The sequence below is a fragment of the Rhynchophorus ferrugineus genome, unplaced genomic scaffold, assembly GCF_030347505.1.
Source record: "Rhynchophorus ferrugineus isolate W39M unplaced genomic scaffold, kcgeb_rfMv2 rfM8, whole genome shotgun sequence".
In the NCBI taxonomy this organism is placed as follows: Eukaryota; Metazoa; Arthropoda; class Insecta; order Coleoptera; family Curculionidae; genus Rhynchophorus; species Rhynchophorus ferrugineus.
In genome coordinates, this window is record NW_027472587.1 from 23,418,789 (window position 1) to 23,479,736 (window position 60,948).

A 60,948-nucleotide genomic window follows, 5' to 3' on the forward strand; every position below is an offset into this window, starting at 1 on the left:
TCGCTATTGAGTCGCTATAAACAGTCCCCATATTCATCCTGTATCAGAACAATTACCCATAACAACAATTTGAATTGGTCTGTGTATATAGTATGATATTCCCCATGATACAAAAGCTTTTTACAGAATCATGGAATTCCCAATATTAAAAGAGGAAATACCCATGCCCCGCCCTTAATCAAGGACCCAACTATGGGGCTCGACCTATAATATCCCGACGCAGACACTCGGCGGTCTAGTGTGTATAACGGTCCAGCTAAAGGTGTCGTCTAACGGTACAGGGTAACGGTACTTCTCGTAAACGTTTCCTAATCGTTTACGGAAATAGTATTTTTTTATCGTAAACAAAATACACAATAAAGCTAATTTAAACTCCAAGTGCAGCTTTCCGCGAAAATGGCCAGCCAATCGGCTCGGTCAACTCCCACCAAGCAGCCACGGTAACTAACTCAGTCCACATTCAGCCAGATAATAAATGAAAAGGACGATCAAATACGATATTTTGAAGCGCAGATCCAGATAAAATCACGAAAAACACGTCCACCAACGAGTCAAACACTAATACGAACCCAACTATCAAAAACTTTGAAACAACTCCCGCAGGTACCAAAAAAACCCAGTTCCGCCAATTATCCTTCGCGATAAACACGTGTACTCGGAGCTGGTTCGTATCGTAAATTTCCAGGATATCCAATTCGGATCCACACAAACAAAACCCGAAAGGTTAGCATTCTTTCCCCCCACGCCTGATGACTTCAGGATGATCATCAACATCCTAAATGATCACAAATACGGCAACCATAATTTTTGCCCACCGGAGAAACGACATCTTCGGATCATTATCAAGAGTATTCTAGAGAGCATATCCGTTGACGAAGTTCGATCCGTGCTTATGAAGCTCGGATTTAATCCCATCTACGTCGAACGGTGGAAAACAAAGAGGGGAAAACCAATTGCCATCGTGCAATTGGTCGTACCCCGAGAGGAGTGCCGTATCTTCACAGTCGAGTGTATCATGCATCAGGTGGTGAAAGTACAAGCCCAACGCAGCAATCCTTCAACTACCACATTTTAGGCCATTCATCGGCAAATTACAAAGCTATGCCGGCCTGCGTCAAGTGCGTAGATAAGCATGATTCACGACAATGTTCTAAAAACAGAAATTCCCCGCCAACTTTGGCGAACCACACACTGCCAACTACTCGCACATCCAACTTCAATTATAGTCTCTTTCAAGTCTTGAAGATACCTTCATAGTAATCGAGTCGAACAGCAGACGAATTCAATTCACATCAATCTATGGAAAAAAGGATCGATTCATATAAGATGAATTTAAGTCATTATTTCAAGGAAACACCTTCAAACTCATCTGGGGTGATTTTAATGCACATCATCCACTTTGGAGCACAAGCAAGCAAAACACTGCTGGTACGGACATCGCCGGGATAATAGACGAGATGGAACTTGGACTAATTGCTCCAAGCGAACCAACTCACAATTCCTCCAATCGAAAAATAATAATTGACTTCTTCATTTATCAAAATGCGAATCTATCTTCCGATCTGGAAGTACTCCAAGGCCCCGATTCAGACCACAGGCCAATCCTTACCATCAGCGACTTTCCCCTAAGTTCCGCCTCTCCTAAACCTAACAAAATACCTACCTTCATACCACGCACGGAAAACGCATTCTAGGATATTATTGTTAATGATCGGGAGGAGAACTAACCATGGCGGTCCGATAGTAGCTATTCCAGAACCTGGGTACTGATGGCGTTGAAAATAGTCTCCTTGATCATCTTGATCAGGAAAATATTTCGCCAGATCGGGTCTGTGATGATTCAGAAGGAGCAGCCAGACGACTGTTATCCTGAGTTCCTCACACATGGGTGGGAGATGGGACTGGTATTTTTGATTTAGGTGCTTTAGAGGTTGGTCGGCATCTGCATGCCGAGTAGTTGGCAGTGTGTGGTTCGCCAAAGTTGGCGAGGAATTTCTGTTTTTAAGACATTGTCGTGAATCATGCTTATCTATTGAAGAATTGCTGCATTGGGCTTGCACTTTCACCACCTGATGCATGAGACAGTAGACCGTGAACATAAGGCACTCCTCTCGGGGTACGACCACTTGCATGATGGCAATTGGTTTTCCTCTCTTTGTTTTCCAGCGTTCGACGTGGATGGTCATCAGGCGTCATCGAGTTCGTTCAAAAAACAAAAAGTTTACATAAAAGTTCATTTCTAAAGACGCGATGGCCAGAGTCACTACGTTCTAATCGTCTAGTTTATTTTATTTTGTTTTGTGTCATACAAACTAAGTTTCATCAAATGGTGTATTTGTTCACATAATATTACAGTTTTCTCTCTTTTAATTATAATTTATTATTTATTAAATCCCAATTTATTGTTAATTTATAATCCTCTATTTATTATTTTATACGTATTATTCTCTATTCATTATACTCTACATACTTAATTATTTATCCATGCATCGTTATATATTTTATTCTACTGTATTTTATTTTTTCTTCAACTAGTGGTATATTCTCCATAATTCTTGCAATATAGCAAATCAAACATAATAGTTTTATGGTTGCAACTGTAACTAAAAATTATAACTATTTTATAATCCAGAAATTAAAGTCAAATTGGAGACATTACTGATGCATAGTTATGATCCATGGATAACTTGAAGCATATACAAACGGCAGCGTATCTAGCGTGTGGCTTTTAGCTTTCCCCCTTGTACGCATTACACGTCCATCATAGCTGGAACTGGAGATGTGCACTAGTAATAGTAATGTTCATTTATATATTTATTTATGTTGAGAATTTAGCTTAATCCTAGCGAGCCCTATTAACCAGAGTGGCAGCAGATTTCGCGCGTTACTTCCCTTGATCACTTGCACGTCATTATTGTTAGTGTTAGGACACAAGCTGGTACGTCGGGCACTACTTTCCTTTAGTACCATTTGCACATGTCATACTTCATCCAAGCTTAGTTTATTGATATCAATTATTGCTATTATTATCGTGTTTATCCATTATATGTTGTTTTTTGGCTATACACATCCATTATATGTGTTTATTGATTATATAAAGCATACATAGACGCCACCAAACGTGGTTCCTGCCGACTCTTGGTGACAGCGTATTTAGCATGTTTGTGTATGGCTTTTTCCCCTGTGCGCATTGCACGTTCGTCATAGTCGGATAAGTGAGTGCAGATAGCAACACTAAACATTTTCGCTTTACCCTGGCGAGTACTACTAACGCTAACGACAGAACCTTGTGCGTGTGCCTCCTTTGATCTCATTGCATGTCCATTATTGTTGATGTGAGGGTATAAGCGGTTACGTATTGAGTTATTTTTCCTTCATACCGTGTGCATATATCATACTTCATCCTCGCATAGTTTATCGTTGCTATCAGTTACCGTTATTGTCTGTTTTATGGTGATTCTCTGTTTTATAATTGTCCGTCAATTATTGATTACTGTGGACTAAGATTATTGCTAGCCATCCTGGTTAATAATATATATATATATATATATTTATATTACGGTATTAGCAGAAATTAAAACGACGCACAATTGACGAGAGGAAAAACGCAGGAAAAATTTATCTCCTTCACGTTTATGGACTGTTTACTGTCAAAAATGTTATGGGGCCCTTTTGAGAACTAATTCTTTCAATGAATATCAATCATATTTGTTAGGAGAAAAAGTAAGAGCCTATAGTGACTTAGTGTTTTTCCTGGGTATGATGAATATTAAAATATCACAGATTTAAATTAATATTAGATATTAAATATTAAATAAAATTAAATTATAATCCTTTGACTCAAAATAACAGTGGTAGATTTTTCAAAACTGTTATTTTATCAAAGGTAACTTGTGCTTATGAAATTAAGGATAATGCTAGAATATATTTATGGTGATAGTGAATTTGATAAGGATCGCTAGAGTTATAGTGACAATACTGAGTATAATTATTGTAATCATGATAGTGATAGTGGTGGTGATAGTTATAATTATAAGGATTGTGCTAATTCTATTGTTAGTGATAGCTACATTTATTATGGTAATGCTAGTTATTGTGCCATTTATAAGGCTATTGTTAATTAGAGGGATTGTGATAGTTGGAGTTGTAATGCTAGTTAGTTATAGTTCAAATAGAAATATTTCAAGACTGAAATGGCTTATGACGTCATAATTGCAGCACATTATTTAGGTTGCAGAGAAAAGTATTTACCTGAAAAAAAATTGTAGAACTATTAACATTTCATATATATTGATGAGCATTTGGGCCTAAATATGAAAATGCCTATTTGAGTTTGAAATAAATAAAAGCGGTGCTATCCTAGAGTAATGCGTTGAGGTTCAAGATAGCACTATAGATAGGTTTGCTAAGGAGACTGCCAATATAGCTGTAGGTAAATGTCGCGACAGAGCACCAATCAATTTGGAAATATAACTAAAATACTTAAAATTATACTGTAGTATGTAGTGACAATATACGATCTACTATGTTGAAAGGCCATGGAAAGTCTACTTTGGTAAATAAACCGACTACCGACGAGTAACATAAACCTAAAGAATGGAGATGTGGATGTTAAATTTGGAAAAATATGTTGTCTGTGTGAAAGCAAGTTTGCAGTTATTTGTAGGCCAAGTAACGGCGCAGCCCGTATGATGAAAAATACGAATTAAGAAACAATGATCGAAAATAAGGAAGGCTTCAGGCCCCGGGTTCCGCTTTCCCCCGCCAGGAATCGAACCAGTGAATACCGCGCGTGAACTGAGCGCTCTAACACTACATTACAGAGGAAGCTGCCTGTAATATTGGCACTGAACGACATTGGTAAACAAACCTTTACTAAAAACTCCTCAAATACCGCAGAAGTGTATAGCGGTCCGGTCCCTGCTTTCATCATCAGCTTAACTAAATAACTTCAAGATATACAATTAGTTTGTACGCCCCTATAATACTCCCAATAAACCATTGAGGAGTTCTGTCTTCGTTCACATCAACTCAATTATAACATAATACACAAATACATGATTATTTTAGATAACAAATTATGTGAAGACATTGTACATTGTACATCGGCAAGTTATACAAACAACTATTTTAGGCTCTGGCCGACGCACTGCCATTTCCAACTTTATAAAGTAGATTATTCGTCATTTCTGTCTTACATAAATCAACTACGGACGCGTAATTTTTAAAATTCTTATCAGTGTTATTTAGTGTTTTGTGTTTTTTCGCATATTTCCGTATTATTGGAACTATTAAAATGTTATGACAATTTTGCGTAAAGAATGATTAAGAATAATTGTATTAATCACGTAAAATAATTTTTTAATTTTTTTTTGTGTTACACGTGTAAATAATTAGGTGGTGGCGCCTAAATGGTGTCGGCCTCATGTATATTTGGTTGCATAAGTAGATGTTGGTATATCTAGAGCTATAAAAATATATAAGTGCCACGACGCATGCTGGCATTTAAAGTCACCGGGACCAGATAAAGACCACGCCATCTTAATTAATTATTTGTTGTGGCTTTAACCGAGTTGTTTATAAAGAATAAATACAGAGCGATCCAGTTCATTCCAGTATTTTTATTGCCCACCACTTTCACCAAACCAGTTCTACAGAATCATTTCTATAAGCCAAGTTGAACAAGCTAAATAATTTGCGTATATGGAACACATATGGACAAATAGAAGAAATTATGATTTATAAAAACTAAATTTATAAAAATGTGAAATAATATCGATCGATATGTTAACATCGATAATGTTAAAGTGTTTAACAATTAATGTAATAATATACATATATACGGTACATACCGCATGATATTTTATTGTTTAAACTTTCGATCATTTATACTGATTATTCCACTATACCTATACCTAGAATACACATCTGAATTACAAAAAAATATATTTAATTGTATTCGTTATTGTTTTAATATCTCAATTTTAATACAAAAACATGTGTTACTTCATTCGTTATTCTATATTTATGTTTATAACATGAAAGTAAGGAGGTCTCTCGTTATATGTTTATATTCCATGCTCTAAAGTTTTTACAGTTCTGAAAATAATCTTATTTATTTTACCTTTTTATAATGTTCAGAGGTGAAGTAATTTAAACTTATTAATACATTTTTGTTCTTATATTCATAACTAATGTGAAACATTAAAATTATTCCGTTTACTCTATTATGAGAGAAACATGATAATAACTTGTTGTTCCAGTTCGACCACAGAGCAATCACTAGTTCTGGTTAATTGTGCTTTAATATGAATCATTTTTTATATAAATTTTATATATGTGAGAATTTAGCGTAGGCAGGTGGTTTTATAATAAAACTACTGATTAACTACTGCAACTATGATTTATTCGAATCGTCAGCTTCACAGAAGCTTATTCAAAGTTCATTCAATTCCCATTGAATTAGGACACTTCCTTTTCCCTCTGGCCAACACTCGTGCCAAGATTTCCCTAATTTTGCGAGGCGGCAGTAAAAAGACCCCACGGTAGGTGTTGATTGGCCAGAACTACACATGCGTAATTGTTCTAATATATCCTGACAGATTTCACAGCTACGTGATATTTTATATGTACGCGTTGTTGTTTACAAGAGTTATGGCTGGGATGTCATTTTTAGGTTAATTTTATATTTACAACATTTTGTGGAAGTAATAAAATTGTTTATTATTTCATACAAAAAATTGGCATACAAACTATTAGTAAAATGTTAACATTTTGTAACACTGATTTTGTAGGTTGCTATGGAACGAATTGTATACTTTTATGTTAAATAAAACATATACAGAACCTGTTTGATGATTATAGTAAATGTGAGAAAAAATGTGTCTTATTTGTATTGGTTAAAGATATTTCAAAGATGACTTTGAAATATTATTTGTTATCCTATGTTATTTATCCTCTGTATCTCTGGGATTTCTATTTGTCTTGCCTATGATAATATTCTATCTGTGATTACATCAGACTTAAATTTTTCAATAAAAATGTTTTTCTCAAATTTCAAAATATGCATGTTCAAGTGTGTACCAAGTATCTATACTTCCACTATCATAAAAATTACAAATTAACATTGAAGGACACATTCCTTTAATCTTGGTAAATCCGCTAAATTTATTAATTCAAATTTTATAATTTGGTTTGTTTCCGAATATAGTACTACAAATATTCGCAATAATTTGTAATAACTTCACAATCTTTTAAATTCATAATCACTGAAATTGTGTGTTATCAGCAATCTGTTTTTTTTTTTAGTTACAGAGTGCGTAAATAGATTTTTTATTTTATATTCCTGTTTCCAGCGCTCATATACTTCAGTGGATGAAAACTTTAACAATATTAATTCAAGTAGCGTTTTGTGGGACTTATGTCTTTCTTCATATAATGGACACATTAACTTATTTATTTTGGTCAAAGCAACAGTTACATTATGCATACGTTGCATGTGAACTTTTACGTAATTAGAGCACAGAAATTTTCGAGATTAGATGGTTCGTCCTTTAAATATATTGGGACTGATTTAACCGCCATAACCAAACACGATATAATAAACAATCCACGAATGTTAGAGAAATACGAATATTTCTAAAGTAAAAATATATATAAAACACAAATAGGTTAGCTAAAAAATAAAACTACTACAACTGTGCCAAATATAATAATATTGATGTACAACAAGTATTATCACATATATGAATATCACAAAAGTACAAATCTCTTCTCTATATATTAATCGGTTTAGCGAAATTTTTCCTTCCTTTTTGAAGAAAATGGGGCCACCTGGAGGCGTAAAATTTGGTACGGTTAAAACTTAGAAGAAGAAGTTTTAAACCTAATAATTTTGTGTAATGTGCCTTACAATTAAATATATTCCAATAAAACGAAAAGCGACTAAATCAAGCAACCTGGAAGAGTCGCCAGATCGATTACACAAACTATATAAACAAACCCAGCGGGTAGTGCCGTGAGTATACATTAAAAATCATCGTGTTCTGGAGTTTCGGAGTAGGCTATTTGCTTTATGGATGTATTTTATTTTAGAAAAAAAAAATATTTAACAAGACTTTCTGACATTAACTTTTATATTTTGTTTTGAAACAAAAATAATAATAGAGTAGATGCGCTTTTTTAGTATTTAGTACAATACATAATTCTTGCCTTTAGATTTGGCAACACTGCATGGCATTGCAAGACAGGCATTCCTCAAAAGAAATGGCGACGTACCGTATTGCTCTTATTAAACGTTTTGCTTTTATTTGTTTAACTATTAAAGCGTTTGATATGGCTTTTCATAAAGTTATATTTTGACGTTCCTTTTTACTTAAAAAGAAGGCCTTTTACTTTAACATTTTAGCATTTTAATAGGAATAATAGGAAATTAATGTCATCTTACAGTTTTTAAAGGTAATCTTTACTATATATACCTGTATGATATATATAGGTTAATATAAAACTTATGAACATTACCTTTTAATTAAAAAAATAATACAGAGGATATTTTACGTCTTGAAGACTAATACTTTTTTGAAAATGTAGACCATTTGTCTATGGCTCTGGTGCTTGTTAAAGCTCTGAGCTGGTCTTTCCTACGTAAAACTCGAGAACGGTTCATGGCCGGGTCTCCGAGCGCCTGTTCTGCTCCGTCGCGACGCTATTGCGCACTTCGTTCGCTAGTTCCCCACGGTGATTCCTCCCCGATCTCTAACTAGCCGCTTTATTATGCGCCAGCATTTGGCTCTTCCTGGCTGCCACCCTGGGTGTGACTTTCCTCATAGTCAATCACCGTATCGGACCACGCGTTGATCCTTGTGACGGTCTCAACTGGTAGTTCCCGTCGGCTGTCCTATGCCTGTTTCGGGCCTCTACCCTATTCCCAATTTCGCACGTTTCCAAAATATGCGTCGTGTCCTCCGGACCTGTGCGACACTTGCAGAGTCCATCGGTCTCCTTTAATTTGAATCTGTGCAGGTAGGCTTGCATATTTCCGTGGCCTGTCATCAGTTGCACAGCCTTCCTGCTCAGTCCTGTGTTCCCACATCCTACCTTCTGGCAGTATTTGTAAAGGGTTCTTCCTTTGATGGATTCTTCCCAATACATTTGCCACCTTCTTGTTATTTCTCCTTTCTTGATCCTATTGATGGTTCTGGTGCTGATCCATCCGTGGTTTTTCAGTTCTATTTCTTCCTTTACCGTGGCTTCTCTTGCTAGTCTGTCCGCGGTTATCATTTCCTTTGTTGTCATTCTCCGGCACCATTTTAGCGATATTTCAATACCGCTTTTCTGCAAATCTAGCAAGGCTGTCTTGATTTGCATTATGTCCTCATTCCGTGTGTTTGCGTGCTCGGCCCACCATATGGACATTTTACTATCCGTTCGAATGGTGATTGGTCCCGGTAGGCTTCTGTCCCGTACCAGTTCTATGGCTTTTTGTACCGCCACGAACTCTGCCGCCCTGGAATTCGATTCGTCTTTTATTCTCAGACTTATCTGTTCCTGGGCGTTTGTTCCTGTCCGCATCACTATTCCTATGCCTGCTTTTCCTTCCTTGGCACTAGCGTCTGTCCATATCTTGGTGTTTTCGACGCTATTTGTCCGATTTTCCCACGGTTTCTCCCATGGCCACGGCAGTTTCTTCGGTTCCAATCCTTCCAGGTATAGGGGTGGTGTTCCCGCTATTACCTGCAGAGCATCATTCGATGTGGTTCGATAGGCGCCTGTGATTGCTAACAGTGCCGTTCTTTGTGCTGCTGCTAGCGCTGTCCTGGCTCTTCCCGTCGTGGCCCTGAAGACTAATACTGTGCCGATGTCAGAAGTTTGGTTATAATTATAACACAGAGATATCCACGATATCCCAAGCAACACTGAAAATATTCAAATATTTCTGACAGTGCTGACGCGCGCGCCAACGCAGTATATTCAATCTGCCGGACCACAATGATTTTTAATGTATCCTGTAGTCGTGTGGGCTAAAAGTTCAACTCCCCGACAATAATGTACTACAATCGAATCCCGCTTAGGATAAAGGCTTTTTTTCAAGAAGTTTATTACACGATATAAAGATAGAATTCGTTCAAAGTAGTTGCATGATCATTAAACGCTGTTATTTGATTTTAAGCAGTGTTTTGTATTACTTTCGGATATTTCTGTTTTGTTGGAATAACTAAAGAATAACTATTATGGCAAGTTTGGATAAAAACGATTAAGAATGGTACGGTCACGTAAAGTTAAATTTTATATTTTTGCAGAGAAGACAAATTAATGTATCCGCTTTATTGGAAGATTTTATTCTTATGCTTTGTTATATTTATTTTATCAGACAGCTGTTAAACCAAAAACCCGATATATCTGAAAATTATATCTCAACATAGACTAACAAAATTCGAGAATTACATGAATGTCGAAATCACAATCTTGACTCAACTTGAGATCTGGCAAAGAAAATGATTAAAAAAAACTGTTGAAAAAAACTTAAGGGCTGTTGAACTATCATTGTACTAAAGCTAAATCTAAAGGATGTTAAGATTTTTCTGTAAATGTTAGTGGTGTTGACTTCTGATTAAGTTTTATAAGCAAATGCTCTTCTTAACAAAGTACTAACTGATCATTAAATAAATGAGTTAAAATAAATGTTTCATAGAATATTAACAGTTATGAAATAGTTGCATAGAATTTTAATTGGCATACATAATAAGATAAAGGAGAAAAGAATAGATAAAGTAAAACCATAGAAGACAAACTAAAGATGAGCTCTAGGCAAGGGAGAGATCGAGGAATGAAATTAATAAGCAAAGAACAATAATTAATACGTAATTTTAATAAATACGAAATACGAATAATACAAAAATTAGTAATTTTATTTGAAAATTTGGCTAAATAAATTATTCTTTTAAACAGCCTGGTGTATTTATTACCTTTGTAATATATAATTATTATAAATTGTTAGTAGATTATTAAAATAATTATTAATTATTAGTAATATGTATGTATAAAAGATAATGACTATATGAATATATTAGTAAAGTAATGAAAATATGTAGGATTTAAAACTAAACTAACTATATAACTGGCATAGATGGAGCGCATTGGATAAATATAATTATGAATTATTAACAGTACATTTCTAAACATTATCAAGTATTGATATATATTAAGGTATTTAGTGATTAATGCAATACTTTTATTTACAGGCAATTTATTATTTTAACCTTGTATCAATTATTTTGATTATTTTTTATAAAAATTATAAGTATGTAAGCTAAATTGTTACTATTAGCTGCTGCAGTTACACAATACAACTACACAGTAATTACTATTAGAAATACTATGAAACTTATATATGTTTGTAATATTTTTTCTGGGACTACGGTTAATTCTTAACAATATCAATGATAAAATGAATCATTTTCTTCTAGCAACCATTCTTAAAGACTTGACCTATATTAAATATCAGGTAAATCCCATTTTTATGAATCTTACAAGAACTAAAAATTCTAAAATGAACACAAATATGGCAATAGAGTCCGTAATATCTTCTAATAACAAATACGCTAAAGACGAATGCTAGGATAAGAGATGCAAAACATTCGTTAGATGATCTTACTGATTATGAAGTAAGCAGAACGATTTTGAATATTGAACTTAATGCTAATAACTGTTACAAAATCTATACAGTTTCACAATCTTTAGGAAAATTTTAAATAAAATATTACAGTGAAATATAAAATGTAATAGAAAACCAGATTTGTGAAAATGGTTATAAAATATTAGTGTAGAATGCGTGAGATTGGAATGCTATGTATATAGAATAAACAATAAAATAATAATCTGTGTAAGGATGTGCATTTGGCATGTTACATATGGAGATTTTGTTTCATTTGGAGATTTATATGGATATATATTCTAACACAAGAAGAGAAAATGGTCAACTAATTATTTTGCAAATAATGTAGCAAGTGCATTAGGAGAGAAATTAGAAAAATATTAAAAGAAAAATATACAGAAAGAGGCAGTAGGAAGCAAATAAGGAAAATTGCAACGATAATAGAATAAACAATATACCTAACGCCTCAAATTCAGTCAATCAGTTTCAATTCAGTTTCTTCTTAAAATGAAATTGTTAATAACATAGAAGTGATGCTTAAGAGACTTAAAAGAAAAACGTAATTCTAAATGAATAGTAAGTTTTATTGATTCAAATCATTTTTTTTAGAATTTTATTTATATGGTTTGTGTCTATGTTTCTAAATGTGTATTGCTTAGATTTTAGTTATATTATTCCATTTATTGCAGTAACATTTGGTATATAATACGGTATTCCTGCTTTAGATATTGGCTTCGAGGAGTTATATAAATCGAAAGAACTAATAGGTAATAAAACTTCAAATGTTTTGTTATCAATTTATTCCAACCACTTTCGATTAAGTAATAATATTTTATATTTACCATTTCTGAAATTTCATGACATTTAATTTAAACATTTAGCTTTTATTCATTTTTTGAGATATCTGTAAAATTATAAAGTTATAAGTATTATAACAAATAAACATAAAACTTATACACATATGGCCATATTTCATGCTTTCTTTTACTATAATCTTCAAACAAGTTCTGTTTTCATATTAGTTAATATAAAAATGTACCCACTGTTTCATAGCAATCTACAAAATTAGTGCTAAAAAATAATAATATTTTACTAATAATTAGCATTAAGAACTATCGATTGAAAACAGTCGAAGCAGTCTATATTCAAAAAACTAGCGATTGAAAATAGTAAATACAATTAAAATTAGTAATTAATATTTTCAGTCAAATGCACGGTTCGACTGTTTTAATCAATTTGTGATGTCAGACGAAGATGTCCGAACCCTTTTCTGTATAAAATGTGAGAGAGGAAAGGACGGAGATAATTATTTGGATCAGTTAATTTTATATGTGCTTATATTTTCCAATAGTAGTATAACCGAGAAGGATATGTACATATTCCTTTACGTACTAACTTTAAAAAGTAAAAGTAAAGGAAATAAAATTATTACTGAATACTATTAATATGCAATTAATAATTTGTCGTATTTTGTATTGTCGTTCGTATCTTAATATGCTAATTGATATTTTCAAATAATACACTATAATAAATATAGACAATAAAATAAAACTTAAACAAAACCCAAAAACTAAAGAGGTACAATAGCCATAAATATTAAATAAAATTTAAACATATACCTAATCATAAAAAAAATAATTCATGACATAATTACAAATGATCGCACAATAACTACTAGAGCTTTTTTAAATAAAGTAAATTCTTTATTTATTATTGAACGGCAATATTTCTCAACAAAAATCGAGTAATCGAACCTATTATTGCCATAAATACAGTCCAAAGTATTTTACTATTTACCATTCACAATTTTAATCTCTTTAAAATATTACATTAACAATATTGAAAAATATCGTTCCAGAATGCTGCTATATTATTATACAATATATTGTTATTTACAAGCAAACTACCAAAAAAATCAGAAAACTATATGTACTACATATAAATCTATGTAAGCATAAATTGGGTAAATTTTTATCAAGGTCGTGGCTAGGACTATAGAGACAGAACTTTAAAAACCAGTCGAATGAAACTAGGAGAACCAAAAATAGTAACTAAAAGTACACGACTGAAACAGTCGATAGTCGATAGTTCCCAACACTATTACTAATTCATGCCGTATATACTTATTTTCGCATTGTCTGCCACTAATTTTCTCAATGAAATAACAAATAATTATATTACCACAACAAAATGTTGTAAATATAAAATTAACCTAAAAATGACTTCCTAACCACAACTGTCGTAAGCAATAACACGTACCTAGAAAAGGACGCCCAGCTTGAAATATGTCAGGGTAGATTAGAACAAATGCGCGTATGCAGTTCTGACCACCTGTGGTGGGTCCTTTTAACGTCGCCGGATTTTGCAGTGGCATCACAAGACGACAGTGAAAAACCTACCCATCCATGTCTATACAAGTTTGGATTGGCTAGAACTGCACATGCGCACTTGTTTCATAAGGGGTGTGCAACTCCAATGGTAAATAGTGGAGCAAAGTTTTGCTTAGTTCAATCATTGGCAGCGCTGACAACGTGAATTTGATTGGTTAGTTTAAAATAGTTATGTAGAAACCTGTAAGGAAAATACTTGAATATCAAATTTAATTTTTAAAATTAATTTATTAAAAAATCCTATACAAATATACATAACTGTAAATAATATAATTATATTTATTATACAAATATATATATATATATATATATAATATATATATATATATATATATATATATATATACATACATATCACACCTCATAATAACTTAAAATTTGGCCTTGAAAATCATTATGGATTGGACAGTTGAAACACTAAAAATGTATGTGTTTTTTAAAGGTATTTATATTTTAGAGTATTTAATCTGTGGAACTACTTAATATAGAATATCTAAGTTATCTAACATGTTCATCTTCTTCACAATTTTCTCCGGGAGAATAATGTGAAAAAATTGAAGTGATGAGCCCTTTTAAAAATTTCTCGAAAATACTAGGGAAAGGATGCTGTTTCTACCTCCATGACCTCTAATAGATCCAACAAAATTCTTTAAGTAATCTTGGTTAAGATTTGTTAAATAAATGTAGTTATTTGTAAATTTAGACAAAATAGATTTCTTTAAGGTAATAAATCTCCTAAAAGTAGCAATTAAATTTTTAATTGATGGCACCATAACAAATATTTTCTTAACAAGGCAATCAAATAAAAATATATAATTCCTCTACTATAAAATGATTGAACACTGATTGTTCTAAAAAGTTGAAGTATTGCAAATATTTTAGGGATATTTTACAATTAAAAGTAGTATTTATTACTACTAATTATGCAGTTATATTAATTATTACCTTCTTGTAAGACTTCTTTATGTAGAGACATCACACGAAAAACTTGGTAGATTAATTGAATTTTATTACTACTAACATCTTCATAAGGTTTTGATTTTCTGTAACCAAACAATATATAAACAGACATGTAGTAGATAGATAATTTTATATGTACCTGATAAAACCAATGATGGATATGCATTTACCCTAATACCTGTTCGTGAAGGATAATTCTAAATTTTTCACTAAAATGTCCATAACAAACACCATGACGTTGATATATTTGCATTGTGGTTTATCCAGGTAACTTACTACTATTTAATTGATCAACCAATTTTTGGAAAGGAGCGAGATCATTCTTTGGGAAACGATGTCTAATTTCCGTAGTAAAATTTCACCCCTGTACACTACATCTTTTACTACGCTGACGCATTGTTATCAATTTTTATATTATTACTCCATAATAATTAATGTAAAATAGAAAATATGCACAACGTAAAACGAAAATTTCGTGATCTAAATAAAAACCATAACCTACAAACAACAAACATAAAAATGGACGCCCATAGAAAATGCGGATTTCACACAATTTGATCGACCAATCACATTTCATGTTAGTGGCGGCACCAGGAATTTAAACAAGCCAATCACAATTTGCGATCGCAGCGCTACAGTTGATTGAACTAAACAAAACATTTCCCCAAGGTCGCCTATACCGTGAAATTTCTATTTTTTCTATGGTTTTAATCTAGCCTGAGAGTTATCACAACTACGCGTCCTTTTCTATATACGCCTTGTTGTTTACCACAGTTGAGGTTAGAAATCATTTATAGGTTAATTTTGTATTGACATTTTGTTGAGGTAATATAATTATTTCATAGGCAAAATTACCAGCAGATAATGCGAAAATAAGTGTATAAGGTATGAATTTTGTATATTGCTATGAAACAAAGGATATATTTTTATGTTAAATAATATGGAAACAGAACTTATTTGAAGATTATAGTAAAGGTAAGAATGAAATATAGTCATGTTTGTATAGCTTTTCTATCTATTTGTTATTATAGTTATATCTAATATTGAAGAAACATTCAGATGCAAATTGACCTGACGATTTACCAAAAACTTAACTTAATTAACTTATGGTAACTGAAACAAAAAATAATTAAATTTCATTATTATATTATTGCAATATTTGGGTAAACAAAATTAATACAGTCCAATTTTAAAGTTAAATTTATTAGAGCACATGTAATTTGCGGACACATGCAGATCATATCCTATATATAATGCAATATTTAATTATATTTTACACATTATGGTATTATTATAAGGATACTCAATTATTTTTTTCTAAAATGAACCAACAAATTTAATTTTAAAAAAATAATTATTATCCAAAGTCCAGTAAAATTACAAGAAAATATTATTTAATTCAATGAATTTCTTAAAAATAAGTAAAATTTCATAGCAGTACACAAAATTATTTTCAAAATTTCATTAGAATGTGCTTTTATTGCATTGTTAATGATTATGGTCAAGTAGTTTAGGTTAAAAACGTAGTCAGATTGCGTATAACCTAGTTCCGAATTGAACTTCCGAGAAAATGTAGTGAAAACAAATATTGAAACATTTTTTAATATTGTATATATTTTGTTATCATTAAGTTTATTTTATTTTTAACTCTAACAGTTGTTTTATTTATGTCATATGAATGTTATCGCTCACAAATAGTCAAATTAGTTTAAATTAAAAAATATCAACCGGATACTTAACCACACATAACCACATAAATTCATATATAATAATAAAATCATCAGTTTAAAACAGTTTTGTTTCAGAAATATATAAACTAAGAACTATGCCGAAGTATTATTATTACATAATATTTTATCAGTGCGTTATAAACTTATATGAAAATGTGTCAGTGTCCTCTGCTACAAAGCCAACGTGGGATAACACTACAAAAGATGATATTATAATTAATTGGCTCTTGAGTGATATACAACAGTCTACTGAAGCCGAAATACCCAACTATGATGGTTCACAAAATAACCTGAACAACTTTAACACCGGTTCCACAGGTATGGCCAAATGTAATTATAAACCTCAAATAAATTGTATAATTGGGTTGTTCAATAAGTTAGTAAAAATAGAACGAAAATTCAGCTATGTTCTCCAATCCAATTGTTGGAATATAGAACTTCTTGTATTATGGCAATTGTTTTCTCCTCTCTAAACCGGTTTTATATTTACGATTATTTACATCAAATTGCTCGAAAAGGCCACAATAAGAATCTGTGTTGAATTATTTTTGATAATTCATGAGCAACGGGAAATTCATAAAGATAATTTCTTTACAGAACTAAATTTTGCATCCTAAAAAAATGTTTTATGCAATTTCTTAACACCGGGCTTCAGAACTTAGTCACGCCATTTCTTAGAATCTTGTTCAGATTTGTGGTTATGATCTTAGTCATCCATTATAATATACAAATTTAATATTATTCCGTTGTAAAGCATTTTTTTTTTTTGTAATTTTAGTTAATGTTTTCATGGAAGACGAAATTTAAAAACGTTCTCTAATTTTTAGCGCTACTATTGACGAGAAAACTTTACTGCGTGAACTTATTGAACCACCTAGTACATACATACAATTTTCTTTATTACATTTTAGGGGAACTGTTAAAAACTACGTATCCATATGTCAATGACAAACCTAACAACATTCCAAATATAAATAATCTAATAAAGTTTCATAAATGCTTCGATAACGCTACAAATGGTATATTGTACTTCTTTTTAGGTAAATATACTTCCAGACAACTTATTTATATAATATAGTATGAACTCGAATTAATTTGCAACATTATAGAAAATAGTGTCAATATTTTTTTAAATTTTATACTAAAACTAACCTTCTACACCAAGAATTAATTTATTCTTAGTAAGAATAATATGTAATCAGTTAACTCGTTAAAATACATTTTTTATAACATCTTTATTAGATACGCTTAGTACAATCTTAATTTACAATTAATTTATTACTACTTTTCCTATGTACTTGGTTTAATTAGACCAAGACGAGTGGCAATTGCCAGACGAGTGGCAGAAAATACATCAGTATGTATTCCCCAATATGTACATCTATATAATATGTAATCAGTTAACTCGTTAAAATACATATCATCAAAAAGATTATTTCCAGAACTGTAATAACCTCTAACAGCATCAAATATGATATATGTAACAATAAATGAAGTGATAAATTTGTGTGTAATAAAACAGAGGATATATAAAAAAAATTTATATTGAAATTTGACAACTGACAAATTTCACATCACTACATAGTACAAAACAAAGTCGCCTTTTCTGTCCCTATATCCCTATGTGCGCTTAAATCTTTAAAACTACGCAACGGATTTTGATGCCGTTTTTTTCAATAGATAGAGTGATTCAAGAGGAAGGTTTATATGTATAATACATGCATAATATACTAAGGCAACATTGCTAATTTTAGAGGTTTCTAACGTGATGTCGTAAATTAACCTATTTTTTAGGCTTATTTAGCAATTAGCAAAAACGCTGCCTAACCCTACGAGTTAGATCAAATTAATGTACTACAGTATTGTACACCATAAAAAGGTCTAAAAAAAGTCCGCGATGGTATATGTTTATCTTTTAGGGATAACCCACATTAACCATTTTTATTGTTTACTTTTTACGTGAGAAAATGGCTTATTTACGAAGCTATTTTAAGCAATACGGCATTAATCCTTATCGAATTAAGTACCTTAAATACAGTGTGCAATTAATATAGATCAATATGGTTCCTTACAGCATGTAAATTAAACAAATATTTTCGGAGATATTACAAATTTAAAATTTGCGTTTAAAAATGTGTAATGTAATAAAAATTGTATGAATTTAGATATTCCAAAGATAGCAGGAAATCTTCATAGTAAGTATAGGGGAAGAGGAATTGTTTTACTCCAAATTTAATGCGTGCAGGCCAAGGGCAGTAATGAATGAACCAAAAATACTGGATCGATTTTAATCATGTTTTCATTGAGTGACATAGGCATATATATTTTATGCCCGTGCAAAGTCGGAGCGGGCCGCTATGTTTTTATATACAACGTTTTTTCTGTAGTGTATTTAATTTAGTATCAGCATTTCACCCGTGCGAAGCCGGGGCGGGTCGCTAGGATATACTAAAACGATAATAAACACAATTGGGTAGTTTTCTCTATTTGTCCTTTGTGTTCCATCTATGTGAATTGTGCGGTTAGGTTCCTTTTAATTGCTGCATATTTTCATTACATCATTTGCATATTTATATAATTTTCATCATATATCCACACTTGTTACCTAAAACTTATATTGAAACACCATAAATACACTATGTTATCGTTCGTAATATCGTGTCATTATATCGTTAGTAGATTATTTATTCCACTCTTTTATCTTTAAAACAACAAGTGTAATGTTTTTACTATCAGTAAATATATTTATCTCAAGCTATTGTTTCATGTAAATCTGGAATCTACTCCATGTAGGTAGTTAATTGTTGATTTTCCTCTTATGGCTTTCGTTAATATTCTGCTTTCTATCTTGTGTTATGTCTCACGAAGGGACTAACAAACGAAGAATTATGTTAAAAGAAGAATTCTATTAAACTATTTTAAAATTACTATCATTCGTTGCAATATTCATTTTAACTCCGAATGCACAAATTAACATATTCATTGCCAATATTCGGTTAGTGCTGGGTTATAAAATTCATTTACCAAGGAAACCTAAAAAGAATGAGAAGTTGATATACTATTTTTGCAGAGCCATAACAATTACTATCAGTTAATAAGCAAAAACGATAGTTCGCATCATTATAGAAAACAAAGTCAATATTTTTTTAAAATTTTATATTGAAATTAACATTCTATAGTTTAATAAACAAAACAATTTTTCATTATTCTGTTCTATGTACTTCTGCTTACGAAAATCTAAGTACTTTGTATACAAAGAGGACAGACTATTCTATAAATAAATGCAAACACTAAAAAGAGAAGTAATATTAGTATTAGACTATATTACACAGGTAGGAAGTAAAAAAAATACTTAATTTTACAGTCGTACATTTTACAACTTAATGAGTCAGCAAATTAGATTTTTTATTTCAAAAGATTTGATCAGCAGACACGATTTACAAAGAAATATAGCTCTCATTCTATAATAATGTCACAAACAACGGATGCATCTTGATAATAATCATAATCATCGTCATCATCATCATCATCGCTTTCATTGTCATAATTATTGATAATATCGTCTTGGGAAGTATTGTCTAATATTTTATCATCTGTAAAAAATCCGTTCAATAAATTCGGTTTATTCGTTTATTTTTTTAAACTTATTTTCAATAATAATATCTGCTAATGACGATGGTATTGTTCTCCAAAAATCAAACAAAATCAAATTTACCATCGTTGATGGATGCTCCAACTAGAAGCAACTGCTGATAGAGAAGTTTATGTTATGGATGTTTTAAGTGAGCGTTTCTCTGTGAAAGTTGTGTCTCATAGCGAACTCTTAATAAATGTTGTTGCAATTCAGCCTTACAAGGTGGTAGACTTGATTGACCGAAATTTTAGAACTTTTTATTGCAATTATCGTTTTATTTTTTAGAATGATACTCTTAGTTTAGTACTTGAAAATGAGTCGACGAATGGACGTCAATGACATTCAAAGAATCACGGGCCCAATGCATGTGACAAATACATTTTTCTAGAGTTAGCTACAAAGATGGTCTCCAATAATTCGACGACATCACAAAAATACAAAGTTCTGGACCTGTTTTGATATATTTAGTGTCAGTCTCAAGAATTTTGTTATATAAGTTAGAGTCTTGGATATGTATATCCAAATTGAAACTTGAAAGCAGCATCTCGTGATGTGATCTCATGATTTGACCTTGAGACAGCATTCCCTAACGTGGTCTCATCATTTGAACTTAGAACAGTATTCCCTGACGTGGTCTCATCATTTGAACTTAGGATAGGGAAGGAACTCCTGATATTTTCTCACTATTTGAAATTAAACCAAAAACCTTTGATACAATCTCACTATTTTAACTTGATGTTGCATTTTCGAATACGGTTTACCTCGCCAATATCTACTGAAAATTTTTGATAATAATGTAACAGATTTTGATGTGCTGAGAAGATTGGCTTCTGATTAAAATTGATTTCGGATAAATTGCTATGCTTAGCCATTAAAGCTGTAACATTATTGTAGCATCGTCTATGATATCCATCAGTGGCATTAACTTGGGCAGGCAACTCGACGTTATTGTGTTTTAAATTAATTTTAACAAATATACTTAAAACTTCTTTATATCTTTTTAGTTTAACCTCAACAAAATTTATCATTTTGTAAGTTACTCCTTTACAAAAAACACATTTCATTTTATCACTGGCCATTATAAAAATATTAACATATAAATATTAAAAAATAAACACACACTTACATGTGAGTTTACACTGACGCCATCTTAAAAGTACCCGTTACAGCAGCTATCGCTGTCCGCCGCACTTGCGCTGTAACTCGCAACTGACAGTACTCTTTCAACATACCTATTGTATTTTCCGGGCTAAACCAGTATGCCTTATTAACATATTTAGTAACAGAACTATTGTACTTCAAATTATTTTTACGTATTTTGATACTTAAATAAGATCATATAAAAATTATTTAATGTTTTCTTTTGCGGGCTTAATCAGTGTGCCTTATTATTTAACAATAGAGTTATTGTACGGCATATCAATTTTTCGTATTTTGGTACTCTAATAATATCTCTTAATTTACATTCTTTTAAATTAATAGAAATTACAGCCATACTGATAAATTTGATTTTTTTATAAATAAAAAGTAGCGTCTTGTACATTATAAATAATCATAAAAATGTTTGGCCTGCCGTCGGCCATGTGGGCCGGCTGCTGACCGAGAGAGTGAAAGAGATGAAATGTTAAAAGATTAGTTTACTGAAATTCTTGTTTTCTCTTCGTTGCTAGCTTCCATAATATCGAAGCTGCTGACGCGTTGACCAGGTCCAATGAAAATAGAGCCTAAAATAGTTGTCATATCTTTTGTCATCGATATGATGGAGATTCATCGTTGTTTGATATAAACATATTTCGTTTTGTTGAAATTTGTTTATAAAATCCATCCTTCATATAAGCTTTAACCGTGTCACGTCTCCAGATGTCCCCATTTTCCTTAAAAATGGAGGCAAAATTTTCGCTAAGTCAGTTACTATGTACGAATTCCTTGTATAAAATAGTTTCTCAAGTTTTGGTGAATAGTCAATGGCTAAGCAATTAAACTACTACAATCCCCGTTTTTTATTCAATTCTTTCAGTTTTATTCAGTATAAATACATGTATAAAAGAATGACTTCGAGTGTTACTAATGTTCAACCTAAATCAGATCGCTCAGCTGTTTCCGCGAACAACAGCACCGTGAAAATTGTATCTACGTACGCATCCATGGAAACAGGCACAAATATGGTTAAAAAAGGACTGTCAATATCGGAGCTTGTGCCAAACAGTGAGCGGCAGAAGTAAATCTACTAACGCAATATCCAGAATAACAGCCTCGAATGATGGACGGAGTTCTTCGCACAGCTCTCCAATCATGACCCACAATAATGTTTAGCAACTTCGCCAACATACGACACTCCGAAAATGAATTTCCTTCTAGCTAGCCAATAATAGAAGAATCACTAACGTCAATAAAAATCATTACTGTCATTAGAACATAACAGAAATAATCAAGACATGTGCGGAAACGTTGTCTCAACGACTTCACGCGATGCTTACGGAAATAACAGTACGTCGTTCGATTTGTCCAATTGACGTCGGTACCTGCAAAAGCAGTTTCATTCAATGTTAGAAGCTCGTAATACACTACACCTTACTAATCCCATTATATGCAAAGCCAGACTTTATAGCTATAAAGGTTTCGTTTCGTGCATCCTGCCGCTGTTTCTCCTAGAACTTTTCACCCCCAGCGAGACTACGCCACAGAAAAAGATTCCTTTTTTAAAATCAACGATATCGCGATGTTTTAACCACTTTCTCTCTTTTTTGATATTTTCTTCCTTTTGAAATAGTTAATTCACCAATTGAGTTTTTGGCCAATAGGTCAAAATTTACTTTCAATTCATTGTCTGCCTACTAGTCGTTTTTTGTCATAGACATCCAAATCACCATAGTTAAGTCGTTGGGACTAGAACCCATAATTGGAATATTTCAATAATACTGAGCATATTTTATTTAAATCAAGAAACGAAAACATATACATTTCTTCATGATAAGCGAATGTATACAGTTAGGTTGTTTTAATAGGTTAGATAGCATAATAGTTTTTGTAACCCATAATTGTAACATATATTATTAGTCAATTCATGTAATTTTTTCATTAAAACTGATTTTTTATTGATAAGTCTGTGAAAAGGTCATAATTTGTGCATAAATATATGGACAAGATGGTTTACCGAGATCCAGCAAATCATCTATAATTCCTCATGAGGAAAACTCGTTTTCGATATTCAAACCGCAGACTTGCAAATATTGTCCTTTCGCTTCTTTGACAGTCACGGCAACAACCACGCGTATTACAAATTGTAAAATGGTCCATCAATACTATTGCATCCATATTACCCATGACTAGTTGTGCCTGTGACGAATGGTTTATTTCGGCGTCATATCCGAAGGTCATTTCCCTCGGGTTGTCTCGAACTTTTAGCTCGATGACGTTCATTGCATTGCTGTCGACTTTTATTTAAATGTGTGGTTCAATCTGGTCTCTTATTTTTACATTACGCATCAAGTATTATTATATATATTCTGGAGTTCCCTTTAACCGATACGGACTTTTTTTATATTGTCGGTATATCGCCCTATATTTTCTGTTCATTCTCGAAAATGTAGCATTTTGTTTTAATAAAAATAAGTAAATTTTGAAGTCAAAATTACCAGGAATGTAGATTAAATTTCACTGATATAAACTGATAAAACTTTAAATGACAATATTTCAAAATACCACCATATGTTGGCAATGTTATTTCAGTTATTCAATATGTTACTGCATATTAAAACACTCTGGTAAATTAGCATATATCTGCAAGGCCGAAGGAATACTTCAGTATTATGGGAACTAAGTTCAGTTTAACTGACTTTAATAGCTTAGTTTACTTTTAATTTTGTTAAGAAATTCAGGAACCTTTGATAGCCCGTAATATACTAGTCCCTAATATACGCTTATTGTACATATATATTAATGTACAATATACGCTTATACACCTAATTGGTCTAATTGTGACTATAAACGATTTTAGAATTCATATAATGTGATCCAAAATTCAAAATAAACCATAATAACCAAATAAATTTTTAAAAAGATCCTTTATTTATAATTATCAGATGTAGACAACAGTTTAAGAGTTTTTTTCTTTGTTAGTCCTAAAAGATTTTTCAATTTGGATTGAAATCTGATATTTACAATACAAAACTGAAAATTTGTTGAGTTTATAGAATTCATTGTTTTCTCTTTTGTTCGTCTGACGAACTGTATTGTTGATTTATTAATGTTAAAAGGGCGTATATAATTGCAAATGATACCAAGCCATACTCGTTAAAATATTTCTATTTTTAGTTAGATAAATAATAAAGCGCGTTTGATATTATATTGGACATTAATATTTTTAATAATTGGCTTTCACTAGAGCACTATATTTTCAGTGGATTCATAAAAAAGTAATCATCTAAATTTATGATATCAAAACTGTTTCACTCTTGCCGAATTAAACATCAGTTTTAGCTCATTTTGGTTTTGACATTTAACAAAATTCTAATTCAAATAAAATAATAAATAATAATCCCGTTATGAAATATAATGCATTTTAACATTACAATATATATATATATATTTTCGAGGGACTTAAACTACAGTTAATTATACAGTTAAGGTTCTGTTTTATTATATTTACAAAGAACAATTTTCCACGCCACCTACGAGATCGAGTCCTGAGCACGTTTTTTATGTAGGTCCATTTGATGAGGCCTAATCCACCTAGGTAAAAATTGTATATCCAAGTAAAATATTTTTCTTTTTTTTTTCACATTACCTTTTTACGTTTAGTTATTCTTTCCTTCGTTACAGTATTTCCTTATCAAATCATTTTAATATTAATGTATTACTTAATTTCTTCCATTACTACCTGTATACATCTTTCATGGTAAAATCGCTACACATTTAATCACTGCATTCTCACTAAAGCATTTGGCATTTGATCTGTAAAACATATCTATGGAACACATCTTTCAAGTTCTATAATACGTTTTTTTTTACACTTATCCTATATAAGATAGTAGATATAAATACAACCTATAATTGTTTCTACTCTCATCACAACAAAGTTTGTCGGCTTATAACCATTAATTATAACACTAATGTTTTGAAGAATTTTGCAGACGTATGATAACCGGGCGCATTTTGTAAACTGATTCTGTTATATGAATTTTTATGTTGGAATGTATCAGACAGCGTTGTTACTGTTTTTAACTGAAATAAAATGAGAAGGGAAATATTATTTGATTCATTAATTTTCTTGATAGCGTGAGTTCATTGTTACTTTGGAAAGGCGGCTGGGTTAACAGCTGCTTTCTCCGCGATCTTTCTTGTGAAATTTTATAAATTAAAATACAAAAAGCACCTACTTAATGTGAATTGCTTTTTAGGAAAACAAGTTCTTCTTGAAATAATGGATTTGGATAATGCTACAATAGCTGTAAGTTAATTATAAGAATAGTGTAATATATGTAAACGTAAATTTAATGACGTAATATGTGTAAACTAAATTTGTAATATATTGTAACATTTTAGCATAACTTAGCAACACCATTTATCGATGGCGGTATTATCTATGGAAATAGCCGATATAAAAGTCTACGACATCGCTCTAATGGAACACATATAGACGAAAATGGACACCTTATATCGTACGGTAACAAAAAATCCGGACATATAATACACATATACTGATGTTATGCGGTTTTAATAGATTTGGAACGAAAACCTCCCCGAGACATTACGGAATCCTTGACACGTATATGGCTTTTATGGCATAATAGAATTGCTAGCAAAATAAAAAATATCAGGAAGAATTCCACATCTGAAGATGTGTGTTAAATATTATATTACAATAATAATATATAATCGATCATAATTTATAGATTTTCAACGAGGCTAGAAAATGGACTATAGCTGTTCAGCAAAACGTATACTTGTACGAATGGTTAACATTTTGGATTAATATGGACGTTGGAAAATATAATACATATAATTCACTTGAAACTCCTCAAATACCAGACTATTTCAATGGCGTCATATATGGGTTAAAAAATGCAAATCTCAATCAGCTAATGGTAATTATACATTATATAGTCGGTTTCAATAAAGACACCTTTAACTCCGTCTCCTATTTATGGTAGTATAAGAAGTCGGCAGGTGATAGACAAAATAATATGAGCAATAGGCAATTTTGTGTACACGTTACACTTAATGCATGTTGGAAATACTACTTCCGTATAAATAATGCGAATATCAGACTTTCAATGAGGACAAATCGTTGGCGCTCGATTAGCAAGAGCATCTATGACAAAAACTGCTAAAGTTTTTATTATTACTCTTCGTGAGTCCACAATCTGCCCTATTGGCAATAAGTATTTCTTCTGTTTATATTATATATACATGGCATGTAGAAAATCACTTCATTAAGCAATCTTCTGTATAAAATATTATCTTAATTAATTAGTCTTATTCTAATGCTTATTCTAAACTCTACATATGTCCAGTAATCAGATCAGATGGTGTTAAACGTTTTAGTCTACGCACTTCACTATCACGTCGCATATTTAGCTGATTAGCGAGTACATTGGGATGCACTGACACTCTTTCGAAGTACTTCACACAAACACGTTGGATTACACTCGTTATAGGTTCTAGAGGAATATCGCGTTGTATCACTTTATTTGAAATATAGTACGGAGCATCAACAATGGCACGCAACACCTTATTTTGGAACCGTTGAATGATGGATATATTGGATTTGCTAGCGGTACCCCATAGTTGAATTCCATATGTCCAAATGGGCTTGAGTATAGACTCATACAGCAATACCTTGTTATCTAATGATAACTTGGATTTGCGCCCAATGAGCCAATACATTTGATATAATTTTAGTCCTAATTGTTTCCGTTTAGAGAGTATGTGCTTCTTCCAGGTTAGGCGTCGATCTAAATTCATACCAAGATATTTAACATGGTCTGCTTGGGGGAGTTGGCGATGATTGATATTTACTGGTGGACATGTTCTTCTACGCAGGGTAAACGTTATATGCGTGGATTTTGATTCATTGGCTTTAATGCGCCATGTCTTCAACCATAATTGTATTTGCTCCAGGTGGGTTTGTAGGTTTATTGATGCTGTGACTGGATCTTCATGGGATGCTAAGATTGCTGTATCGTCTGCATATCTTGCCACAGTAGTTATTTTTGTGGTGGGCAGATCAGCCGTATACAGAAGATACAGTACTGGACCCAGTACACTACCTTGCGGAACTCCTGAATATATGGGATTTAATTCGGTATGTTCATCGCCTTGATTTACAATAAAATGTCTGTCAGTGAGATACGATTTTAGTAGCTGATAGTCCGGATGAGGGAGAAGTTTCTTTAGTTTAACCTGCAAGCCCGTATGCCATACTTTGTCAAAAGCCTGAGATATGTCTAGGAAAGCAGCCGAACAATATCTTTTGGCATTTAGGTCAGCGTTTATTTGGTTTACAAGTCTATGCACTTGTTCTATAGTCCCATGCTTATTGCGAAAGCCAAACTGATGTTCTGGAATAATTTTTCTTTTTTCTATTATATAGTTTAGTTTTTTTATGTATAACTTCTCGAAAACTTTCGAGATTATTGGTAATAAACTTATAGGTCGGTAGGAGGTCACATCTTCTGGTATTTTTCCTGGTTTAAGTATCATTAATATTTTAGCTACTTTCCAGATACTAGGGAAGTAATTAATTCGTAGCATAGCATTAAATATATATGTTAATAGTTTTATAGCCTTTTCTGATAGTTCTTTTAAAATTTTGCCAGTAATTAAGTCATAACCAGGAGCTTTTTTAATATTAATCTCTCTCATTATTGTATGTTTAACTTTTTTGACCGTTAATTTCTCGTGCGGTAAATCCATTTGAAATGGCGAATCTAGAAAGCTAGTAATTTTATTTTCGTCATCTTTATGTAGCTGAGACTGGGAAGGTTTAAAAACATTTTTTAAGTGTTTTGAGAAAATGTCGGCCTTCTCTTTATTGCTTCTCGCCCAATTATTTTCGCTTGTTTTAATAGGTGGGTTATGCTGCTGGGATCTCCTAAGCTTTTTTGTTGCTTTCCACAACGAATAGTCTGTAGCCTCAGTTGATGTCAAAAACTGCTAAAGTGTTTCACTTTTTATAAGCGACAGTATCTGCGGTAATAACGGCATACACAAAATATGATAAAACATAATCAGAAGAAAGGAATAGTTAGCAGGCAATACCTAAAGTTAACTGAGATATACCACATATTGCCGGAAAACTGTTTAAGAAGATAATAAAAATAAAAATTCAAAGACCTCGCAAGGAGATAAGCCAAGAAAAACAAGCAGATTTAGACCCCATCGAGTTTGTGTAGATAAAATTTTCACACTACGCCAGCTGACGGAAGAACGTATTAGATGTGGAAGGCGTGCGATTGTCGTTTTTATTGATTTTCAATCTATCTTACGACTTTATAGACTGAACCCTCTGACTTTAGAGACATGCTCCAATAACCCGCTTGAGTGCGAAAGGGTAGTTAGATCCATTTGAGATCCAAGCCAGTGTTTACCAAGTAACCTTTAGTATGATGCTACAAAGAATTTGACCGACCTTATATTTGCTGATGATAGTGATTAATATATATGGCTGATACAGGCGTTGAATTCTCCATGAATATTTCTCACTGCCGAACTGTATGGAAAAGACCAAAATATTGACTACTGACGAATCTCATGCTTTTGCGAATCTCAATGGGATCAAGTTAGAGCAACTTCAGGAGTTTCAGTTGCTTGAGATCAGTAACACATGAGAAATAAATTGTATATACCACCAAAGTAATAAGCCGAATCGGCCAAATTCCAAAAATATTTGTCTCTCTAAAATGATGCGTATGGAAGAGAGAAAATATTAAAATAAAGACGAACAAACTTGAACTCTAGACTTAGATACTGTTACAGTCACGCCTACATCTGTAAGCTTGATGTCTTTTAGTATAATACATTTATATAATGCCTAAGGCAAATACTACATGAGTTCGTATTAGCAGTGAGGTGATAAGATTCGATAATTAGAGCACAATTAAATAAAAAATCCGGAGATTACATTACTTGAAAAAAAAAACTGGAATAAAAAGTGGACTAATTCCTTACAGGCTTCTGTAAAGAAATCGACCTTTTGGGTGAAAGATACAACAAACAGTTTTGAAAAAGGCATGGGCTAAAAACATCGACGATTTCAGACGATCTGAAAAAAAAAAATTTTATAACATCTTTATTAGATACTCTTAGTACAATCTTAATTATTATTATTACAATTAATTTATTACTACTTTTCCTAGATGCTTGTATTAATTAACAAGCAAGACGAGTGCGAGAAAATACATCCGTATGTATTCCTCAATTATAAAAATATAATTATTTATTAATTATTAACTTATAGCTATAGTTTACATTAATAATACACACTAAATGTTCACACAAGTTCGTATGGTTTTGTTCGTTACAATCTCCTGACATCTTCTGCGCTGTCCAGCAGTTGTATTGCTTCCACGTTAGAATGATTTAGTAATCTTCTTTCGTGTTTCAAGGCGAAATTCTGCACAACTTCGCAAATCAATTTGATTTCCAGGTCATCGTGCAGTTCTTCATTGGTTACATAGCGATAGGCATTGGTAATCAATCGAAGAATTTGTTTTGACAGCGCTGTATGACTAACTGATTTGAATTTTTAGTGCAATACCATCTTACAGATTAATCCCAAATGCCAAACCCGATCAAAAGCTAGTGAGACATCCAGGAATATTGCAGGGCAGTATTTCTTTTCTTCAAACGCTTTTTCAATAGCCGCAGTTACTCTGTGCACTTGATCGATAGTTGAATGGTGATTTCGAAAACTGGAAATCTGGTATTGTTACCAAATGTTTAACACGTTTATATATCAGCTTCTCAAATAGCTTTGATATTGCAGGTAGTAGCGAAATAGGCCTGTAAGATTCGACTTGTTCTGCAGGTTTGTCAGGTTTTTTGAGCATAATTATTTGTGCAACTTTAAATCATTCCGGGACATGCTTAAGCCTTAAACAGGCATTAAATATATATGTCAACATGATGATTGCTTTTCGTGACAGTTCTTTCAATAATCCAGGTGAAATGTCATCTATACCAGGTGCCTTTTTAGGATTGAGGTTCTCAATTTCAGTGGCAACTTCCAGTGGAGAAATTAGATTTAGATCAACATCGGGTTGATAAATAGGAGATGTATCTATGGTAGATTCTATATCATTAGGCAGAAAAATGTTTGCTAAGTATTGTACGAACAATTCAGCTTTTTCCTTGTCGCGTCGAACCCATTCATTTCGATCATTTTTAATTGGCGGTACTCCAATAATTGGTCTTTTAGATCTTCGAGTTGCTTTCCATAGCGAATAATCTTTGTCTGCTTGTGGGCTTAATTCACTTAAATACTTTTGAAAGCAATTCTGTTTATATTCTTTGATCTTTTGATTCGTCTGATTACTAATTCTATTAAACGTAGTTTTGTCAGCAGCATTTCTGGTCCTGTGCCATACTATTCTAGCTTTTCGCCTTTCTTTTATCATTTCTCTAATTTCAAGGGGGTAAAGTACTTCATATTCTGATTTCTCTCTTGCTAGTGGGGTAGCATCTTTTGCAGCTGACCGAATTTGTTCAGTTATATGTTTGGTTTGTTGCTCAAGATCTATATCTTTTAAGTCTTACTTTTAAACTGATTTTTTCCTGCAGTATTAATCTGAATTTGTCCCAGTCAGTATATTTGTTGGTAAGATTAGGCTTTTTTGCTTTTCTTAGGATTGTCGCGCCCAGTGTTAACAATACTGGAGTGTGATCAGATGATAAATCGCACAAGCTTTCTGTACTAATTTGATTTAATGAGATGCCTTTTGTAATGTAGAAATCCAGCAGGTCTGGGACTTTATTACTGTCTGTGGGCCAGTAAGTGGGTTCACGCCCTGAATGATAATTACAATTTGTAAGGTTAATGGCTTTGAGTAATTCGTTTCCTTTTCCAGGTGTTATTATTCGTGCACCCCAAGCTGTATGTTTAACATTAAAGTCTCCACCAATAATAAACCGTGGGCCTAATTTTGAAAAGATTTCTTTATATTGTTGTTGTGTCATTTTATGTCTTGGTGGACAATATATAGCGCCAATATTTATTTCAGCCCCGTTCTCCGATACTAATTATCGTAGCTTGTATTTCTTCATTTTTAATATCTTCTTGTTCGAAATGTTTTAAATTTTGTTTAATTATTAAAGCTGTTCCGCCTCGAGCCCGTTCACTGTGGTGTAGTGTCCAGTAAGCATCATAACCCCGTATTTTAATGTAGTTTTTTTTTAGAAAAATGTGTTTCCGATATGAGAGCTATATCTATGTTATTTGTTTTTAAGAATAATTCTAGTTCCCGGACTCGGACTCCCGGATTTAGTCCGTTTGCGTTCCAAGTTATAATTCTTAAAAACGAATTACTCATTTTGATTTCTCTTTAGCTTGTTTTGGGTAGTTTTCCCCAATCCGGATTTCTCCAATTTTTCCACCTTGTCTGCTAACTGACTGAATTTCTGTCTCATTTTGGTCTGGAATTCTTTGAGCAATTTCATCATGTCGACGATAGTTGGCTAGTTGGCCGCAGCTTTCTGCGGTTTCGTATCAATTTGTTTATCATTTAATATTTTGGCGTTTATATTTTTGACCGATGGCCTTACGGTTTCATAGGTTTTTTTTATTTTCAACGGTAGATGTTGTTTCAGAGCTTTTGACTTTGTCAATTTGTCTTAAGCGTTGTTCTGCTGTAATTTTCTTTGGCTGGAGTTCTTTTCTTTTTTTTTTTTGATATACTGCACATCCTTTATAATTAGCAGGGTGACCTTTTTCATTGCACAACACGCATGTCGCTACACTATTGCGTTGTTTTCTGCACTGAGTTGTGTGATGTTTACCGCCACATTTCACACATCTTGGTTCCCTGCAAAAATTTTTAGTGTGTCCAAGATTTTGACAGTTTGTGCATTGTATATTATTATTCTTCTTCGGAGGTTCCACTTTTATCTTGTGGTCTAGTAAATAATTTATGTCCTATATATTTTCATTATTTTCCTTTTCTGTCATGTCTACGTAGAACAACGGAAAAGTTTTAATTTGTTTTTCGCCATTTACATTTGTTGTCTTTTTCGCTATAGGCGTGATGGTCACTACTTCGTGCCCGCCAGCTCGTAATTCATTTCAATTCGGATTTAATATCGTCCTGATTTGTTTTGGACGGTAATCCTCTAATGACTACTCTATACCACTTATCAATTTTTAACTGATAAGTGTGATATTCGAGTTTATTGAATGAATTGTTTTTCTTCATCTCAATTAGATGCTTCTTTACATTCCTATAGTCTGTTTCATTGCTAAGGGTTACGTTAATATCTTTGTTAGACAAAGCTTTAAACTGTACTCGGTCAGAGGCTACTCCCTTTATTTCTGATCTAAATAAATTAAAATAGCCAACATTGCTTACCTTGATCGGAGGGGGCAGAGGGATTTTGTCTTCTTGCTTCTTTTTTTTTTAAATATTTATAGCACTTTTTGCGATTGGCGAAGGCGTCATCTGAGACTTCTTCCTCTTTTTATCCTTCTTGTTTGTTACTTCGGTCCAGTCAGACTGTTCCCCTACCTCTAATGGTGTATCTTGCGTGTGACCTTGCAGTTGCAAACGGATAGCAGCCATATCCTTAGATAATTGCAACAGTTGTTGGTTCAGACGCTCATTATTCGTTCTTAATACTTTGTTTTCTTTCAATAATATATTCAAATCCATGTTGTTGTCCATGATGTTATAATTAAATTTTTTTTTTCACTAACTTTCACTTTTCCCCTTTTTGGAAAACGTAGAACGTCTTTTGTTTGAGGGCACGTATTTCCTTCCCTTTGAGTTGGCCGTTTCACCGTATCCCGTACCTGGGAGTTCTTTGAAACCGTTAACCGAAGTTCACCGTAAAAAAAATATATAGATATATTTTTATTTGATATTTACGGAGACTCGTTTTCGGGAAAGAAAAAACACGTCTTGACTCTATGAAGGTCGGGACCGAACTATAATTGATCTGAAAAATGGAAAACGAACTTTTGTCAAGGCTAGAACAGATGACCGCCAACTGTGACGTTTAGTGAAGAGATTTAGTGAAGAAGTCATGTATTGAGAATAATTTGTTGAGAAGTCGATATTATCATCAAGTGCCACCTGTGGATTGGTGATGAAGATGAACATTATCGTTGCGTACTTTACGGGTTTAGTACATAGGTGAATTTTCTCTTACGTACTTCAAGTATCAAAAAGATTTAGAAGAATACATGTCTTTGTACCCATGCGCCTGACATATAAATTGTAAAATCCCTCTCTATAAATTCGTATTAATTCGTATTTAATGATATTATTTTTTATCCTTTTAAAACTAGTGATCATCTTATTATTTTCCTTCATTCTGGAGGCAATATAAAGCATTGATAACGGGTTTCTTTTTATTCAGTCAGTGCTACCTTAATGATATTAAAGTCCATGGTATAGTGTAGGTCTTTTAACGCAAATTTAAATGTCATTTCAGTTTTTTTACTGAATGTGTATTAAATGTTTGATCATCTCTACCTAATCCCTTTGAATTGTATTTGAGAAAATACTTATTATATATTAGTTACGAATTTTTAGCCGAAAAATTTATCAATGGATAATCTAGGGGAATTAATACAAACAATTCTATCTATTCGCAAAACGGACAATTTTGCTCTACTAAAAGAATTTAATTCAAGTTTATACTCGAACGAGGCCTTACATACATTAATAACTGGCATTACTGAAGCAGGTGAATCAATATGTGGAAATAAACAATTTTTGAGATCTCATATTCAAAAACAATTTCAACGTATTCGTGATGGGGATCGGTTCTGGTTCGAGGACAAAAATAACAAGTAAGTTTTTGGTAGTAGGTATTATAATTAGTATATCATATTACTTTTTTATTTAGAATATTTTCTGGAAGCGAAATCGAAAAAATACGTGCTGTAACATTTACAGACGTCTACTTAACTGTGAAAAATTATATATCAAATAATAACTTCTCACACGCCGATGTACAACATTTCCAACCTGAAGAAACAGTCAAAGTCATTAATAAATTGTATTTACTTGCAGCAGTTGCAACTGTATTTATTATTACAAATTGCATAGGTAAGTATTTTTCATTTTATACTTCATTAAAAGTTTTTTGTTTGTTTTTCCACATTTAGTCTTGGTAATTCCAATGATAATTTGGAAATATAGAAGAAATAAAAAAGTGAGAGATATTATTACCAACAAGTTCGAATATATCAGTGAAGGAGATCCAACACTTGAAGATTCACAAAATCAATCATTTTCAGGTAAGATTTGATAAGCAAAGTGTTATATTGATTTTATCAAATCTATGATATAGGCTTGTTCATCTGGATATTCGATTTTGATTGGCATATTCTATTTGTACATCTAGCAAACAAAGAAGCTGTGAGAGTGAAGCTAGCAATTTCAACCAATTCGTTTGATATCGTTTTGTTTGATATTCGTTTAATATAATTAAATAATTTCGGTTTAGGTTTGTTTAGTGATGCAAACAAAATTATGTTCATACAAACCTACAAAAAGCCTACCATAGATGGTCCTTTGACCTTTAAGTGTGGATTCTAAATATACATAAATTGTGACCTGTGTAGATATAGACCCAAAACAACAACATTATATTGCATTTAAAATATATAAACTGGATGAAAATTACATTTGAATTTCTGAAAAAATTCTGCAATGCAAAATATGAAATAAATTTGGAGATACTAAAATAAATTGCTATAGATCCTTTAGATGCGCCAAGTATCAGAATATCAAGCCATAACTTGCAAAAAGCAACAAATCAAAGCAAAAGGAATCAATACTGATCCCACTTGCTTTAGCTCTGACTAGGAACACTTCAACTTCCGAGTAATAACTTGTTTCTCCAAACAGAACTGATAGACATGGCTATAATATCTGATTTCATGTTGCATTTAAAATTACACCATACACAAAACGAACCATCAATCGTGTACCAACCACGGAGGTATAGTCATTATTATTAAAAACACTATCCACGTTATTCACTGGAGGAATATCGCCCAGATAAAATTTAAATAAAAAAAACACCGAAATGGTAATATCTGCTGTTTACTGCCTCCCAGACACACAATATATAAAGAGACTTTGAAAGCGCTTCTGAAAGTTGCACAAATGGGTCCTAAATTTATCTTTGGCGGCGATTGAATCTCCAAGCATACGCACTGAAGCTGCTCAACTTATCAACCCGAGAGAAAAGCAATTAATAGAAACAGAAACAAGAGGGCAATAGAAATAATTAAACTTGAATTGCTTTCAAATAGCGAACTTACTTGCCGGCCAATTGATAGATTAAAAAGTATGTTGACACGTTGTTGTTGACATAACTTCACAAAAATGGAAACATGTATTGACTTAAACTCGGAGCAACAGCACGCGAGGCTCAGGAGATGCGGCATCTCGAGAATAAGCTACATATTTACGTAGAGGGATGGGAGCTGCGCTAACAAATGAAAACTTCCTCATAAAAAACGGTTTAGTTATAGATCACAGTGGCTTAGTGTTTTAAAATAGACGATGTACAATGGAGAAGGAGTCAATTCAATTCAATATTGACTAATGTACATTACCATCATCATCTGTCATACTACTGTCACTATCAGCAATATTTTTGTCAGGTCCAACATCTCATCTCTTCTTTTTCGGACTAGTTGATTAAAAGTGATTTTATACCGTGACTCTGTTAAAAAAAGGTCAATGTACTTTCAACTTCGCGTTTACTAGCTTCATCTTCTCTGGACGATGGTTCCAAAACGCTATTCTTATTAAAAGGGTAAAATGCAGTGGCACAAAATCCAGTCACTAAATTTTGTTTTACTGAAGACGTGTTATTCAAATAAGAGGAATTAAGTGTTTGTGTCAGATGATCAATTTTTGTCAAGTCTTTCGATAGACGATTTGGATAGTGCGACTAATTCCACGATAACAATGATGTGCAAGTGTGCAAAACTTCGAATCATAAATAAAATAAGGAAAGATGCGTGTGAACATACAGAATAATAGTGTTAATCATAGGTTGTAGATGAATTTAATATTCCCTGATTTACTCTGGTTGAATATTTTCTCCATGTCTTGTCAATTGTTAAATGTTTGTTCATAAACCAAACGTATACGCAGATATTAAATGTATTCTATCTATGAGTGGTTCTAGCCTTTAAAATGGCTATAAGCTATAAGTTTTTTAAATACTTTGTATACTACAGGTGAAGTTGGTCGATAACACTTTAATTCATTTGATGATTATCCAGGTTTTGGAATCATAATAACTTCAGTAATTTTCCAAGCTCCTGGTACATGTTTTAATCACCATACTATAATAATCAAGTTGGTAAGCTGATAATGATTTTCTTTATTAGAACTTTCTTCAGAACTTGTTTGGTTATTAAGTCTTTGATAGTGGTGGTTTTGTTTTGGTGCATTTTGAATTGATGTCACTTTTTATAACTTCTTTGAGATTTTTGTACTCGTTTTTAGGTAGATTATATTAAAGCTCAGTATCACTTTGTTTGAAGGCTTATTCTAAATGAAGCTTCAGATGATTCAGCTTTTTGTTAATTATTCCCTGCACAATTTCCCCCTAGGTGTATTATAGATTAACTATGCAGATTTAATCGTATTAGCTTTTTAGTGGCCTTCAAGAATGAATAGTAAGTTTCCTTTTCATCTGTTAGATCCCCTACATATTTATTTAGGGCTTCGTTTTTGATTTCCAATATTTCCGCTTTTTATCATTTGTGTTATTCTGAATGACGTATTTTTATTTTCACGTCTTCTATTTCGTTACGTTCCCTTCTCAGTTTTCATTTTCAGATACAATTTCCTGAATTTCATTGGGAAAATTTATTTCTTCACCTTTATTTCAGGTGATTCTTCCAAACAGCTTGCTGGATGTCAACAATAAGTTTCTCTGTTTCCAAACTTAATGATTGGATCATCCCAAGTGATATTTTCAGCTGAATACGATTACATAACAGATCAAATGAAAATTCCCCGGCCTGAAACATATATGGCGCTACTAAATTCATACGTTTTTTAGTTAGCCCTAAGCCTCAAAAGATGCGTGTATAAATTTAACGGCTTTCGGATCATTACTTTGTGAATTATAGCATTTTGAACGAAGCTACTTTTGTTATTGTGAAAAAAAAAATGGATAAAAAGGATTTTCTTCTTCTTCTTTTTCTTTTAAAAAGAAAAAATACAGTTGGAGCAAAAACTTGGCTTGCTGCCGAGTTTTCGGATACTGCCTCAGGAAAGTAAATCATCAAGTATTCGCATGCTAAGTTTAGACGTGTTGAAATGAGCACCGAAGAATGAAGACCGAAGTTGAATGACCTTAAATTGAAATTGAATGAAATAGCAGACACTCATCGATATGTGACAATGGATGAAACATGGCTCCATCATTTCACTCCGAAATCCAATCGACGGTCATCCGAGTGTACTGCACACGATAAACCCGCTCCAAAGCGTGGGAAATTGCAACAGTCTGCCGGCAAAGCAAAGGCATCTGTATTTTGGGATGCGCATGGAATAATTTTCATTTACTACCTTGAAAAAGGAAGGACCACCAACAGCGACTATTATATAGCATTATTGGACTGTTGGAAGGACGAAATCGCCAAAAACGGCTGCATTTGAAGAAAAAGAAAGTGCTGCTTCGCCAAGACAATGCACTGTGTCAAAAGTCAATGAAAATGATGGGAAAAACTATGAATTGGGCTTCGAATTGCTTCTTCATCTACTGTATTCTCCAGATCTAGCCCCTACCGATTATTTTCTGTTCTCATATCCCAAAAGTATGCTTGAGAGAAGAAATTTTAGTCGAATGAAGAGGTTATTGCTGAAACTGAGCCCTATTTTGAAGTACAGGTCAAATCGCACTTCAAAAATGCTATCGAAAAGTTGGAGGGTCACTATAATCAGTGTATAACCCTTGAAGGAATTTATATTAAATAAAAAATAATAATTTTGCCAAACAAATGGTCTACCATGTTTTTACATGGTAGACCTGGGACTTTTCAATTGACCTGTTATTTAGTAGCTCGGTAAACATAAGGAGATATGTTTGAAAAATTTTGAAACATCCATTATACAGCCCTGAATATCTGTATAGCCACTGTTGGCGTCCATTTTTCCAGTCCCTACAAAACTGTTTTAATACACACTGAAAGATTCAAATATTCTAAATGGAAACCTGTTATTTTTTTGTAGAGAAATGACAAATACATCGAATTTAATAGTTGGGATAACTGTTAGCAGTTTAAGGGTTATTTAGAATATTTATATTATTTATCGCATATTGACAAATAGATATCACTGTTATAAAAATTAGCATCAATAGGGGCTTGTTAAAAATTTTCCGAAATATATCAAAAGACTAACGGAATGGTGGTTTTATCAGAAAACTGGCAAAATATTGTTGACCAAAATGGCATATCATTGTTTACAATTTTATCGAATAAGTTCGGTTTACAAAACACTCGACGATCATGCGAACCGAAGAAAACCGAATTTTCTTTTAGTACAAATTATTTACCAGACAAATTTATTAAATATTTATTAGAATTACTGCACCACCTGTTTTCGCTCTAGCAATAATCTCGTTTTAAAACATGTTATCATGCCTCTCGGCTAAGCTACCATAAAGTAACTATAAAATCTTAAAGCATTATCAGATGCCGCTAAGTCAGGAGAGTTACCTGAGTAACCTACGACAGCGTATCTTTCTTGGGTATTTAGGTGGTTTTGCGTCTGTTACTCGTTCTTTTGGATACTTTTGTCACAACAAGGTCGTTCGATTAGTGTAGGTGTTATCTGTTGCAACCGCTTCATTCCATTAATTTACTCGTAGTAACCTGCCTTCTGCTGATTATTCCACTATATCTTTTTTAACATCTTTTTTAGATACGCTTAAATCAATCTTAATTATAAATTAATTTATTACTGCTTTTCATTTGTACTTGTAGTAACTCACAAGCACGACGAGTGCGAGAAAATACATCAATATGTATTCCTCAATTATAAAATTATAATAACTTATAGCGCTTTTATTAAAGGTATACACTTGGATGCCTAGTTGATTAGAATTTTTAGTACAACCCCATATTTGCACTAGTCCAAATTGGCTTTATAATTGTTTTATAAATCAACCTCTTTGATTTTTAGATCATGTTGAGAGTATCTTCCGACTAACCAGTATAGCTGTTTTATTTTGGTTCTGATGTGTTTTGCTTTCTGTCTAACGTTATGTTTCCAATTTAATATACCATCAACATGGATTCCGAGATATTTAGCTGATTTTGCTTGAGGAATTGGGCATCCATTGAGTGATATAATTAAGTTTTTATTATTTCGCCGCAATGCAAAATTAACGTGGACAGATTTGGAGCTATTAAGTTGAATTTTCCAATCTTTTGTCCAATTTTAGATTGTTTGACTGCCACTTGCATTTTTTCTACTGCCCTAGGCAGAGATATGTCGTTTTCCATAATAATTGATTCCACTATATGCATAGTAATATTTTATGGCTATGAATATTCCACTTTCGCGTCAATTTGGAAGGCTCTCAAATCCAGTAGATCCACTTTTCACTGTACTGCCATCGCGCCACATTTTTTTTTGTTTTAGGAAACAATAAAACAGCAATGTTCAAATAGTTCGGAACACGGCGGTTCGGTTATGACAGTTATAGTCAGTCAATTCAATAATTGTGGTAACCATTTTCCCTTACTTTGAGTATTTCTCAACATATGTAAAGATCTGGAAATAACTGACTCATCTACTACTAAATAGTGTAGTTCTCTCTAATACGGAGGTCATAATCACCATTTTTATATTGATCCAACAAACAGAAAATTTGGATATGACGGAGCAGCATTACCTTACTTTTCTAAAAGTATCTGGTTGGCTTCGGCGGCATATTTCTTCGAATCAAAAAACAAAAGTAATGAATGTCAAAAATAGAATTTTGAACATTCTATAATTAGTATCTTTATATACCGAATAAGTCAATAAATCAAATTGAAAAGGTTTTAATTAATGTAGCAAAATGTCAAATCAATCTTATTTATCAATTACGTTAGCGGTTAGCAGTTTAACAGTTATTTACATTGATACTCCCATAGATATTAAAATACTTGACACTAACATACATAGAAGCAACTAATAATACAGATATAAACTAATCAACCGACTAATTATGATAGTTTAAAGAATTTGATAGTTTAAGTAATTTGTAAGGTTCATGCAAAGATACCCTTGCCGTTAACTATTGGTCACTAACATAGTTTTTGTATATATTGCATCTACTATGCAATATTTTACTTCTAATTGTATTCTAAAATAATTTTTATATTAATCAATTTATTTTAGCTAGAGAATATAGAGGTAATAACCAAGAACCTAGAAATATCTTAGTGATATTAAATAGTGGAGAACGAAAAATTATACTAAAGTCATACTCCGGAGACATTATTCGAACAATAGACTGTGATTTGAATTCGAAATTGCATATACAGATTTATATTATATGCAACAAGCCAAACTTGGTTATTAAGTTTCCGCATAGTTATGATGTGGTAATAGAAAACAATATTATGAATATCTTAATTCCTTAGGAAACTAATTGTTTACTTTTTAGATTTTAATGTTCGATAGTGACCTTTTACGTCGTTCATTTCTAAATGCAATAGAGGACTTTCAATCGAATAACAAATATATTGAGAAAGAGCTCATCAAAGGCTTAACTTGGACAGCGGCTGAACATATTATTGTATCCAAACAACATCTCCAAAATGGACTAGAGATGTTCTTTCGTGTTGCGATTGCTCAAACCTTCAAGATCAATCATTCAAGGGATGAGATGATTTACGTGGGTGCAGATTTAGCGAATAAAGTCATGAACATGAAACTAACCAAATACGAGTTTGCTGATGCTTTAAGTATACACCTAAACAATCACTTTTTAAGAAAAATATTCGAACTAGTTGACAGAGATAAAGTTGGCCTCGTTTCTTTTCGAGAATTCGTTGACTTAATCATAATGTTTGCAGAAGGAAATGAAGAAAAGAAAGCCAAACTATTATTTGATATGTATGATATAGACGGAACAGGATCCCTACCTAATGATGAGTTTTTACATATGCTGAGGTATGTAAACAAATCTAATTCTCATAAAGATTATTAATCGTTTTCACAATGTTTAGTTCATTTTTGAAAAATACAATGAAACCTAAACAGAAAAGCATTGGAGGAATCATTAATAACGTGATGCAATCTGTGCAAACTGATGAAATTACATTTGAAAATTTCAAGAAGTTAATTAAAGACTATATGAAATATCTTACCTATGCTAAATTGGGGCATAAAATTGAGAAGCGTTTTGATGAACCACATTTGTTATATACCAAGAGAACTTTAGAAGCAATGTAAGTATTTTTATATAGTAGACTTATGAATGAATACCGATGTTATTCAGTAGTTAATATATAAACTTGTTTTAAACCACACTAGTAATTGTTATAACTATTTTAATGCTTGCTCATTTTCGAACTCGATATATATATATATATATATATATATATATATATATATATATATATATATATATATATATATATATATATATATATATAAGGATTATTAATTCCACCATTTCAAAGCATCAAAATGTCAAAACTCACTTGATACTTTCTATAGCAGTGAATTAGAATAGAATAATAAAACTTTTTGCTAATTTCTTGAGACATTCGAAAATTATGTAACACGTATAGGTGCTAGTATGATATGTAATTTGCAGTAATATTATGCTTAATCTATAATTATTATTCTTGTTGATAACCTGCCGATTTAGAAACCTAAAAAAGCTAGCTTAATGTTGTTTGGATACTCTTCCACAACTAATTATACAGTCATAGAATGTTCTGTTTCAAATTTAATTTTCATGCACCATTGTGGGAAGAGAATTTGTTTATATATTTGTTCGATATTTTTTTATGTTTTCGAAGCAAATTTATTCAAATAAATTCCAAACACTTAGAGAGGATATATACCATCGTGACTTTTTACCATTTTTGATATGGATAAAGCCACAATTCTGTCAGTGAACAATACATAGATCCTGGTTAAAAAATTGATTTTATTGATTGATTGAAAAAAGTGATTTCAACTAGTTTGTTTCGAAATCAGTTTTACATCATTAAGAGAGGTATACAGATGGCAGGGTAAATGACAAATCGACCAAGGTATGCATGTGATCTAAGACCATTCCTTTTATTTTGATGATGAACCTAATAAAATTCAGAATTCATGGTAAGTTTTTTCTTTCAATTCCGCCAAATTCTTACCATCTTCCTTTATATCGATTGCCGCATCAATTTTGAATTCTAGTGCATTTCGACTTTGAAACATAACAATATAATAATGTAAATTAAATAATAAAAAAAACAAAATGCTATTAAATATAATTTATTTTAACAGTATAGTACATCTGTTCCATACATTATCGAAGGGCTTAAACTAGAGTAAACTATACAACAACAATAACAGAATATATGTTAGGGTTGTTTTATTATATTTATATTAAACTCTTTTCCATACCACCTATAAGTAAACTTTTATGTGTTTTATACAGTGACATCCCTTGGAGTTCATTATATCCACCTAATTTACAATTATATATCCAAATAATGTATTTTATATTCATCAGGGAGCATATATTTCCTTGATTCCTGGATTTTCTTGCCAAGTTATTTTGATATCGGTGTTTCCTCTGTTACTACTTTTTTTACAAAATTAAATTTAATCATTCTAATATTCATTTTCTCCTCGTACATTCTAACTAAATACTCTTTTATACTTTGGTGTATACACGAAGTTCTACACCTATCCTATATTAATTACATTCCCACCTTTAGTTGTGTCCACCTTCATCGCCCTCTCTTGATAATTGTCAGCATTGGGTCAAAATCCCATATTCTGATAGTTTCATTCAATTACTGCCAACAACTAAACTGTTAATTAACAATCTAGCTAACACTTGAACAAGATTTCACCATTTATATACTTCTCCTTCTGTATCTGATAGGGTTCATTTCGACTAAAGGTGTTTTTGTACCTGTGTTATTTGTATCTTCCACATATCCAAACAGTTCTTGCTTGTCTATCCTTCTTGACCAGCATGCCCATTATAATAGTTCTTTGGCATACCCCATATCAATTCGAATGGATTGAAAATTCCGCGATATGGTGGAACAGATAAAACTGTGTGGCTATATTGTTCGGCCATCTGAAGGCCACTCTTAAACATGGTATCTTGAAAACTGAATTTTTTGTTTTGCAAGCCATTCCTTAATTACAGACTTTATCGCCCTACTTTTGTCCAGAACAATAACTTATGGTTTCCCTAAGCTCTCCAACAGGTGATTTAAAACTTAGAATTGAAGGAAACCACTAACTCTGTTGAATACAACCATTCCTTTTTCTATGATGAAGAACAATATGTATGCAATGAATTATTAAAAAATATAATGTTTATATAAAATAAATAAAATGCTAGTCTAACTCTTACCTTTTTCCATCAACTTTTGTTATCTTTATTCTTTTTTATTATTTTCTTGCGTGAGTGACCCAATTTGAAATATTAAAAGTATTTAATTGAAATAACAAATTTTCCGTAATTTTATTATTAGCTTCTAGAAATTGAATTATTTAAAAAGCAATGCCTAAAAGACTTATTAGACCTCTTCATGGATTATATTTAAATCATTTAAATCCAAGGTTTCCTAACAGTGTATAAAGTTTTCTCTGAATTAATTGTACTATAAGTTGTGTTTATACCAATATTCAGTACAGTAGCAACAGGCTAAAAAAATCCATTAAAACCGCAGCAAGTCAATAGTTAATTTTTCTTGAGCCAGTGTTATCGAATAACTTTAGTGAACTGCAGTATTTCTTCATATCTTGTTGTGGATCTTTTCTAAATGCTTTATACTAAAATACCTGTATTACATTGATATTACTTCTGCGTTATCCCCATAACTAAATTCCATAGATCCATATAAATTTTAGTATGCGCTTGTACATCAGAAATTTGTATGGATGTTTTTCGTCCAAATTGACACTACATAAGAGTTGTATAAATATTTATCATATGATATGGCTCGATGTTGCTTTGTGAGATAATAATATTATTCATATTTATTGACATATGCACAGTTTTATTTTAGGTGAATCATATATGCAATTTTTTGTTCTCGTTGATATTTTTATCCACGTCTTTTATATATGTTATTACTTGCATGTTTCAATTTTCTGGTTGCAAGTATCATCAGCAAATATAGTCAAAGTAACATTTTCTATTTGTGTTATGTCACATGTATCGGGTGGATAAAGAACAGTACAAAAAACTGCCTTGCTGTGCTCCCGCTTGTCTTTCTTTCATTGATGAGTCAGCTTCTCCTTGTTTAACTCTAAACATCCTGGCTGAGAGCGAGGTTTAGATTTAAGACTTATACCTATTGCTTCAATAACATTTTATGGAGTATATACATGAGTCTCTTATGCCAGACATTACCAAAAGGCTTTTCGTAGATTTTCACGATATAATCTATGATTTTATGTACCTGGCTGATTGTGGAATATACTAGTAGTAGTGAAGTTGGTCGATAAGATTTCGCTTCATTTGGTGGTGGTGAATGTTTCGGAATCATAATAAATCATAATAAATTCCGCAGTTTTCCATACACACTGAATATGGTTTTATCGGAATGCTGCATTAATCAAATTGATAAATTTTAATCATTCTCATAGTAAATTCTTCAACATTTGTTCAGTTATTAAGTTGGTTTCTAACTTTGAAGACCTGGTGTAACAATTTTAGGAGGATTTTCGCACTCGCTTGTCAACAGATTATGTTCTAAATCAGTTTCATTTAATCTGAAACTGTTCTAAATAATTGGCAAATTCTTCAGTTTTTTCTTGATTGTTGCGTGCCTAATTTTATCCTAGATCTCTTATAGGTGGACTGTGAGAAATTGGTCTCTTTAGATTTTTATTATATCATCAAAGTGTTTGTTTCCTTGTTATCTATGTTATTTATTTATGGATTTCTTTTGTTTTCCTTTTTAACCTTTTTATTGTAATGTTTAGCCTATTTTTATTCTCAGGTGTTGTAGTTGGTTATTATTTTTTTGTCAAATTTGCTTTTCAACTTTTTTCAACTTTCAACAACAACAACAATTTCTTTGGAATAATAGATTCCCTTGGATTTTCTTTTAATTCCAAGTATTGTTCTAAGCCCCTGGATGGGTGTCTGCAACAAATATTTCTGCTTCTAGGTTTAACTGCTCAGTGTTCTTGCTGCGAATTCGCCTTCAGCAGTTTCATAAGTTAATGCTGAGCCCTTTGCATTGGCCCAACTGCTTATTATTTTATTATTATGTTATATTGTATAACTGATTTCAATATTTCTAATATTGGTTTAACTTATCTTATGTTACATTTGCAGTTCAGATATTTTGTTTCTGATCCTTAATGATTTATAGAATGTTGTATTAACTCTTTTATTACTCTGACCTTCTACTCCGATGGCGCTTTTTTTAACACTAAATTTTTTGTTGAAATTCTTAATAGTATATGATTCTTAACATTATATGATGCCATATAATAAGATTTCAATCCGTGTGTCCAGATTGGTTTTAGTTTTCGACTTCGCGCAGTTTGGCAGCAGACGATAACACGAAAATATTATATTAAATAATATTTGGAACTTGTCTTTATACTGTAATTTGTGCTTCGGAAAGTGTGAAAGACTCAAAGTGTTTTTGTTACGTTTGTGGATGTTTAATGCTCGATATATGCCGAAGAATCACAACAAATGCCCTCAAAGACGCATAATTACAATACTTTGGTTTTGTTGGAGCAAACACTGACAAGCCATAAGTACCACCATTATTTTTTAACAGGCACGGAACAAAGTTTTCCAACTAGTTTACAAGCATGTAATTGATAATTGGTTACAAAATTACCAGAAAAAAGGTGATCGAATATTTGTGAATATACTACATTCACATCTTGATTTTTTCCCGCAAAACTTGGTCGACGCGAGCAATAAACAAGAAGTGTAGCTAAACCAAGTCATAACAAAAAGCAAAAGGCAATAAATTATTTTGGGGCGCTACCATGATGAGAAATTACCGTTAGGCCCTAATGCATGAAACAGTTCTCAAATAGTATAAAGAACTCAGTTCTGTCAGAGTTCAATTCTGATATATACTTTTTAATTAAATAAATGACTGTTAAGCATTAAAAATTTAAAGAAACGTTAAATTAAATAATGAAATTGCTCAATATTTAGAAAACTAAAACCAATTTTAATAGAAGGTTGCCGATTTGTAATGAGCCTCTCAATTTACATTATAAATACCTTTTAGTTGATCAGGTCTACAAGCGTGTATTATTTAAAGACAAATAACTTACACTAAAAGTAACAATATAACAATATTATTTTGTTTGTAGGAACGAGGGTGGTATGCAAGATAATATTGAAGAAATACAGATGCAAAAAGAAAACGGTCATACTAGACCAAATGGATTTACATTATTCGAAAATATGCTGCCCTACGCATCCCTAGTCTTTTGGGTTATTTTTCTAACACTAGTGGTTTTATTTATTTTTATTATAAATTTTAAAATTTTCGATTTTAACAACAATTCTGAAAAAAGTGTAATAAGTGCTATATGCGTAGGTTCTGCGGAGTGCTTGCTATTTATTTATTCAGTTTTGTTAATTACAATGTGTAGTAACGTATGGTCAACTCTCGATGACATAGGCTCTAGAAAATATTTTCCATCTAATTTATTACCAATTTTGAATAGGTATTTCTTTATTTTTTCAATATTTTTTACAGGTGAGTAGAATAACTTTACTCCAAGCAAAAGTGTATTCAATGTTTTTTAGTAATGCATGTTACAACAGCTTTTGTAATGTTGTTTACGGAAAAAGGGATAGCAACTTATGTAACACTTCGCAACAACTTGATACTGTAAGTAGTTGATTCTTTGGGAATATTTTTCAGATCCTTTTTTCATGAAGAATTCATATTATATGATTCCACAATGACCCTATTTTACCTGACTTACATCTTTTCAATTTCTTTCGCTATATTTAAACTGAGAAACTTCCTCGAAGTATTAGAGGAGTTTAATACAAGAAATGTTGCGAAGGCTGAAAAGATAAATAAATTGTTACAATTTATTTCAAAAATATTTTCTAACCAGTATAACATACATGATTTACTACAGTGATTGTGATTTATAGAAAATATAGTTTTTAGTAATGTTACGTAATTATTTATCGCTATTTTTTATTTGCTAATAAAATTCTACAAAAATTGTATACAAAATTCAAATATTACTTTTCCAGCAATCCGATATTTCATCATTTGTAACAATTGAGAACAAATAGAGAGACGTTACAGACTAGAACTAAATGAAGCGAATAAATAATAATGAATGAAGCTGCATCATAACAATAGTATAATCTATATAATACAAATATTAATATCATTTAAATGAATTAAACCAACAAACTTAATTATTCAAATTGAAAGAGAAAATATTTTACAAGAACATGCAATATAGGTCTGTTAAAATTATAACTAAGATTATAAACGAAATTAGAAACCAGACCATTTTGCCTATGAGATGAGAAAATGTAGCTAAAAACTTATTAGAGGTCACCCATAATTTGAAAAGTAAGAGCAAATCGCTATTGTAAAGGGTCATACACATAAAATACATAATGCATAATTCAACCCTAAAATACAACACTAACTGGAGATCTGTTATTTTATCACGAGAAATACCAAAGCCATTATATTTAGTAGTTGTTTACATTAGTACGCACTTACACCAATTCTAAACCCTCAAAATTGATGTACAGCCGATGTCAATTAATAATATTTAATTATTTATATTTTTTTAGATATGAACCTCAATATAATTGGCATCTAGTGTTTGATCTTACTATAATAACTGGTATTTTATTGATTGTCTTGGTATATAGCACATATATTCATATTGATTTCAAAAACATACGCATGAAATTTACTCAATTAAAATTCTATAGAACGCCTCACTATATGCGCAAATATTTGATAGTGACCTTAATAATTATCCTTTTCCATGGATCACAAAGAAAACTACAGGTAAACTAATTTAATTTACCGACTTAACCCTCAAGCTATTTTTAAATTTGTTTAGAACCCGCAGTATTTTAATTATATGTCCCTATCCTTAGTACTTTACTTCATAGACGTTTTGATAAGATTAAATCGAAAAATAATTGAAGTTCCCATTTTCAAAGTCGAAATACACCCTTCGGGTAAGCGTTCTTTAGGAATGATATTAAACCGCATAACATTTATTCTTTATTTCAGATGTGGTTTGCATAATAATGCGACGTCCAGTAGATTATATACATACGGTCGGACAAACCATCCGTATATGTATACCGCTGTTAGACCGAACAATCTATCAAGAATTCTGGCTTTCATCGGCCCCCTGCGAACCAGATTTGCGAGTTTATATTCCCGCTGTGGATGCCTGGTCCCGTGAGGTCTTTAATTTTTTTGACGGAACCGAGAAAAGAACAAAGATAGCACCAATTCGAGTTCGCTTAGAAGGACCCCTCGGTAATGGAATTAAATATTGGGAGAGGTACGAGGTCGCCGTATTTATTGGCGATGCTATAGGCGTTTCACAATTTGCCTCAGTGCTTAAGGAGATATCCAACTATATGAAGATTAAAGCAGATATTTGCTGCAAAAAGGTAAAAAGCTTTTATACATCTTGTAAGATACGGGATTTAAAACAAATATGTTAACAGGTCAATTGGAAAGTCCCCGGCCTACAATAGTAGAACAAATTTTTCTGGGAAAATTAGTTTTTTTCATTCAACATAATGGCCCTCAGAGGCGAGCGTCCAACTTTTCGATGCCATTTTTTTAGTATGACTTGTTCTTTGCATCAGAATAGGCCTCAGTTTCGGCGATCGACGAAATTTTTTCCCAGCGAGCATTCTTTTGAGATATGAGAACAGGAAATAGTTGCTGGAGGCCAGATCTCTAGAACACGGTGGATTAGAAAGCAATTCGAAACGCAATTCATAGATTTTTGCCATCGTTTTCGCTCACTTGTGACACGGTGCATTGTCTTGATGAAGCGGTACGTTTTTTTTTTCTCCAAATGCGGTCGTTTTTCGGCGATTTCGTCCTTCAAACTGTCCGATAATGCTATGTAATAGTCACTGTTGATGGTCCTTCCTTTTTCAAAGTAGTCAATGAAATTAGTCCATGCGCATCCCAAAATACAGACGCCAAAAACTTACTAGCTGACTATTGTGTTATCCCACGCTTTGGAGCGGGTTCATCGTGTTCAGTCCACTCGGATAACTATCGATTGGACTTTGGAGTGAAATGATGGAGCCATGTTTCATCCATATATGTCACATATCGGTTCAAAGACTCGTGTTTATTACGCTTGATCATCTTCAAACACTGCTCCGAATCATCAACTCGTTGTTTTTGGTCAAAAGTGAGCTCGCGCAGCACCCACTTTGCACAGAGTTTTCTCATACCCAAATAATCGTGAATCTTATGATGTACACGTTCGGTTGATATCTCTAGAGTGTCTGCAATTTCAGTCAATTTCAATTTACGGCCATTCAAAATCATTTTGTGGATTTTTTTAATGTTTTCATCGGTAACAACCTCTTTTGGGTGTCCACTGCGTTCAACGTCTTCGGTCCTCATGTCACCAACTTAGCATATCTATCGTCGATGGTTGATTTTCATGTAGTGTAGTAGTGTCGGTATCAAGCCAAGTTTTTTTCAACTGTGTTTTTTCCTTCAAAAAGCAATATTTTATCAACACGCGTAATTCTTTTTATAGTTTTCACACTAACAAAAGTTGCTTCAGCTGTCAAATTTATACATGCATCATTTGAGTGTTAGGGCTAACTAAAAAACATATGGATTTAATTCTAGTAGCGCCATCTATGTGTCAGGTAGGAGACTTTCAATTGACTTTACGCATCACCTATGATTCGGAACAGGAAGGAAATCATAACACCACTTATGGCTTTGTATCAAACTAGAAACTTTATTTATATCGCTGGTCTCTTATATATTTTTGGACAGCCTCTATATAAATTACAGCTCCCTCTATTAATTGCTCTTCTTCTTTCCTTCATTCGTACGTGTATCGACATAAATTATGTAATTCACACCTCATCTCAACTAAGTATATAACAACTACTCTAATTGGCATTATAAACAAATATTAGGAAAATACCTTTAAATTACCTGAACATAACTTTTGTTACATACTACATACAAATTTGTTTGAATTTAGAACTATTCTATTTCTAGGTGATGAGAATTTAATTTTAGTTAATGATTTAATTGAATAAGTCTGCACAATTATGTTATAAACAGACTGACTTTTAATACTAATTACTTAGTTTGTTCTTGGCCTGCCAAAAATACGTTATATGCCTTCCAATGAATTTGCTCGATGCCACTGGGCTGCCTTCATGAAATGGTATGCATCCTTTAAAAGTTTTCCTAGTTAGTTACCACCCCAGTCTTACGTCTTCAAGCCCACTATCGCCTTACATTATATATCAATCCATGATCCTTCGTAGCACTAAGGTACCATAGTACTCTTTTTATACCTTTCCATGCGCCTTTTGTTAATATCGGTAAATATATTCTAAACGGTACATCTTTAAATACTTCTTCACCATAAGTAATATTAAAATTGACTTCTATATATATATATATATATATATATATATATATATATATATATATATATATATATATATATTTGGAAGTCAATTTTAATATTACTTATGGTGAAGAAGTATATATATATATATATATATATATATATATATATATATATATATATATATATATATATATATAGGGCGTTGTGAATAAAAAATAATTAAATAAAACATATATAAGGATTGAAAAGTAAGTAATCGCTTTATTGTTAATCATGTGAATCATAATTATTATTATTAATATCATTGTAGTGCTTTGTGGTATACGATGTTTTTTGTTTGATTACCTGGCGCATAGATAAACAAATCTGATGGTTTTCCAACACGGGAACAGGAAACACACAATTGACCATGTGAGAAACATGGGTTTTCTAGATTAATACCACAAACACTTAATGATTGCCCCTGGGACTTGTTTATAGTCATAGCAAAAGCAAGCCGCACTGGAAACTGTAGTCCTTTAAACTCAAATGGCACATCAGTCGGAATCATTGGGATGCGCGGTATGATAACATCTTCTCCTTTATACTTTCCTTTGAGTATAGTTGCTTCTATCACATTGTTTAGTAATTTTTTTATCACTAACCGTGTACCGTTGCAAAGACGCGGTTGGTTGATATTTCGCAACATTATAACCACCGATCCAACCTTTAATTGAAGATTGTGAGGTGGCAATCCTGGCAAATCCAGCGAGTTTAAAAATTCCGGTGGATAGTTGACTACATCATCTTGATTAGTAGCCGAATCAACTGATTTATATATATCCTCAATTCGCCTGTAATTTGTTCTTGAATTTTGAAATTTAATTCATTTACATCTATGTTTTTTGCAGCCAGTATAGCTCGTTCGCTCAACCAATCATGGTTTCTGTAATTTTGAGAAACATCTGGAAACACTTTCTGAATAAGTTCATCTTTTGATCGAGTTAACTGACAAAAACTTTGAGGAAAGTTAATGCAGCCAGTCAACATGTCTATAGGAAATTTGCCATTACCAATGTCAATGAGTTGTTTAGAGAATATGTTTCCAGATTGGTCATTTTGCAACTCGACACGCATATTCTTGCTTAAATGAAGTACTTTGACATGTTTCCACAAATTGGAGGACTTTAGACATGCATTGAGTTCATCAGTTGGCGTTGATCGTGGAATCACTGGCAATGTTTGACGAAAATCTCCTGCTAATAAAATCATTGCACCACCAAATCGGTTATTATTGCTACGTAGATCTTTTAAGGTTCTGTCTAAAGCCTCCAAAGATTTTTTATGTGCCATTGCAGAGTTCTTCGAAACGTTGCAGGTTGGAGTTTCATTGCTTTGCATATTTAATGGCAATTTTAGTGCTGAATGGGCTGTTCGACCACCTTCAAGCAAAGTTGCTGCGATTCCCGACGAAGCGAGTGCAAGTGCAATTTTATTTTGTGAGCGAATTGTTGCTAATATTAATGAAATCAAAAAAGTTTTCCTGTACCACCAGGTGCATCTAAGAAGTAAATCCCTCCAGTTTCATCATTTGTTACTTTCATAAGAGTTTCAAATACATACTTCTGTTGTTCATTTAACAGTGGAAGATTTGTTTGAATTAATTCTTTCAAAGCGTTGTGATCATACAGTCTTTCTCGATGCAACTCTTGGTTAAAAGCGTCATGCATTGGACGATTGGGCGCGGTCAGGCCTAATTGAATTAATAGTTTGTTTGACATTATCAAGCACATGTCCTCAATTGAAATCAATGCTTCATTGTAAATTTCTTCACTGATTTGTATATTTGGATTTCCCATTCTATTCCGTATTTGATACAAAATATCATCACACATATAATCTTTGTACTTCATCCACAAATCAATTGGGTTTGATGGGAAGCATATATATATGATTATAGAAAACAATATTCGTATTTGATGAGCGTGTGATGATATTACAGCATCATTGAGAGTTTGATCCCAATGAGCGTCATTTTCAAGCAATTGCAAACGTTGACAGGCTTCTCTGTAGGATCCACACAATTCACCATCAACAGTTCGTAACTGTTGGAATGATGTTGGGCCACGTACATTGACTAATAGCAGTCGTAAATAAAAACATTCATCATTGCTTGGATGTACTGAATAAATCCGGCCAATCGCATCGGTGGAATATACATCTGTATATCCTGGAACTGGTTTTCCTTGTTTCCGTCGTATAAATCTCCTTGAGGATTGATTCCAGGTATAATATTTTGGCATTGGTTTGTGCGAAATCATCGTTTTGACATGTCTCAAAAAAACTGGTTAATGTAGTAGATGGTGGCTGAGCAGCTCTTTGTAGTGCGTTCTGTGCTGTAAAATACACTCTTTGCCCATTTTCTAAATGCACAGCTAAGTGAACAACAGAAGGGTGTCTCTCATGAATAGGAAAAGAAAATATTCGCCAAACTGCTTCATTACTACTGACATAGCGGCCCATTTGGTATTGGGTAACTTCATCATTAGAATTCTCTGCACCAATTCCAATCACAGCCATATCACTCCCTTTGGTTACATATTTGCAAATGTATTTAATCGATTTCACTGAATGGCAAGATTCAACGTTGATGTGTGCTTTGAATGTCTTTGATAAAATGGGTGAATATGGAACAATCCAACGATTATCTATTTCAATATCTTGTTGATTTAATTTGACAATTGTTGATTTTCCATTGTCTGCTGTCGATCTGCGACGATACAATGGATAACCGTCATTACCAGTAATTGTTTCCGATATTAATGTCCGTGGATATCGTTTTGAACATTTACCATCCATCATACACGGTGAATTTTGATTAAGAGTTCCACAGGGACCATGTATCATGTTTTTGATAACTACCTCATGCAATCCAGGATCTACTTGTACATTAGGGATTTCAGCTGATATCACTGCATCAACTTCATTTGGCCTTATCTTTTCAACCAACCAAATCAAAATGTGTGCATGTGGCAATCCTCGTTTCTGCCACTCCACAGAATACATCCAGCAGCGTGTCTCACCAAACACATTATGTTTTACGATGAAATTCATTAAAGATTTCAACTTTTGTCTAAAGACTCTGGCTGTAATATCATGACGATCAATGGGTGATTGCCCAGGGAATAACTCCTGCTTAATTTCTATCCATTGCGGATTGCATATAAATGTGATGAACAAATCTGCTGTACCATAATGACGAATATACGACATGGCATCTTGAGCATATTCGTGCATATGCCGAGGGCTTCCGATGTATGTTGCTGGAAGAATAGTCATCCGACCGACATTCTGTGCATTTCCATCAGTATTAATCGCATCTCGAAGGTGATTATACTCTTCAGATCGGAGTTTGGTTTGATTCAACCTGATGAATGTTAATCTCTCCGTTTCAATTTTAACATACATGTCAACAACATATTTGTGATAGAATCGCCGACATTTCAATATGTGATTATCTTCATTTTCCCGAATCATTAGGCGGTATGAATAATAGTTCATTGAACTGACTTTTTTGTTGGTTTCAGAACCTGTAAACAGATTTTGTTTTAATAACATTCAAATATAAAATTAAAATACATAATATAGTGACTGAGATATTATCGCCATAGCTAAACTAATATTTTAGTTACCTGTAATGGGATTTATCATTTTCATTGATAAATCGTAGCCATCTTCACCTTGCCAAAATATAATGGGATATTGCAGTGCATCATATGAGCGGTGTGTTTCCTTTATACGTTGTAATTGATCATTCCGACGATGTAAAACAATATCACGGGATTCAAAATTTTCTCCAACTACAACGATAGCAACTTCATCAAGAGTTGGTGCATTAAAACGTCTTGTATGTTGACCTACAGGTGTTTTATCAGCTCTGATTACAATTTTGTGATTATCGGATGGCATCAGATCCAGAGCAGTTTTAAACAATATAATCAATTGATTGTGTTGATGAAATAAAGTTTGTAATTGTTCTACAATAGACCTCTTTACTAAATTGTTATGTGCACAACGCAGATCAATTTCTTGTGGTGAATTGCCCATAAAATAAATTTGCAGGAATTTGTTGTCGCTATCTGACACTGGTAACAGTGAACCTGCTCTGTGATATATTTGCCCTTGTATCTGTAAATAAAAAAAATATTATGGTGTGGTATAAATTAATGGATTGTCAGTGATCAAACTTAAATAATATTTGATCTTAAAAAGTATATATTTAGTTTTAACTAATATCTATCAAATATAAAATATAATAAAAGTGTCACTGAAACTGAATCACCATATAATATGATGACTAAGTGATATATTTCGTAATGATTAAGAAATTGAAGATTAGTAACACATCTTAACTTTGGTGACAGAAAATTTTGTTCGTTAAAATAATTATGAGTAACTGCTATAATACATACCTTGAAAGTTGGCATAAAATTTTCCCGAACTGCATTTGTTACCCCAAATGAAGTCATTTGAAAGCAATTGTTATATTGTTGGATATGTGTCAAAAAGTGTATAGAATCTGTTCCTATTCCTGAAACCAATGAGTACAATGGTTCTGGTGGTGGATCCAATGGTATCAATTTCACTTTACCATTTGCGCAACACAATCCATTGGCTTCGTTTTTGTATTTTAATGCCTTACAGTGTGAGCAAACCAAGTTCATAGAACCAATAACAACACATTGGTAGTTACTGTAGTCAATTGACACATCGTAACTGAAAGCAGCTCGATTCAAACTTGCGCGATTATTAGTTGAATGTCGCGCTCGCGCTTCACGCGTTTGTGATATCCGAATTCTTTCACGTTCATTTCCGTCGTCACGTTCTTGTGCAGTACGATTAGATCGGTAATTAGCTTGGTTTATAGCATTTCTGGTTCTTCTACCTAAATTGCTTCGTCTTATAGGAGGCATATCAGATATAAATTATTTTTTCACTAATCACGAACTAAACAAACACTAACTAACTAAACACTCTGCACAAAACACGATATACGAATTTGTTTCGTGTATCAGTTGACAATTCATCTCTCATCTGTCAAAAGTCATCTGTAACAGACAACTTTTTTTTTTAAATTTGATATGACTTGAACTCAAATCCTTTTAAGCCGTACGAATTGTTTTATTTATTTAAAATTTGGATATTAAAAATAATAAAACACTGTTGGTAACGCGATTTTTGTTTGACTGATGTAATGACGTGGAAACTGATGCATTTTATCTCGCGTGCCGAAACTAATACAAAAGAAACGCGAGTTTCGGAACGCGACATTAAACTCCTCCAACTATGTATTCTGTGCTCCAACGCACACACGCACATTGTTTTGATAGATATGATCTTTGACGTTAGGAACACACCTACATTGCTTAGACAACAGTAAGTGCTTGTAATTTAATATGAACTTTATACCATAGCAATAAAGCTCAAGTTGACTACGTTTTAGTTACAAATCATTTGAATGGGAAAAAGAAAAGGGCTATTTTTAGGGGTTTTCCAGCAATAATTCTAATTTTTCTCGCCATAAAAACCATCCTTGAACTTCAACGAACATTTTAAAAAAAGATTTGGCCAAATTGGTCCAGGCGTTGTTGAGTTATGCGCTTACCAACACATTTTGCGATTCATTTTTATATATAAGATATATATATATATATATATATATATATATATATATATATATATATATATATATATATATATATATATATATGTATATATATAAGATATATATATATATATATATATATATATATATATATATATATAAATAGACGAATAATTATATCAAAATTTTAGTAATTTGCAACTCTGTTGGACCCAATAGAGTTGTTTTTAGTTTTCAGTACTTCTGTGGTCTTTGCAAATTAAAAAATCTTCTTCATTGGTTTCAATTTCTCTTTATCCTACCTATAATTTTGTTGGACTCCCTGTATCTACTTTTATAGTCCTTCAATGGTCCTTGTAAATTACACATTGCTGAGTTTCTAAACTCTTCTCCATTGATTTGAATATTTCTTCTTATCCTATCGATAATTCTGTTGCTCCCCATGTTTCTAATATTCTATTGCTAAACCTTGTAAATTACACACGGCTGCGTTACTAAACTTTTCTCCATTTGTTTCGATGTTTTTTTATACTACTGTTGAATTCCATGTCTATAATTATTGCTTCACTGTTCCTCGTAATTTATATACGGCTGCGTTAGTAAAATCTTCTTCATTGGTTTCAATGTTTCTGTTGATCCTATCGAAAACAAAAAAGTTTTCTAGTGTTCAATTGAACCTTGAGTGCTATGTCACTCCATAACTTAATTCGGCTTTCAGTTGCATACAGCCATCTCCTTACGTCTACTTTCCTCTTCCTTCTTGTAGCCCCCAGCTTCTTCGCATTTATATCAAGATATCGGGGCCGATGACCTGTTACGAATAACTTATGATTCGGGACGAAACGGAATTAATAACATCACTTCTGGCTTTGGAACAAAAGAGAAACTTAATTTGCATCGCTGGTCTTTTATACATCTGCAAACAACCTATACAAATTCCAGCGCCATCTGCCAGTTGATCTTCTTTTCTACATTGGCTCTAGTATCCACGCAAAATCATATATTTACCTTCATTTATAGGTTAGAGTTGTTTTATTATATATACATTGGACTTTTTTCCACACTAGTATAGGTAAAGTTTTAGGCGCGTTTTTTTATGTAGTGATCCCCCGAAGGCTTAATTCACCTAGTTAATAATTGTATAAATGAGTTTATTTTCATTAAAAGGCATATTTATGTTTTACGTTTAGTTCTGGTTTCCTTCGATGCAATAAGGAAATATTGCAAGTCATTATGATACTACTATATTTCCCTTTAGTTTGTCCTATTACTACTTGCATACATCTTTCTTGATAAATCTATATTTAATCACTGCATTCTCCTTGATCCATTTGCCATATCTGCAAAAGAGTTAGTATTGTGACATGTATATTCTGAACTATAGTACAATTGATGAAAAAGCTTTTACACTATATAATACAATTCCCTACAATTAAAGAATATTAATTGTATATTGACCTTTAGTTGTTTCCTCTTTCATCACACTGCCTTGGTAATTGTCAGCATTGAATCATAAAACAACATTCATAAAGTTTTATTCAATCACTGCCACTTTCAGAAACACTAATCAAGTTAATAAGTTATACCTCTGGAAATTCCATTAAATCCCTTCGTGGGATATCTTTACACCACTTAAATCCTATATTACCCAACAGTTTAGGACGGGATGTTCTACATCCCTCAAATAACTGTATATGTTTTGGCTTTTTATGGATACTTTCCAGACTAAAAATTTTCTCTGGAATAATTGTATTAAATTATGTTTCTATTGAAAAATGACTTACTGTTTTTAGAGAATTCGTAGATTTGATGATTAATTGAACAAGTTGATCTTGATTTGTCAGCTGTGTCTCATAAACACGGTTTCTTTTTGGTGAATTTAAGGTTATATTGTTCTTTATTTCTTGAGATATTCTAGTTACCGTACTATTATTCGGTGCAGCTATAACGCGCAAAAATTATTTTCAATAAAAACCGCGGCGATTTGAGATTCATTAAAACAACATTTGCCGGTTTATCACCCGTAATTATAATATTTTGAATAATTTTGCTGACAGTTGACAAACAGACAACTTTTGCAGGCTCTTTCGATTACATGTTCGAACTTCTCTAACATCATTTAACATATAACACATATAACCCTTTTTAAATAGAATAAAATGAGAAGGAAAATATTGCCTGACTGTAAAACAAATTTACAACTTTCGACAAACACATATTGATCACGTGTGTCACTACTGTTTTGAATATACTATATTTATTGATAACTTGATATTATTGAACATATTTTGTTTTATTTACATTAATTTTATTTAAGTTTATTTAAGTTAAGCTTTAGTTTTATTTTAAATTAATTTAATATTTTATGGCATTATTTTTTATATATTTTAACGTAAGTTTTCATAACAACAATTTATCGATGAATATTTTATGTGGTGATAAAGCGCCATCATACAACTAGCTCTAGGTTAACTACATGCTCTGATTTATCTAAAATATAAATTACAAAATGCTAGTACTCTGATGATAAATTATATAAATAGAATAGAAATAATCCAGTCCATCCTATTAACACTATTTTATTTTTAGGTTTACTTCATTTGGGTCTCTGATACTCATAAGCAATTGGAATGGCTGGTTGATTTAATATATGAAACGGAAAACAATGATCCGCGTGGGTTTTTTTGCTGTCATATATTCGTAACAGAACACTACAAGAACTTCGATCTAAGAACAATACTGTCCTTCATATTCGAAAAATATTACCGAAGGATATATGGAAAATCATTATTTATGAATTTGAGAGCGCTAACCTATTACAACCGTCCACGATTCCCTGAAATTCTAAAAAACATAAATTCATTTCATCCAAACGTAAGTCAATTGTTCAATGAAAAAATTGAATTAATTATGATTTTACTTTGTAGTCAAAGTTATTTGGAGTTTTCACTTCCGGATCTATTAATTTCGTAAATTCCATAGGCAAGGCTTGTACTGAGGTAAATGGACGCAAGAACAAGAAATTTCAGTATCATCCAAATGTAGTTTAGATATTTAATATTCAACAATATTGAATTTGTATTTATATAAAATTGTGGGAATTTACGTTTATTATATTAGTTATTATTAAATTATATATTCATTATTATTGGATATTAAATTAAGTTATAAAAATGTGTTTTAATTTTAATAAACCTGTTTGATTCTTACTTCAAGCAGTATATAGCAGTAAAATATAAGCACATATATAAGTAAAAGCTAAGGTAATTGAGTACATGAAAATGAAAAGGAAATTTCAGAAAATAAACATGATGAAAAAAGATATTAACTTATTCCAATGATCCTATCATTTATGGAGCCTCTCACTATAGTAGCGTTTAGACGGCTCACAAAATATTGCCTTTCGCCGTTTTTAACTTTTCTTTTTTTTTTCTAAGAAGTATTGAATGACACACTCAACGCATTCAATATAAATCACAAAACTTAGGTACCGAAATTATTCCCAACGAATTCCTATTTTAATTCTCAAGATAATCTACTGACTGGAAAATATAGGAGAAGTAGTCGTTAACGTCTAAACGGTCATTATATCTCATCATATAGACAGAGCATTTCTATCATTGTGGTATTATAAGAAAATTATTCCTTAACATCTTTTAAAAAATTAATCAACAAATTTCAAAAAAGTAAAATAATAATCATTCAATATCTAATAGATGCAGAATATCACAATAATTTTCGTGAATATATTGAATTTTGAAAATTAATTCGAATTTGTGGTCTGAGCATTTTCAATTTCTTTGTCAATTTCAAGATAAATTAAATTTAATAAAGATATTTTGACAATTTTAATGGATTTTGAACTTGCAAATATAAAGAAGAAGATAATATTAAATGGATCTAGGGTAACGATGTAATGTAATGAAG

At 32.2% G+C, this 60,948-nt stretch overlaps 1 protein-coding gene across 5 annotated transcripts; it reads left to right on the plus strand.

Annotated features, from left to right (window-relative positions):
* Positions 1-15,712: 15,712 nt before the first annotated feature.
* On the plus strand, positions 15,713-60,195 carry LOC143200584 (dual oxidase 2). Of its 5 annotated transcripts, XM_076411048.1 has the most exons (22): positions 15,713-15,782; positions 15,849-15,978; positions 16,035-16,112; positions 16,809-17,051; positions 17,645-17,773; positions 25,767-25,816; positions 25,912-26,032; positions 26,090-26,208; positions 26,262-26,453; positions 34,116-34,375; positions 34,432-34,634; positions 34,694-34,825; positions 40,956-41,161; positions 41,224-41,732; positions 41,789-42,010; positions 47,100-47,491; positions 47,542-47,626; positions 48,568-48,790; positions 48,846-48,966; positions 49,022-49,413; positions 59,611-59,895; positions 59,949-60,195. In XM_076411048.1, exons 4-22 carry the CDS (start codon positions 16,829-16,831, stop codon positions 60,069-60,071), a joined length of 3,987 nt encoding a protein of 1,328 aa, XP_076267163.1. In that variant the 5' UTR covers positions 15,713-15,782; positions 15,849-15,978; positions 16,035-16,112; positions 16,809-16,828; the 3' UTR covers positions 60,072-60,195. The 5 variants fall into 5 exon arrangements, with proteins under 5 accessions (XP_076267163.1, XP_076267162.1, XP_076267164.1 ...); XM_076411047.1 differs by lacking the exon at positions 16,035-16,112 and having other exon boundaries at positions 16,798-17,051; XM_076411049.1 differs by lacking the exon at positions 16,035-16,112.
* Positions 60,196-60,948: the final 753 nt, after the last annotated feature.

Bases quoted from the DNA above. Each gene is read 5' to 3' on its own strand.
- LOC143200584 (XM_076411048.1), top strand. From the start codon at position 16,829: ATGCCGAAGTATTATTATTACATAATATTTTATCAGTGCGTTATAAAC. The intron at 48,967-49,021 runs GTAAGCGTTCTT...TCTTTATTTCAG, and splicing joins AGTCGAAATACACCCTTCGG to ATGTGGTTTGCATAATAATG. The intron at 59,896-59,948 runs GTAAGTCAATTG...TTTACTTTGTAG, and splicing joins TAAATTCATTTCATCCAAAC to TCAAAGTTATTTGGAGTTTT.